At 36.9% G+C, this 72089-nt stretch overlaps 2 protein-coding genes and 1 pseudogene across 3 annotated transcripts; 1 reads left to right on the top strand and 2 right to left on the bottom strand.

Moving 5' to 3' along the window:
- Positions 1-13452: 13452 nt before the first annotated feature.
- Positions 13453-18673, bottom strand: LOC112790651 (vacuolar protein sorting-associated protein 2 homolog 2). Of its 2 annotated transcripts, none has more exons than XM_025833156.3 (11): positions 18429-18673; positions 18099-18143; positions 17105-17139; positions 16982-17032; positions 15916-16020; positions 15748-15819; positions 15187-15258; positions 14279-14359; positions 14134-14169; positions 13967-14025; positions 13453-13789 (listed from the first exon to the last, which is right to left on the bottom strand). In XM_025833156.3, exons 1-11 carry the CDS (start codon positions 18460-18462, stop codon positions 13726-13728), a joined length of 654 nt encoding a protein of 217 aa, XP_025688941.1. In that variant the 5' UTR covers positions 18463-18673; the 3' UTR covers positions 13453-13725. The 2 variants fall into 2 exon arrangements, with proteins under 2 accessions (XP_025688941.1, XP_025688940.1); XM_025833155.3 differs by having other exon boundaries at positions 13453-13792; positions 18429-18654.
- A 1154-nt stretch (positions 18674-19827) lies between these two features.
- LOC140183498 (zinc finger BED domain-containing protein RICESLEEPER 2-like) lies at positions 19828-21794 on the bottom strand. The gene is made up of 4 exons (XM_072231947.1): positions 21418-21794; positions 21148-21329; positions 19977-20608; positions 19828-19872 (listed from the first exon to the last, which is right to left on the bottom strand). Exons 1-4 carry the CDS (start codon positions 21792-21794, stop codon positions 19828-19830), a joined length of 1236 nt encoding a protein of 411 aa, XP_072088048.1.
- Positions 21795-22991: 1197 nt separating this feature from the next.
- LOC112778147 (uncharacterized) lies at positions 22992-49219 on the top strand (annotated as a pseudogene).
- Positions 49220-72089: the final 22870 nt, after the last annotated feature.

Consider the following 72089-nt stretch of genomic DNA (forward strand, 5'->3'; position numbering starts at 1 on the left):
GTTGCCCGCGATCTGCACATGTTCTATAGCATTCCGGATATGTCGCGGTAAATTGAGAGGCTGGTCTGTGAGAATGCACCATAGAAGAACGGCCATGTCCGCGGTGAAGGAGGACTCATGAGTGCTCGGGAAGACGTAATGGGACATAATCTGTGCCCAAACGTGAGCCTCTAAGGTAAGTGCGGAAGTCGAGATTCTCTTAGGACGGGAACGATGGTATCCGAAGATCAATTTGCTGCCAGGGCGAGCAATAACTCTGAGAACAGCGTCCTACTCAAAAGTGTATGCCTGGCGCTTGGTTATGGCTTTCTGAAAGGCGTCCAATCCTTCTGGAGCAGGTTGGAGATCTAAGGCTTGCTGTATGGCCTCTTCTATAATGGGGACTTGCTTCTGGCATAAATAAACGGACTGCAGAGTTGGCAGGTGGAAGTTGGAGTAGAACTCAACAACCCAAGAAAGATTAACCTGTCGTGGCTGTCTCTGTAAAAATCCCCAATGTCTTTGCGCAATTTGTGGCTCAACAAATTCAACGATACGAGGCGGAAGGATAAGAAGGTATTCATTGTTGTAATTTCGAGCTGCCAAAATGGGGAACATCTGCTCACAGTACTGATTTGGGAATCGTGCAGTGTCCTTGGCTGGGAAGGCTCGTTCCTTTTCATCAACCTTGATAATCCTTTTAATTCTCTTTATTGAGGGCTTGACTACAGTTGAAGAAGGTTCTGCCACTAATGCTCTCTTCGTACCTTTCCTTGCTGTGGGTTTAGGGGTAGCTTTCTCTTTGCCTTTCTTGGTGGCCATTCTGAAAAAAGGGAAGAGAAAGTAATTTAGATCCAAAGAATCAAAGCAAGGAAGGAGATGGAGTGAGTAATAAACAATGCACGGTAAAGATGAATGAAATAAACACATGGTCATGACAATATGTGAAAAGATCATTAAAGAAAATAGGATAGGTGCATAGAAAGGTATGTAGATGCAAGATGATTATTGGCATGCCGGCAAGGGCATGAGTAGCAGAGATCAAGCATCACCTCGTAACAAACTAACATGTTTGTATTGGTAATTAAATTGAATTAATAAAATAGTAAAGGAATTTGTGAAAAACATGCATTGAGTAGTAGAATAGGATAATGTAGAAAAGTGCATGATGCCATATGGGCTTTTTCACAAACACATAGCATGCATGGTAAATAAGTCATAGAAAGTATTAAAGTAAACATGCAAGCAATCCTTTTATGAAAATAAGATATAATTGCCAAACAATTTGCAACAATCCACAAGCAAATAATGAGGAATGATGACTCAAATAAATTTTCTAGCACCATGTAAAAACGAAAGAAGAAGAAAGAAAATATGGATAATGAAAAGAAAAAGAAAAGAAAAGAAAATAACATAGAAAATAAGAAGAATGATAGAAAAGGAATGGGGGAATAAGAAAATAAAACCTTGTTAATGGAAGTGAGAGAGAGAGAGAGAGAGAGAGAGAGAGAGAGAGTGAAAGGTGAGATAGAAGGAAAAAGGGAGAAGGAAGAAATAAGGAGGGAAAAGAAAAATTAGGATATGGAGGAGAGAAAGATAAGAGATTTTGGCAGTTGTGGTTGAGTTGTGCGGCGCAAGTGACACGGCCGTGTGGGGCACGCATTCGCGTGATTGCGCTTTAGTTCAGTTGATGCAGTCGCGTCAACCACGCGATCGCGTGACCCATATTGTGCTTCTGGCGCGAAGGCAGCCTCGTGCCTGCACAACTCTCTGTTCAAATTGATATATTTGCCGAAATTGGGGTGACGCGATCGCGTGGGGCATGCGATCGCGTGAGTGGGCTTCAGAAAGGATGATGCGGACGCGTCAGCGACGCGGTCGCGTGATAGGGGTGGTGCGTCCAGCACCAATCCAGCACCACTCTCGCACAATATTTCGTTGTGCACCCCTTTTACATCAGAAATTAGGGCACGCGGCCACGTGGGAGGCCAGGAATCCCATGTGACGCGGACGCGTCAGCAACACGGTCACGTGGGACAATTTGTGCCGTTGGCACGCCTCTAGCCACGCACCAGCAAAACTCTCTGTTCGTTTTTTATTTTCTCACTTCTCCTTGCGACGCAGACGCGTCGCTGATGCGGACGTGTCGCACGGCCCTTTTTTTGTATGCAGATGCAGATGCATGAAAGTACTAAGAAAGAGAAGAGTTATTAGATGGAAAAACTAAGAAGAAAAGAACGATCATACCATGGTGGGTTGTCTCCCACCTAGCACTTTGCTTTAACGTCCGTAAATTGGACGCTCCACTAGCTCAATCTTCTGGCATGTGGGGGTCTTCCAAGAGGAAGATCTCAAGTTCCTTATTTTTCCTTATCTTCTCGCCATGGTACAGCTTCAGACGTTGTCCATTAACTTTGATAAATTCAGAGCTTGAAGGGTGGCTGAGGTGATAAACTCCGTATGGTTCAGCCTTCTCTACTCTATATGGACCTTCCCATCTTGATCTCAACTTGCCTGGCATAAGCCTCAGTCGAGATTTGTAAAGGAGGACTAAATCCTCAGGCTGGAACTCCTTTTTCTTGATGTGCTGATCATGTACAGCCTTCATCTTCTCCTTGTATATTCTTGAGTTCTCATAAGCTTCTAGGCGAAGGCTCTCCAGTTCTTGTAGTTGCAACTTCCTTTCAGCTCCAGCTTGCTCAATTCCCATGTTTCACTCCTTGACTACCCAAAAGGCTCTGTGCTCTACTTCAATTGGGAGATGACAAGCTTTGCCATAAACTAAGCGGAAAGGACTCATCCCAATGGGAGTTTTATATGCTGTCCTGTATGCCCATAATGCATCTTGTAGCCTGGTGCTCCAGTCTTTTCTATGAGGTTTGACTATCTTCTGCAAGATACGCTTTATCTCTCTATTTGACACCTCGGCTTGCCCATTGGTCTGAGGATGGTATGCTGTTGCAACCTTATGAATTATCCCATGCTTCTTTATTAATCCTGTTAGTCTCCTATTACAGAAATGGGTGCCTTGATCGCTCACGATTGCTCGTGGTGATCCAAAGCGGCAAATAATATAGTTTCTCACAAAGGAAACAACAGTGTTAGCATCATCAGTGTGGGTAGAAATTGCTTCAACCCATTTGGAAACGTAATCCACAGCTAACAATATATAAAAATGACCATTAGAATTTGGTAACGGACCCATGAAGTCAATGCCCCAAACATCAAAAATTTCACAAAAAAGCATAATTTGTTGAGGCATCTCATCCCTCCTGGATATATTACCAAATTTTTGGAATGGAAGACAAGATTTACAAAACTCAGCAGCGTCTCTAAAAAGAGTAGGCCACCAAAATCCACAATCTAAGATCTTTCTAGCTGTTCTTTGAGGGCCAAAATGTCCTCCACTCTCAGACGAGTGACAGGCCTTTAAAATGGACTGCAATTTTGATTGAGGCACACAACGTCTAATTACCTGATCAGCGCCACATCTCCACAAATATGGGTCATCCCATATATAATATTTAGACTCGCTTTTCAGCTTGTCTCTTTGATGCCTAGAAAAGTGTGGAGGGAATGTGCGGCTAACTAGATAATTAGCTACAGGTGCGTACCAAGGGGCTAATTTAGATATTGCTTGCAGGTTATCCAGTGGGAAATTATCATCTATAAGAGTAGAATCATCCTTAATGTGCTCAAGGCGACTCAAGTGATCTGCCACTAGATTCTGGTTACCACTCCTATCCTTTATTTCTAAATCAAATTCTTGTAATAGCAGTATCCAACCTATGAGCCTTGGTTTGGACTCCTTTTTAGCTAATAGATACTTTAAAGCTGCATGGTCCAAATACACTACTACTCTAGTACCAAATAAATAAGCTCGGAATTTATCCAGAGCAAAAATAATAGCAAGAAGCTCTTTCTCAGTAGTAGTATAATTGGACTGGGCAGCGTTTAAAGTCTTAGACGCATAAGCAATAACAAAAGGATCCTTACCTTCACGCTGAGCCAGCGCTGCTCCTACTGCATGGTTGGAAGCATCGCACATGATTTCAAACGGCTGGCTCCAGTCTGGTCCTCGCACAATTGGAGCTTGAGTCAGGTCTGTCTTCAGCTTATCAAACGCTTGTTTGCAATCCTCACTGAACTTGAACTCAATATCCTTCTGCAGTAATCTGGATAAGGGAAGTGCTACCTTACTGAAGTCCTTAATAAATCTCTTGTAAAAACCTGCATGGCCAAGGAACGAACAGACTTTCCTCACAGAAGAGGGGTAAGGTAAACTAGAAATAACATTCACCTTTGCTGGATCTACAAAAATGCCAGTATTAGATACAACATGTCCTAGTACAATCCCTTGTTTAACCATAAAATGACATTTTTCAAAATTTAATACAAGGTTTGTATTGACACATCTATCTAATACTCTAGATAATCCATCTAAGCAAAGGCTAAAAGAATCACCATAAACGCTAAAATCATCCATAAAAACCTCCATACAGTCCTCAATAAGATCAGAGAAAAGACTCATCATGCACCTCTGGAAAGTAGCTGGTGCATTGCACAAGCCAAAGGGCATTCTCTTGTAAGCATAAGTCCCAAAAGGACATGTAAAAGTAGTATTTTCCTGATCCTCAGGAGCTATATGAATCTGGAAATAACCTGTGTAACCATCTAGAAAGCAGTAATGTGATTTACCTGACAGGCGATCCAGCATTTGATCAATGAATGGAAGTGGGTAGTGATCCTTGTGAGTAGCTTGGTTGAGACGCCTGTATTCAATGCAGACTCTCCAAGTGTTCTGTACTCTGGTTGCTATGAGCTCTTCATGCTCATTCTTCACTGTAGTGACTCCAGACTTCTTGGGCACCACTTGTACTGGGCTAACCCATTCACTGTCTGAAATGGGATAGATGATACCTGCTTCCAATAGTCTGGTCACTTCCTTTTTGACAACTTCCAAAATAGTGGGATTCAGTCTTCTTTGGGGTTGGCGGACAGGTCTTGCTCCTTCCTCTAAAAATATTCTGTGCTCACATACTTGCGGGTTGATGCCTACTATGTCTGCCAAACTCCACCCAATTGCTTTCTTGTGCTTCCTCAGCACACTAAGTAACTGCTCTTCCTGTTCAAGAGTGAGGTCCTGTGCAATAATAACTGGAAACTTTTGCCCATCTTCAAGATAAGCGTATTTGCGATGTGAAGGGAGAGGTTTCAACTCTATCTTCTGGTCATGGGCAGGCTCTGGATTGTCTGGAGCTTGTGAAAATGCCGAAGTGTCCTTATTGTCAGTTAATAGAGTCCCCACACTTGGATTTTGTTCTGTGTACTTTTCTTCCAGCTCTTCCTGGTGAATTTCAGCTACAGTTTCATCTATGATATCACACTGGAAGATAGAATGATCTTCTAGAGGGTTGTTCGTGACTCCATTCAAATTGAAGATTACTATTCGGCCATCTATTTCAAAAGAATATGTTTCTAAAAAAGTATCTAATTTGAATCTTGATGTCTTCAGGAATGGTCTGCCAAATAGGATTGATGATGGCTTATCTGAGTCATTATTGGGCATCTCCAAGATATAGAAATCAGTGGGAAATGTGAGCCCTTTAATGTTCACCAAAACATCTTCAGCAACTCCAGCTACTGTAATAATGCTTTTATCTGCCAACACAAAACGAGCTACCGACCTTTTTAAGGGAGGGAGCCTTAAAACATCATATACAGATAAGGGCATTATACTAACATATGCTCCTAAATCACACATGCAGTCATAAATTACTACACCACCAATAGTACAACTAACTATACAAGGACCTGGGTCACTACATTTTTCAAGTAAATTTCCCATTAAAGTAGATATACAGCTTCCTAAGGGAATAGTTTCTAATTCATTAATTTTCTCTTTATGTATGCACAAATCTTTTAGAAACTTTGCATATTTAGGTACCTGTTGAATGACATCAAAAAGGAGAACAGTTACCTCAACCTTTTTGAAGATTTCTACCATTTTGGGGTCAGGTTCCAACTGCTTCCTAGGCTTCCTTGCAAGTTGTGGAAATGGCATAGGGGTGGTGTTTTCTGCAGTGTCTGCGCCTTTTGGTACTTCCTCCTGTGGTTGAGCTTCTTCTTTCTCAGTTATGTCATGTATGTCTTCTTCCTCTTCAACATCTTCTACTTCTACTACCTCTTCAGCTGAGGCATGTTTTGGTGGACTTGGCTCCTCCAGACTTCTCTCCTACAGTGTGGTTCCAGACCTTAGGGTGATGGCATTAATACCACCCTTTGGGTTGGGTAATGGTTGAGAGGGGAGTCCACCAAAGCTTGAGGACTGGTTGTTGGAGTTGTTCATTGATCCAATATGTGAGACAAGAGTTTGTAAAGTAGAAGTCAAAACATTCATATTATTCTCCATAGCCTGTGTGTCTCCGATCTATGGCTTGTAGTAATTCATCATTAGGAGATGAAGAGGGGCAAGTGGTCTGAGAAGTCTGCTGAGAGGCTTGTGGTTGTCTTAAATGAGGTGCTCTGTAGGACTGAGTTTGATTCTACTGCCTGAAATTGTTATTGTTATTCCACCTCTGATTTCCATTGTTATCTCTGCCTCCTCTGTTAGAATTGTCCCTCCAACCCTGGTTAGAATTGTCTCTCCAGTCTTGGTTAGAGTTATCCTGCCATCCTTGGTTATAGTTGCCACCTTGATTGTACCCTTGATTGGGGCGGTCATGAAAGTTGTGAGTGGCTGCTATAGTGTTGTCTTCTGGTTGGAGCTGCGGACACTCATCAGTATAGTGACTGTAATCTGCACAGATTCCGCACACTCTTTGTAGAACTAACTACTGGTTGTGCTGTGGTGGAGAAGGCTGAACTTGCTGAAGTTGTTGTTGATTTAGTTGCATCTGCTTCAGCAAGTTAGTCAATTCACATAGACTCTGGGCTATAGCAGTAGTCTCTGTATTAGTGGATACCTCCGCAATAGCTCTTGACTGACTTTGTCTCTGCCTATGATTCCTAGTAGAGTCAGCTAAATCTCTGATCAATTGCCATGCTTCGTCCGTAGTCTTGTACTTTTTCATAGAACCATTGCAAGCACCTTCCAGTGTGGTCCTATCTTGAGATCTCAAACCCTGTGTAAAGTAACCGAGAAAAACTATCTTGTCAATCATATGATGGGGACATGCATCTCGAAGTGTATTGAAGCATTCCAAGTATTCATAGAGGGTCTCAGATTCATCCTGAACGATCATAGACATGTCCTTCCTCAGCTTATCGGCAACTTCAGGTGGAAAGAATTTATCCAGAAATTCTCTCCTAAGTGTATCCCAGTTGGAAACAGTTTCTCGGGGCTGAGTGTAGTACCATTCTCTTGCCTTTCCCTCCAGAGAAAACGGGAAGGCTTTCAATAGAATAGAGATTTCATCAGCGCCATCACGCTTAACAGTAGAACAAGCGGTCTGGAAATCCCTAAGATGCTTGATAGGCTCTTGAGCAGGTAAGCCATGAAATTTGGGCATCAAGTTGAGTAGTGAAGACTTTATTTCAAAATCTACAACTACTACTGGGTGGTGTGCCTGGAATGGTTGGAGCGTAAAATCAGGGGCTCCTTCCTCCTGGATGGTGACTCTTCTGGGCGCTGCCATGTCACCTGCACATAAATGAACAGGATCAGTAGAAAGGGGGTTTGTTTCTTCCTTAAATGACGGTTCAGGTTCATCCTCAAAGAGGAGTCGCCTACGCCTAGCTCACCTTATATGTGAAAGAGTTCTTTCAATTTCCGGGTCAAATGCTGGCAAGCTTGGATCAGGAAGCGAACGCGTCATTTAACGAAAGAAACGTACAGTTCACAGTGATAGACTGAAAAGAGAAAAATTGCAATAAAAATAAATACCAATCAATAAATTAACACACTGTTGCAACTCCCCGGCAACGACGCCAAAAATCGATGCGGCGGAAATTGGTGAATTAAAAATTATTAAAATATATGCATTGCAAATATAGTTCTTAACTCACCAGAATTCCACTTATCAATTTAGAAAGGTGTCACAGAAATTTAAATTTTAAATACTGGGAGTATGAATCCCACGTCGTCTCCCAACGAGTTGCAGAAAAGTGAGCTATTTTATTAATCAGATGTTTTCAAAAAGGTTTGAGTTGAGTAAACATGAAATAAAATTGGAGAATTTGAATAATGTAAATAAAAGCCTTGATTGGGAGTTGATTAGTTGGAAGTCCCGCTGTTGTTGGATTACTCTCTAGATTAATTGATAATAAAAGGTTATCCTGTTTAGTTATCTCTTACTAGGTAAGGAAAAGTTAAACAAGTTGGGATGCTCTGCCCGTTCACAAGTTGTAATCCACTTAATTAAAAGGGATTGGTGTTAGTGACTAGAGGGCAAGCCAACAATAACCTAATTACAATCTTTCTTTCAAGCCTTCCAACTCAATTGGTACCTTTCAATCAACTCCCCATCAAGTTAGGGAACTACTCGCTCATTGTGAATGTAAAATTCATAACATATGAAAAGGAATTAAAGAAAGACATTGTAAATAAAATCAAAATAATCAAATTAAAATAAAATTAATCCTTGTATTAAATAAATCCTAATAATATTCCAATGGTAAAATTAACAAAGCAAAGGACATGGAAGAGTAAAGCCAAGTAAAGAAAATGAACTAGAATGACGAAGTCTTGATGAGGTAATAACTCTTCTCAATATCCCAATGCAAAAAGTGACAGAAAAATAAAATCCTAAAAACTATCAATGTGTAGAGAGAAAAACCTAGAGGAGGAGTAAAAACTAGATCTAAAACTAAAACTGTGTAGAATGAATGTTGTCTCTGGTTTCTGCATGTTCTCTGGCTCTAGTCTGCAGTTCTGGGCCGAGAATTGGGTCAAAATAGGGCCCAAAATCGCTCCCAACGGAATCTGCCGATTCTGCAGATCGCGCATGTCACGCGATCGCGTCGTCCATGTGGACGCGTCGTTCGCGTTTTTCCATGCCACGCATTCGCATCGTCCACGCCTCCGCGACACTTGTGCTTTTCCATTCCGCGCGGTCGCGTGAGCCATGCGGCTGCGTCACTGCGATTTCTACTCTTTCGCGTGAACACGTGAGCCATGCGGCCGCGTCACTTCCCGCTGGTTATCTCCTCAATTTCTTGTGTTCCTTCCATTTTTGCTAGCTTCCTTTCCAATCTCCAACTCATCCATGCCCTATAAAGCCTGAAACACTTAACACACAGATCACGGCATCGAATGGGATAAAGGAGAACTAAAATGCATAATAAAAAATTCTCTAGGAAGCAGTTTTCTACCATGTAATAATTTCAGGAAGGAAATATAAATGCATGCTAAATTAATGAATAAGTGGGTAAGGATCATGATAAAACCACATAATTAAACACAATATAAACCATAAAATAGTGGTTTATCACTGCCCCGAAGTTAGGCGATGCAAATGCGTGGATGACGCGCCCACATCACATCTGCGAACTTCAATCCACGCAAATGCGTGGACGACGCCTCCGCATCACTTTCCCGCATCCTGTACGTATCAGAGAGATTTCTGAGCTGTTTCTAACCCATTTTTCGACCCAAAAAACACATATTAGAGGCTATAAAGTGGAAGAATGCATCCATACATCATACAACATACATTCATTCATAATTCACACTTTTCATAATTTAGATGTAGTTTTTAGAGGGAGAGAGGGGCCCTCTCCTCTCTCTTAGGATTAGGATTAGGACTCCTCTTAAAGAACTTGGGAATATTTTTATCTTCTTCATCACAGGTTCAATGTTCTTTTTATTTATTTTCTCTTTTATTTGTTTGTGAACTTTTCATGTTAGGATTTTCTTAATTAATATAATTTGAGGTATTTCAGACTCATGATTGCTTTTCTTTATTTATATAAATAATTTAGATTTTTCTCTGTTGGCTTTGGTTGATTAATTGGTAACTCTTGAGTTGTCAAGCTCATCGTGATTGATAATCACTATCTTTGCTGATTAACTTAGATTCCTATAACTCTAGTCTTTTCTTGAGGAGTTGACTAGGACTTTAGGTGTTAAATTAATTTGTCCACTTAACTGATCTTCATAGTTAGAGGTTGACTTAGTGGTAGCAAAAATATAATTCTCATCACCATTGATAAGGATAACTAGGATAGGACTTCCAGTTTTCATACCTTGCCAAGAGATTTTCTAATTATTAATTTATTTTTCTTATCAATTAAATTATTTGTTCAAACCTTTTCAAAACCCCAAAATATACCTTTGCATAACCAATAATAAATCATACTTCCCTGCAATTCCTTGAGAAGACGACCCGAGGTTTAAATACTTCGGTTATCAATTCCAAAGGAGTTTGTTACTTGTGACAACCAAAACGTTTGTACTAAAGGATTTTCTATTGGTTTAGAAGATGTACTTACAACGCAATTATATTTTTCTATTTATTTACCGATAGGAAATCCGATCGTCAGTCGCAACCCACCTCGGTGAGTTGCTTTGATGGTGACAGTGCGAAGGATCCTAGATATATTTTGGAGTCTTTTTTCTTATTTGGTGTATGTCTCTCATCTTTTGTATTTACTTTTTCCTAGAGGCTTATTTTGAGAGAAAAACTTGTATAAGCTGTTTTAACTTCAGATTTTTTTATTGTCTGTATATAACTAGCCGGCTTAAACTCCGTGAGCCGTGGCTAGATCTTTATACTATTGTAATCTCATCTTTTATTTTATTATATCTATATCTTGTGTGTTAAGTTTTTAGCTTCGTGAGTATGTTTTGCGCTTTTCACATCTTGTTTTTGAGCTGTATCCTTCATCGGGCTTCTAGAATATATTACTTCTTCTATAAATTATATGTATAAGCTTTAGACTTGTTGTAACCTTTGATTAACCTTTGCTTTATAACGCGAGGTAAGGCTTAGGGTAATTTGGGTTTTATATTTTACCTAGAATTGGTGCTTGTTTGTTTTGTGTGATTTTGTTGCTTTTGCAAGACTTTTTCCTCAAAACTCTATTGTTTCGAGCTTTTCTAGAGGTCGGGGAGGTCTTGCTTCAATTTTATAGTAAATTCTCTGTGCTCCGACCATGTGAGGTTGATGCCTTTCGTTGTTATTAGATTCCCACAAGTTATTTTGGGCCCTCCTTTCAACTCGTTTGGTCGAGCTGCTCTGGGAGGTTAGATAACTTGTTAATGAGGTCGGACCACGATCTTCTTATATAACTTCTTACACCAATTTGAACATCATCGCTTTATCTTGCCGACCATTGAGGCTGGACAATGATTTTCGCGCTTTGTCAAGCTTTAATTGGTGCATGTAGGTGAAGGGATTATATGTGTATTCCCTTCCCTTTCTAGTTTTTACGAGGTTGGTATCCTTATGTATGATACAACTCGTTTTACCCGAGCTATTTTAATTGGAGGATTGTGTTTACGTTTTCAATTTTTTTCAAAGCGTTTACAATCCTTTCTTTCCTTCCCAACTTGTTTCTGTACGAGTCGTTTGGTTGAAGGATTTTTGTTTTTACCCTTTTGATTTTTTACAAATCATTTTATATTGAGTTTTTAAATCGTATTTATGTCTTGAGGGGCATATTTACTTAAGTTACTTTTGCGACTTGTTCTAAAGTCAACTTTTTCAACCCGTTTTTCCCGAGTTGTTTCAAGGTTTTTTTATTTCAATTCGCATATGTAACTTCTTTCCACCAATTGGTTCCTTGTCGCTTCATCCGGGCGACCTCTATATGATCTGCCCGTGATTTTTGTGGTTTGTCAATCTTCAATTTGTGTGTTTTAATTGTAGAGAATTAATTCCCATAAAAAATTGTATTATCTCCTTATGTTAGAGGTGTGTCGTGACTTGGGCAGCTCGTCACCTTTGAGGTCGAGGTAAATGCTTGGCATATCGAAAGCCTTTCAAGCAAAGAGGTCGAAATTTTTTTTTTCTATCCTTAGAGGTTCTCGACCTTATTATAGAATCTGACTTTTAAAAGAGGTCGGAATTTCTTTCTAGTAAGCTTCGAGTTTTTCGACCTCATTGTAGAGTTGATCATGAAAGACGTCGTATTTTTTCATAGACTCCAAAATGAGGTCGGATTTTTTCTTTTTTTTGTCAGCTTGGAGGTTTTTAACCTCTTTATAGAGTCCAACCTTTAACAGAGGCCGGATTTTTTTCCGTGAGCTCTAAAAGCGGTCGGAATTTCTTTTGTAAGCTTGGAGTTTTCGACCTCATTGTGGAGTCAAACCTCTAAAAGAGGTCGGACTTTTCTTCTTGAACTCTAAAAGAGGTCAGATTTTGTACCGTCTTCTCCGACCTGCTAGACTTTTTTGAAGTTGCTGAGATGATTTTGTGAATCAGTAGATCTATCATAGGAATTCATGTTGGGATGTTGGAAATTTCTTGGGACCTTTGCATGCCTGACCTCTTTAGAGAAAAGGTCGTCGCCTCCAATGAAGACTAAGTCTTTGTCATCTCGACTTTTTTTCCTTTGGCTCAGATTCTAGTTTTCTTAGTTTATCTTCAACCTCTCTTCTTTTGTGCAGCTCTTTTTGGAGTTGGCTCTCCAATTCTCTTCATCATTCTAACTCGTTTCCCAAGGGGTCTCCATCTTTTGATCTGAAGTTGGACGCAATTTGTCCTTCTAGATGTTGATCATCCACCATTATCAAGGGTTGAACTCCAGGTCCCCGGTAACGGCGCCAATGTTTCGAGGGTTACCTGAAACTAGATTGCTTTTGGGCTTGTATGTGAGGCTTAAATCCTCAATAGAGCAGATTCCGACTTAGCCTACGTCCAGTAGCTGTCGTCCGAGTTGTTTGTGAGAAGGTGAGGGGGTGCTACCTGCAAAACACTCCGCTGCTTAAGTCAGCAAGGGTCTTAGCAGGTTTAAGTATATTAGGACTTAAGTATACCTGAAGGGTATTAGTATACTTATAGGTGATGAGCTAATAACTACCGTTGGAGTAGTTCTACCATTGGTAGTGGATAACCGTCCCCTTTTTCTAGGATTGTTGAAATCTCTCTTCTAAAAGTAGTGGATAACCGTCCCCTTTTTCTGGGCTTTCTCTGCTTTGATCCTAACTTATGTTTTGGGTCAAAGTAAGAACAGAACTATTGCGATATTTCCATAGCAACAACTTTTTATGATACAAATATTGTAATTTGATATTTTGAATGTATTTTAAATGAAAAGTTGTTCAAATATCAAAATGTATTGCATATATTGTTTAAAATATAAGTACGACATTCACAACATTTGTTTTATTTTTAAAATTAAAATTATTGCATACATTAAAAACTTTGATAATTTGAAGCTTAATTTATAATGTATTGTTATATTAGAGAATTGAAGAATATTAAATTTCTTTTAGATAAAATTGAAGAATATTAGATCTGATATAATTTTTATTATCTTTTTTATGGTTTTAATTTTATAGTAGTAATTTTTCATCCATGCCAGATCCTATGCACAATAACAAAGTTGTGATAATTCATCTAAAAATATTTCACAAAAAAAATGCAAAATAAATTACACATATTTCTCTATGAAATGTCTAAATATTAGATAAATGCTTTTAGCTACTGATACTTCTGCTGAGAGTTCCACACACCAGACACACCAGAGCCCTTATAAATTATAAAATACGCATAAGTAGAGTGATACAATACTTTATATTTTTATAACTTAACGATTTTACAAGCCTCTTCACATGAATGAGCAGATCTCTTTATAGTCCTTCTATAATCTTCTAAGAGAAGCCAATCTCTTTTCAAGATCTTCAACATCTTGGGATTCCTGCGGTCTGCTGCATGCACAGAAATAAATATTGTCGCTTAAAATCCACAACGCGATAAAAGAAACTGTTCTGTTGTAGAAAAGAGTTATGAATAGTCAACAAATAAATGCATCTATATTATAAGACAAAAAACTCCAAGCCAACCAGAACTTGTTGCCGGAAATACGAATAGTGTGTGTGTACCTTGGAGCAACATTTTCGGTATTCCTTGAAGCAATCCGGCCTTTTGGCGCCGAAGATAACTACCAACAGAGAAGACTACCCATCAGAGACAACATTTCGCAAAATAATGAAAATATAAAGAATGACTGCGAAGGACAAACGGATTTATTATTGCGCCCAAAACCAACCTGGGATGCAATATCCACTCCAATCTCATCAAGAACCTGTCAAAAATAATTGAAAATTAATTAGGCATTCCATGGAATGAAATATTTGATGAGCAAAATCATAATAGCAAGCTATATAATCGATTAAGTCATGGATAACATTCACCTGATTAGTGAGCTCTTCTGTTTCTTCCTCGGCTTCATCTTTGTCTAAAGTTTCATCTATAGATTCTGACATCATCTCAATCTGCAAAAAAGCTTAGGATGAAGTTGACCACAAAAAATAAATAGAAAAGCTATCAGGCAGACGGCGTCAACACTGCTTGCCTTATTGATTTTAATTCTCTTGCATATTTCAGAGATCCTCTATTCTTCAGATATTCTCTCTTTACTTTTTCAATAGAAAGTGAAGAATATTTTCATAAAGAAAATGCTAAAACATACTAGAAATGGCTTGCATTATTCCTCATCTTTAGAAAATTTCTTCACTCAAAAGTTCAGGCAACAAAGGAAGTCCCGAGAATACACTTTGTCTAGAGCTCAGCCTTCATTCTCTTTTGTTCCTAATTTTTGTTCTGGTATTTTACCCCAACTCTTTTTTTACTGGTATCACACATTTCTGTTTTTAACTAGAAAATTCTTTGTTTTTTTATTGATCTTTACTCCTAATTCAATTTTATTTCATTGTTGTTGCTTCATGTTCTTCACTTATTGGCACTCAACACGAAATTTGTTTTAACTATTAGGCACAGATTGCCGACTAGAAAACGCTGTTGACTATTCTACCCGCTCTTAATTTTTATGATTGCTTATGGCAGGCTTGTTGCCTAATTCTTGGAAAAAAGAAAGTATAGTATTCTCTCCCTTGTTAAAAAATATGAAAGCATTTCAAATTTCTTCAAAACACACAACCAAGTCAACAATACTTTTATACTGAGAGAAAAAGTAGTTCCTTCTTTAATATTCAGTGTGCAAAGCAAACCGTGATCTTCCTATCTAAATTTCTTAACCCTACCACTAATGCAGGAAAAATGCTCAAGAAAATGTAGGAATGTGCTCAAACGGATAAATTACCGTCATGTCCATTTGTGCCGATTGCTTTTGGAATTCTCTAATCACTTTAGCCTGTTTTGCTGGTGCCATTTGCTGAAAAGAGAAGTAAAAAATTATTACTGTATATTTTGATCACATAGTACAACCTCTAGCAAAGATCTATTATTGTCACAACCTTTTTGTAGCACATTATGAACTTTTAATTAATTGATAGGAGATAAATCATGGTCTGAGGAACACATATTTGCACTTTTAGTATTTAACTATAAACAATGGTTAAAATTTGGAAATAATCTTTTGACCTTTAGATGTTAAGGAAGGTGGCAGGCTTTTGTTGATATCGACACTACATTCATATCTTTGTCATGGCAGAAAAAGGAGTTTAATCGTGTATAATATACTAATAGCACATACTGTTAATAACTAGCCAACTTCCACTTTAGTTTTGGTTACAACATATTGATAAATAGAGTGACAACCCAAATTGTTCCTCAAGAAATTTTAGATCAGACACTTTGGTCCCGAACAATTTTTATTGCAATCATTAATTTAAAGTAATAAAAAGAATCCAAAGTATCAGACCTTGTTCATTGCTGCCATTGCTTTTGTTGCCCCCTTCATTCCCGTTGAGATTGAAGTGCTTGCATATAATGCCTACAAAAGGAAATTTTTAAATAATCAAAATAGAAAACTTCTTATCATAATTCTTTTGATACAAATAAAAAAAATATATTATCTCTTCTTGCATACCTGTGTGTGAGTTGCTACACCCCTGATCTGGGCACGACTTCCCTGCAAATTGGTTATTTGTTGTCGTAATCGAACAAGTTGGCGAGCCAGGATTTTAGTGGCAGCCTGTAACCATGCACTTATTTACTCGAAATTGATAATATTACTAACAGTGACTCCCAACTATTTTTTCATATCTGTGATTAGAGTATTGAGTGTGTGCTTAGGTGTGCTATATTTTAGTTTATATTGTGGAATCATTAGTTGTGTAATTGGTTGTAGACGATTGCATCCTGAAATGATTAGTTATGTACTTATGTAGGCATAAAGAACCTAGCAACTGAAATCTCAGATTCAGTCTTCAGAAGTTCTAAAAATCCCTAGAAAATTAAGTAAATGGCATCATAAAAGAACAGAAGAACTAGTCCAAGACATGGAAGATTGTAAAATTAGTAAATTTAGAAAAGAATCATATAAACAATAAATAACAAAATCAGATATGGACACTTTCAAATTTTTTATAAGCCAAAGAAGTCTTCTTTACAGTAAAACAACTGATGATTTATCAAAAATAAATAAATAAAGGCAATTCATGACTTCCCCCTAACTACAAAAATTGCACATCAAAACTACCCAAGGCTAAAATAACAAGGTAGATATGATTTAGTACTTTCTAGTTCTGAACTATAAATAATTGTTCATTAGACATGCTAATGACAAAGTTTCAACAAAGATATATGTGATTCCTCTGTTTAAATTTCATTGGAAATTCTAGATCAAAGCTTTGTGTACTAAGAAATCGTATTCTGTACAACAGCCACATTCAAGTGACCTAACCGTTAACCATATTTCAGAACTCTACATGCTCCAAATTTGATGATGAAAATAAATCTGTAATTGAAGCATTATCTGGACCAGTTCTGGGCTATTCATGTGGGATTATTGAACAACATCACATCTTTGGAGCAAATGTACTACTCAAGTGCAATACAAAGCACACAGATATGTATCTGATCAAAGATTTGCTATCAAGATCAAACAATGACCATACAAAAATATGTGAGACACAAAAATGAGAAAAACTTGCCTCATTTCCAGTTTTAGCTGTTTGTTTGATCTCAGCTACCAATTTTTTTTCCTGTAATGCACAAGGAAGTTAAACTCAAATGAAAGATGAAACAGAATAAGGTCTCTGCTTGGTATTATGTACCTCCATCTGAAGTGATGCTATCTCTCTTTCAATGCCTACAAGAACAAGGGTGAATAAAGAATATCTTAAAGGAAATACACCTTATTAAAATTAAATAATCATATCAAATGTTCCTCACAAAGCCTTTTTGTCATAAGTTGATTTTGATACCAACAGTTCCAGATGAATAAAGTCAGGGTAAATACTCGAAGACTGAACATATACGGTATGTAGAAAAATTGGAGCAGGGGAAAACCACAGTTAAGAAACAAAAATATCAGAAAATTCAAACAAAAAGATTTTGAACAAGAAAATATAGGTTTAAAATAACTGACTCATCCTTTAAAAAGAACAATCCTTGACTTTCACAACTAGTCAGTTGCATTTCAAAACTAACATATCCTGTAAAAATATTATGCCTGTTTGGAAGCAATAGGAAACCAATAGTAAGCTAGCCACTAATTTAGAAGAACAAAATATACAATTTAAACCCATATTTTGATCATCAATATAAATAGTTTACATTGGAAGTATTACTTGTACATATCTTCCCCATAAAACATTTGATCACATTTCACGCTCTAACTATTTGGTTGTAACTATTATTACCCATCACATTCTGTCCCCAGTTAATTATGAAAACGCACACGATATTCATTATTCTTTTCAGATATGGAAGGAAAGAAGAAAAGACACCGATCGTGACTTTCTTGACAGCTAAATGCATAAATAGTATGTCTACTTTGGGACTCCGTTAATTATTTCCATTTATGAAGTTTCTGCAGTGCACTTTAACAATCTTAAGAAACAATTAGTTCATTCCAGGGAGAAAAGAAATAGAAATGGTAAAGGGAAGATTCCAAATTGAAGTGAAAACACAACTGTTTACCTGTACCACATACCAAAGCAAGTTAACTCTCTAATATCTATTCAAGAAATTTAGTACAGATGCAGCAAAATATACAAGTCGAAATAAACAGAAAAATATTGAATAAGCACCCAACCAAGTAATTACCTCTTGTTGCAACCGCCATTTCCCTCTTACTTGTCCGCAGAGCCTCTATAATTCCCAAAAGAAAAAAGAGAGTGAAAAAAATGCACAAACAGATGGTCAATGCTAAATCTTTGAATTCCTAATTTTGATCAAAAGCTTATAATTTCCAATTTTCCACCTAACCAATTTTTCCCAGCACTCACAATCTACAGAGATGTATTATTTTATTTCCTTTTTTCAAAAAATCAAAGGTACGAATTTGAATGCGAGTTTCGAAATTCAGAGTGCGGAGAAAGTGCAAAAACGAAAGAATGACACGATATGAGAAATGAGGAGGAAGAAAAGGTGGACCTTTGGGTGAGGTTTTCTTCTTGAAGAGGTTCATGGTTGTGTGTCTCTGTGAATGGAAGAGGAGCAGAACCCTAATTGAAACGGACAGTAGCAGCAGCGTAGGAGCTGACTAGCACTTAGCACGGTGGACAGTGTGTGTGTTTTGTATGAGAGAGAAAATGGAAGCTTTGGGGAGCGTTCTGCGTCTCCACGTAATACCCAACGGTACTCATCCAACTATCCAAGTAGCCGTTGCAGCTTTCCTTAGACTAAAATAGGGACAAATAAAAAATAAATAAACTATCAAAATAATACATGAAAATTCAGGTAGTTGACAAAATAACTTTAAAAAATATTAATGAAAAATAAATTTTTGAAAAATTAAAAATATTACAAAAATTTTAAAACTTAAATATATATTTGACGTACGAAAAATTACCGATCAAGAGTTTATAGCGAAAATAATGTTGTAAGTATAGTTCTTAACCAATGAAGATACCGCATATTAATTTAAAAGAGTTGTCACAAAAGTTAGAAATAAAATACTGGATGAATCCCAGGTCGTCTCCCAACGAGCTGACAAAAGAGTGCTATTTTATTGATCAGAAGTTTTCCAATTATTTTTAAGAGTTGAAGAACAGAGAGATAAGTGGTTGAGAATTTATATAATCAAATAAAAAGCCTTGACCGGGGATAGATTAATTGGAAGTTCTATCCTTGTTGAAATTTCTCAAGTGTAGCTTCAAGAGGTTGTTATTTTCCCTTAGTTAACCATTACTAAATAAAGAAAAGTCAAGTGATTGAGCAAACTCTTATTTGTGAGTCCTAATTCTCTCCCTTGGGAATAATTAGTGTTAGTAAATATAGAATTAGCCAATAACTTCCAAATTAACTAATCATTTGGATATTCCAACTCAAGGGTCTCCTTTTTAATCAACCCCCAAGTCAAGTGGGAGGTCTACTCCATTGACATGAATATAACTTTCACAGAATTAAGAGAGAAATAGAAGTGAGACTAGGGATGGCAATGTGTCCCCATGGAGGCGGGGACATGCCCTCCGCCCCCCGCCCCCCGCCCCCAATATCTGTCCCCGTCCTCACCCTGTCCCATGACGGGTAATGGGGACCCCGTATCCGCCGGGGACCTGGGTCTCCACGGATATCCGCAGATTTTTGTAAAAATTAGTAAAAATTGAGAAAAATGAAAAAAATTAGAGAAAATCAAAGATAATCTTCAATTTTCATTACAAACATAATATCCATAATCTTTAAAGACTTAAATAGCAATAACAACAAACATAAACATCCAAACATATCCATAAACAATCTAATATTACATAAACAACCAACCATATTCATAAACAACAAAATAAAGTTCATGACATCATAAAAACATAATTCCACCATCTCAATCTTCCTTTCATCCCACAATGGTAGTGATGGTAGATTCCGACTTACTTGAATCCTACATTGACAAGAAAATAATTTAAAGTTAAAATCATATAATAACTCAATAAGTCAATAATATAAAAACATAGTGTGTTATATGTAATTTAATAGTTTACTTACGTCAACATCTCCTTCAATGTTATGAATTGTGTAGCACTCAAATCGTATGTTAGTTGTAGTGCCAAGTTCATTCCAAAGCCAATCTTGATTACATATTAGAGCCTCTAATGTGTCCGGACGCAACCTACTACGATGTGGCGTAACAAATCGACCACCCGTACTAAATGAAGATTCAGAGGCAATGGTAGAGATAGGAATTGCCAAAAAATCTCTAGCAATAGCTTGCAAAGTAGAAAATTTCGCTCCATTTGACTTCCACCAATTTAAGATATCAAAATCTTGTTCAGTTTGTGGTACCGGTCTCTCTTCAAGATAATAATCCAACTCGCTCTTTGTATCAATAAATGCAGATTCCTCACTTACATGTGCAGCAAAATCAGCTTGCCAATCCTCATGACTGAACTTCCTCCTCTTTGAACTTGAAGGAATTGATGGTGGTGGCGGCATATCTAATTGAGCAGCTTGGTCTCTCTCTCTTTCCTTTGTTGCATATTCTAAAACTAAATCTTGCACTACCCTTTTCACTTGACCAATTATAACACATGCCTCCGTCTCACCATATATTTTACGAAAAAAGAAATTCAATAAATATATCTTGTACCTAGGATCCAAAAGAGTCCCAATAGCCATAACTGTATTAATCACACCTTAATACTTTTCAAACTTAGTTATCATACTAGTAGCCATCATTTCAATTATCTCATTTCCACAATTTTTTCACTCCATCAAAGCTAACTTAATCACACAAACCTTAGGAAAATAAAGATTTGATGTAGGATAAGTTGTTCCAGAAAACAATTCAGTCACATAAAAAATACCCTCAATCTTTGAAAAATTTCATCCGCCATATCCCAATCCTTCTCACTAGGCAAAGATTTATATTGACTCTCACGCAATGACAACCTTTCAAATACATCTCTATACATAATTGTAACTTCAAGCATCAAAAATGTTGAATTCCACCTAGTTTTACAATCAAGACAGAGATTTTTTGTGTACGGTATTTTAAGTTGCGCACATGTTTCCTTAAATTTTTCTTCTCTTTTAGGTGTTGCAGTCCAATAATGAACACTATCCCTCACCCTTTCAATAGCATGTGAAATAAGTTGTAACCCATCCTTGACAATCAAATTTAATTTATGCGCACAACATCGCATGTGAAATAATTTACCACCCAAGATAAAGTTTCTATGTGACATTTTAGTCAAAATATTCTCAATCATAACGTCATTAGTACTGCAATTATCAATAGTCAAAGTGGATACCTTCCTATCAAGATTCCAATCCATCAAACAATCCACAAGAACCTCTGAAAGTACCTCATCCGTGTGGGGAGCCGGCACATATATAAACCTGTAATGATAATTTAGTACAATTATAACCAGCTTTGCAATTATATAAACATTCGGAAGAACCTATAATGATAATATTATTACCTCACAAGACGGCTTTGCAATTTCCAATAATCATCAATGTAATGAGCCGTAACAGCCATATAACCTTTGTTTTGGTTGCTTGCTTCCACATATCAGTCATAATTGCAACTCGACTTTTATTACGCTCAAGGACATTCATTGTCTTCGATCTCTCATCGTTGTAGAGCTTCAAGATGTCACTCTTTAAAGTGTTGCGAGTAATCACCTTGAAGAGAGGTTGCAAAGCATTGCAAAATCGTCGAAATCCAATGTGATCCACAATAGATAGTGGATACTCGTGAAGACAAACCATAACTGATAACTCTTTCCTTGCATTTTCTTGGTCGAAGGTATATGCGCCAACCACAACTATTTTTCCACTAGTTGTTGGAGTTGTCTTCATCATACATTGTCTTATATCTCTAGTGGTGCGGAGCTTGCAGCTTTTGAAGTGATCACGTAAGTGCGAAGTGCCTTATTTTGGGTCACCAAGTAGCTTCGATTTGCAATAATTACATTCAGCCTTTAATTTTCCCATGATTTCTACAATCTTGAAGTGATTCCACACTTCGGAGGTTAACTTCCTCTTTCGAACACCACTTGTAGAGTTTGTCGTTCCTTCATTAGTAGTTGTGGTATCCGTTAGAGGTTCTTGAGGTTGAGATTAAGGAGCCTCTTGCGTAGTTTGAATATTAGTGCCTATAGGTTCTTCCGATGGAGCACTCTTCTCAAGAGTATTACTCAATCCATCCGAAGAAGACATTCTACAAAATAATAAAATATAAATCATGAATCAAAATCACATTAATCTAAAATATAAATTATGAAACAGAATCTCATTAACCTAACTCAAAAATATAAATTATAAATAAAAAATTAAAATTGAGCTCTCCAAACTATTCAAATAACACTACTTAGATATGAATATGATATTAGTTAAAACTGTTTGTTCTAGTGAAACAGAACAAAGAATAAAGGAACTGGAAGCAGAGTAGTAAATTAGAGTCTAAGTCATTAACCAATTCAGTTATATTCTGTTTCTATCCTTCTTCTAAGCTTTATATATATATATATAAAGTCCAATGTCCAATACTCCAATCCCTTTTAAATTGTATTATGTGCCTCGCTCTTATATATTTATTTGGCCTAATTCATTCAGACTTAACTGCCAAGACAGTAATCACCACTCAATATCATATCTAATGTAATCAAATATTTAAATAGGAACAATTCTTCACTAGAATAAAAATGCAAATATTGTTTATCAAATTGTTTTGCAATGACTTTTAAAAAGAATGAAACCATTTGGACTTAGCATAATAAACGTTTATGCAAAAACAAACATGGCACTGATAAACTATGAGGCATAGCTTTGAACCAGAATTATAAATTACACAACCAGAATCCAGAAATTCATAGTCAAAAAATCATTAACCTAATCAGAAATTTAGAAATTCAGTAACCTAATCAAAAATTCAGCACATCAAAACTCAATAATCCAGAAATTCAAAACACAAAAATTCACATTAATAGGAAACTCATTAATTCAGAACACCCAAATTCGTTACCCTAATTCAGAAATCTAAATTCAGAAAAGGGGATGGAAGACAAGGAAAGACTAAGGCTGACTTACCTGAACCTGATGAAGAAAAGGGGAAGGAAGACCAGCGTCCAGCGAAGACCGGCAACGCGAACAGGAGAAGATGACGACCACGACCAGGAAAAGATGACGACGTTGCTGACTCTGCTGCGACCAGCAGAAGAAGATGACGTTGCCGGAGCCCGCGGCGGTGAGCTCGACTGTCTCGACAACTTTAGTGAGCGACCGAGCCACTCAAGGAGTCTGGGGTGGGAGGCGGTACTGAGAGACTAGAGGGTGGAAGGCGGCGGGAGACAGTCGGCGGTTAGCGGTCAGCGGGAAGGAGGCAGGAAGGGCTAAGGATTTGAGGAGGAGTGGAGACGAGAGTCTCAGGTCTCAGTTCTTGCTCTCTGTCTCTCTCTAAAGCAGGATGGCTAGGGTTAGGAAATGTTCAAATGAGAGTGGCTCACATATAATATATATATACCAAGGCATTTTTGTCCTTTCACACAAACGGGGATTTAACGGGTCTCCATGGGGCGGGGACCTTTACCCCCGCCCGCGCCCCGTTTATTATACGGGGCCCCGTCCCCTGTCCCGCGGGTAAAAATTACCCCCCATACCTGCTCCTCGACGGATAAATCCCCGCGGGTACCCGCCCCGCCGGGGATTTTTGCCATGCCTAAGTGAGACATGATAAACAATAACTAAAAATTAATAAAAAAATAAAAATAGTTCTTACAGTAATAAATTTTAAAAATAATCCAATTGTAACTCTGAATAAGGATTAAGGATATGGAAGAGTAAGGGACAAGGAAACAAACTGGAATAAATGAAACTTCAATGAAGGTAGCAACTCTTCTCAATATTCCAATCAATAGCAAAAATCAGTAATGTTCTAAGAACTGTGAATGTGAAGAAAACCTAGAAGAAGACGTCGAAATCTCTCTCTAGATTCAAAACTAAACTAAAAATTTGCAGAATGAGAATGGGTGATAAACCACTATTTTATGATTTATCTTGTACACAATTGAGTGATTTTTATCAACTCTTTACCCACTTATTCATATGATTTGCATGTTTTACATTTTTCTTCCTGATTCTGTGCTATGATTAAAAACATGCTTCTATAGTCTTAATTTTGCTATGTTTAATCCTCTCTTATTATCATTCGATGATTTGATATGTGTGTTAAGTGATTTTAGAGATTACAGGAAAGGAATGACTTAGAGGATGGAAAGGAAGCATGCAAAACTGGAAGGAATACAAGGAACTGAAGGAACTGCTAAAGCTGTCCAGCCTGACTTCTTGGTACTAAATCGACCATAACTTGAGCTACAGAGATCCAAATGATGCATTTCTAGTTGCGTTGGAAAGCTAACATCCGGGGCTTTGCAACGATATATAATTTATCATAGCTGCCCCGAAGTTAGGCAACGCGAACGCATGGATGACGCGCCTGTGTCGCATCTGCAAAATCTCAATCCACGCAAATGCGTAGACGACACTTCCACGTCACTTTCTCGCGACCTGTACGTACCAGATTTCGAAATCAGCGATTTCTGGGCTGTTTTTGACCCAGTTTTTGACCCAGAAAGCACAGATTAGAGGCTATAAAGTGGGAAAATCCATTCATACATGATACAACATACATTCATTTATAAATCACACTTTTCATAATTTAGATGTAGTTTTTACAGAGAGAGGCTCTCTCCTCTCTCTTAGGATTAGGATTAGAACTCCTCTTAAAGGACTTAGGAATATTTTCATCTTCTTCAATTACAGGTTCAATGTTCCTTTTATTTCTCTTTTCAATCTAATTTATGAAACTTGTCCATGTTAGAATTGATATCTTTATTTAATATAATTTGAGGTATTTCAGACTCATGATTGCTTTCCTTTATTTATATAAATAATTTAGATTTTTTTTTCTTTTGGCTTTGGTTGATTAATTGGTAACTCTTGAGTTGTCAAACTCATCGTGATTGATAATTAATATCTTTGCTGATTAATTTAGATTCCTATAAATCTAGTCTTTCCTTGAGGAGTTGACTAGGACTTTAGGTGTTAAATTAATTTGTCCACTTAACTGACCTTCATAGTTAGAGGTTGACTTAGTGGTAGCAAAAATATAATTCTCATTACCATTGATAAGGATAACTAGGATAGGACTTTCAATTTTCATATCTTGCCAAGAGTTTTATTAGTTATAAATTTATTAATTTCCTGCAATATATTTCTCCTGTTCAAAACCCTTTCAAAACCCAAAATAATGTTTTCCATAATCAATAATAAATCACACCTCCCTGCAATTCCTTGAGAAGATGACCCGAGGTTTGAATACTTCGGTTTATAAATTTTATTGGGTTTGTTAATTGTGACAACCAAACGTTTGTAAGAAAGGATTTTCTGTTGGTTTAGAAGCTATACTTACAACGCGATTATATTTTTATAAAATTCTTTACTAGCAAAAATCCGTTCTTCAATGGGCCTTGAGTCTCTACTATTTCCTAGCTCTAGTCTGTGCTTCTGGGCCGAAAACTGGCCCAAAATCGCCCCCAGTGATTTTTTGCAACTGCTATACGTCGCGCATGTCACGTGCATGCGTCAGTTACGCGTACGCGTCGCTTGTCCTCTGCGCTAATCACACGTGCGCGCCAAGTGCGCATGCGCATTGCTATGGAATGCTCCAATTCACGTGCACCCGTCGGCCATGCATGCGCGTCATGTCTCGCTGGTCAGCTCCATCATTTCTTTGTGTCCCTTCCATTTTTGCAAGTTTCCTTTCCATTCTCCAAGCCATTCCTGTCCTGTAAAGCCTAAAAACACTTAACACACAGATCACAGCATCAAATGGTATAGAGATGGATAAAAATCTATAATTTAAAGGCTCTGGAAGCAAGTTTTTAATCATAGTATTAAATCAGGAAGGCAAACGTATAACATGCTAATTACATGAGCAGGTGTAGGAGAAAGGTGATAAAAACCGCTCAATTCAACACAAGATAGACCATAAAATAGTGGTTTATCAACCTCCCCACACTTACACATTAGCATGTCCTCATGCTAAGCTCTAAGAGATCAAAAAGAATAAATAGGGACAGTAGGACTCATACAATGCAATGCAACCTATACATATGAATGCAACTATATGACGAAATGTCTATACCTACTTGGTTAAGAAAATGAACAAGTTCTTCAAGACAAACAGAAATCAAATTCCACTAATTCAAATCACACAATAAGAGAATAGTAAACTTGTAAGGAGATAGCTCATGAAAGCCGGGAACATAGAGTCAAGCTTGAACCCTCACTTGGAGCGTGTATGTACTCTAGTCACTCAGGTGTATAGGGTAATCCACTCTAGTTTCCTCCATTCATGCTTTCTAAAATTTGTTCTTCATCTAACTGATCAACAAATATTTAATGCACACATACAAACATCATGAGGTCTTTCTTAAGGTTGTAATAGGGCTTAGGTAAGGGTGAGGACACATATATGGCTAAGTGAGCTGAAAATTGAATCCTTGATTATCCTAAGTTCTCACCTAACACACACACACACACATGTTCCCTATGCTTCTAAAATCATGCCTAAATACCCATAATCTCACTTTGTATGTTGCACCTACTCATGCATTTAAATGTTCTTTTTATTTCACCTCATATGCATTGATTCTTTTTATTAAACTTATCATTTGGGGTGCTTTCATTCCCCTAAACTTAAACTTGAAACATGCAAAAATATTTTTTTTGAAAGCATCATAGCATCAATGCATTTGGTTTTCATAAATTCACATGAGTAGCATTCAGACCTTAGATATTTATCAATTAACATACATTCTTATTAACCCGAGTTCCCATAGTTTTCCCACATTTATTTTTCACACAATCTCTATCTTAAGCTAACCAAAGATTCAACTTGGTGGTAATTAATTTGTTTTTCTCTTTAAGGCTAGTGATGTGGTAAAATATAGAACAAATGAGGATTAACAGGCTCAAAGTGGCAAACAAGGGATAATTAGAATGGCGGGCCATTTAGGATAGTGAGCTAATAATAAATGATGGCCTCAATCATACATGTGCATGAATACATTAAATAATGGATATATAGAATGGAACAAACCATAGATCGCAATCATAGAGGAGAGAAAACACACAAGAATAAAAATCATGGTCAAATAATGTAACCATACAATTAGGCTCAAATTCTCACTAGGTTGTGTGTTCTAGCTCTAAAACCATGTTCCAAATTACAATCTTCAAACAAGTTTAACATAGAATTTTGGTTTGAAATAGTGAAATTTTTCAAAAATAGGGTCTTTGAAAAGAACTTATTATTTTTCAACCAAGCAGACCATACATGCAACTAATTATTACTATGCAATCTATTCTATCTAAACAAAAAGAAAATTTATCTACTGGTGCTAGGAGAAAGAGAAGTTACCTCCAGAAGTCAGGTACTGACCGACCTCCCCACACTTAAGGCTTGGCATCGTTTTGCCATCAGTCAGGAACAAAGAGGGGCTGGTAACAGCATCTCCACAGTCAGATGCGTCTGGGCTCCCGGTGATGGTAGTTGAAGTAGAGTCTAGAAAGTCTGGTTCTTCTGTGGGTGGGTGGTTGCCAACAATCAGCTCCTTGAGGTATGTAAATTGGTGCTTGTGGTGGCACTCCATGTGATCCAACCTCTGTAGTATCTGAAGGAGCAGCTAATTTGTTGAAGGTGCTTATGATGTGGAAGGAGAAGGGATATCTCTGGCCGGGTCTTCAGTTCGGTTAGTAGTGGCTACTGCGGGTTTGATGTATTTCCCACTCGGAACATATTGATCATCCCGAGGAAGCATGGCCTTGGTGTCTCCAGCTCTATAGGGGACTCCAGCTGTTGAGACCAAATCTGAAACCAAGGCGGAAAAAGGTAAGTTGTCCGCAATCTGTACGTGTCCCATAGCTTGCCCAGATGTGTCGTGGTAAGTTGAGAGGCTGGTCCGTAAGGATACACCAGATGAGAACAGCCATGTCTGCAGTAAAGGAGGACTCGTGAGTGCTCGGGAAGACGTAGTGGGACATAATCTGTGCCCACACGCGAGCCTCCAAGGTAAGTGCAGGAGCCAGTATGCTCTTAGGATGGGATCGATGGTAACCATAGATCCATGAGCTGTTAGGTAGTGCTATAGTTCTGAGAACGTCGTCCCAGTCAAATTGGTATCACTGGCGCTTGAGAGAGGCTTCTTGAAATGCGTCCAATCCTTCTAGAGCAGGGGGAAGATCTAAAGCTTGGTGAATGGCCCTTTTGGAGATGGGGACTTGCTTCTGACAGACACAGACAGACTGCAGGGTTGGCATGTGAAAATTAGAGTAGAATTCGACTACTCATGAAAGATTGACCTGCCGTGGCTGCTTCCGTAAGAAATCCCAGTGTCTTTGTTCAATGCGGGACTCTACCAGGTCAACAATGTTGGTAGGGAGGATAAGAATATGCTCATTGTTGTAGTTTCTTGCCGCCAGAATGGAAAAGCTTTTTCATATTTATTGACCTTGATGATCCTCTTGACTTGCTTTGTTGATGGTTTGACAGCTGTTGAAGAAGGTTTCGCAGCTAGCGCTCTTTTTGTTCCTCTCTTTGCCGGTGGTTTGGGGGCAGCTTTCTCTTTACCTTTCTTGGTGGGCATCCTGAAAGGGAAAAGAGAAGTAGCATGTATACGTAAGTCAAAGGGTTAGAGCAAGGAAGAGGACCTTACAAGTGATGATCTTGCCAAGGTAAAGAAGGATGTCGTTAACACATGGTCGCGACTTCATATAATTAGGACATCAATGGAAACATAGCAAGAAAGATGAAGGCCATTAAATGCAAGATGTTTATTGGCATGCCGACAAAGGCATGAGTAGCATAGATCAAGCATTAATTGCGAAAAATGTATTATCACTTGTAACAAATTAACAATCATGTTTGTATTGACAATTATATCAAATTAATAAAACATGATAAAGAATTTGTGAAAAACAGGCATTATAGTAGAAGGCTAGAATATTTAAGAATGCACAATGCCATATGAGCTTTTTCACAAAAAACTTGGTATGCATGTTTAACATGATAGGGAAAGAATTAAATTGGAATATGCAAGCATGCCAAAAATAATTAATATGAATTGTCAAACAACTCCATAATAACAATCACAAGCAATTATAGAAGAAATCACCCATTAAGATATCTAACACCAAGTAAAATAATGCAAAAGTCAATAATTAAGAGGAGGAAGGGAGAGAAAATAGAAAGAAAGAACCTTGAGAAAAAGGTTATAAAGAGAGAGATGATGGAGAATGTAAGATTGAGAAAATATGGGAGAAAGGGGAAGAAGAAGAAGAAGAGTGGAGAGAAAAGAAAGAAAGAAGAAGAAAGAAATTAGGATTAGAAAAGGAAAATATATGAAAAGTGGCGGTGCAGGGATCAGGTTGCGCTACGCTGATGACGCATACGCGTGGTGTGCGCGTACGCGTGGTTTGCGCAGAAAGGGAGGGGACGCGTAAGCGTAGGTCACGCGGATGCGTGACCGTGTTTCTGCTACTAGCGTGAGGGCAACGTGGCTCTCGCACAACCCTCTATTCAAATTGGGATGTGTGCCAAAATGCCATATGACGCGTGCACGTCAGGCGCGCACAAACGTGGAAGTGCTTATTGTGAAAGTGACGCGCATGTGTCCACGACGCGTACGCGTGATGCAATTTGTGCCTCGGGCACAGTGCCAGCACAAAGCCAGCCCAACCTTCAGCCACTACACCTTTTACGTCAAATTTGCAAAGTCACGCGTGCGCCGCATTGACACGAACGCGTGGAGTGCCAATTTCTCAGATGACGCGTATGCGTGAAGGACGCGTACGCGTGGTGATGCTTGTCTGATTGGAACACTTTCTGCACTGCTCCCATGTAACTTTCTGCCTTTTTTATTTTTTATGCAGATCCAAATGCAGGCTATATGCAGAAATAATGAGAAGAGTCACTAAAAATAGAAGCTAAGAAGAGAGGAATGATCATACCATGGTGGGTTTTCTCCCACCCAGCACTTTGCTTTAACGTCCTTAAGTTGGACGGTCCACCAGCTTAATCTGCTTCTGTTGGCGGGTCCTCCAAGAGGAAAACCTCTAGCTCTTTATTGTCCTTCATCTTCTCACCATGATACAGCTTTAAGCGATGTCCATTGTCTTTGATGAGATTGGAACTTGAAGGATGGCTCAAGTGGAAGACTCCATATGGCTCTGCTTTCTCTACTATGTAGGGACCTTCCCACCTTGATCTCAGCTTGCCTGACATGAGCCTCAGCCTTGAGTGAGGAGAACTAATTCCCCAAGTTTGAACTCTCTCCTTTTAATGTGCTTATCATCCATATCCTTCATTTTTTCTTTGTATAGCCTGGAGTTATCGTATGCTTTTAGGCGAAGGTTCTCTAATTCTTGTAGTTGCATTTTCCTTTCAGCCCCGGCCTTCTCAAATCCGATGTTGATTTCTCTCACTGCCCAGAATGCCTTGTGTTCCACCTCCACAGGGAGGTGGCAAGTCCTTCTGTATACTAGGCGGAAGGGGCTCATCCCGATTGGTGTCTTGTATGCTGTCCGATATGCCCAAAGTGCATCTTGTAGCCTGGTGCTCCAGTCCTTCCTATGAGGCTTAACTATCTTCTCTAGGATACGCTTTATCTCTCTGTTAGACACCTCTGCTTGTCCGTTAGTCTGCGGGTGGTAGGCAGTTGCTACCTTGTGGACAATCCCATGCTTCTTCAATAGTCCTGCTAATCTCCTGTTACAAAAGTGAGTGCCTTGATCACTCACGATTGCTCGTGGTGATCTAAAGCGACAGATAATATGATTTCTAACAAAGGAGACAACAATGTTAGCATCATCAGTACGGGTAGGAATGGTTTCCACCCATTTAGAAACATAATCTACAACTAATAGTATATAAAGATAACCACTAGAGTTTGGAAATGGACCCATAAAGTCAACGCCCCAAACATAAAAAATTTCACAAAATAGCATAATTTGTTGGGGCATCTCATCCCTTCTGGATATATTCCCAAATCTTTGGCATGGGGAACAAGATTTACAGAAGGCAGTAGCATCTTTATAAAGAGTAGGCCACCAGAATCCACAGTTTAAAATTTTTCTAGCTATTCTTTGAGGGCCAAAATGTCCACCACTCTCAGAGGAGTGGCAGGCCTCTAAAATGGACTGGAATTCTGATTGAGGCACACACCTTCTAATTATCTGATTAGCACCATACCTTCACAAATATGGGTCATCCCATATATAATATTTGGACTCACTTTTCAGCTTGTTCTTCTTATGCTTAGTAAAATTGGGAGGGAAGGTATGACTAACTAAATAATTAGCTACAGGTGCTTACCAAGGAACTACTTCAGATATTGCATGTAAGATATCAAATGGAAAAGCATCATTGATAGGAGTGGAGTCATCCTTATTGTGCTCAAGGTGACTCAAGTGGTCCGCCACTAAATTCTGAGAACCACTCCTATCCTTAATTTCTAAAGCAAATTCTTACAGCAGCAGTATCCAATGGATTAGCCTTGGTTTGGACTCTTTTTTAGCTAATAAATATTTTAGAGCTGCATGGTCTGAGTACACTACCACCTTAGTACCAAGTAAGTAGGCTCGGAATTTATCCAGAGCAAAAACAATGGCTAGAAGCTCTTTTTCAATGGTAGTGTAATTGGACTGAGCAGTGTCTAATGTCTTTGAAGCATATGAAATTACAAAATGATCCTTACCCGCGCGTTGGGCCAGCGCCGCTCCTACAGCGTGGATGGAGGCATCACACATAATCTCAAAAGGCTGGCTCCAGTCTGGTCCTCTCACAATTAGAGCTTGAGTCAAGGCGATCTTCAGCTTGTCAAATGCTTCCATGCAGTCCTCACTCAACTCGAACTCAACATCCTTCTGCAGCAGTCTAGATAAAGGTAAAGCTACCTTACTAAACTCCTTCATGAATCTCCGGTAAAAACCTGCATGGCCAAGTAACGAACAGACTTCCCTCACAGAGGAGGGGTAAGGTAAACTAAAAATGACATCTACCTTTGCTGGATCTATAGAAAAACCATTATTAGAAATAACGTGTCCTAGAACAATACCTTGTTCGACCATAAAATGACACTTTTCAAAATTCAAAACAAGGTTTGAACTAACACACCTATCTAATACTCTAGCTAAACTATCCAAGCAAAGGCTAAAAGAATCACCATACACACTAAAGTCATCCATGAAAACTTCCATACAGTCTTCAAGGAAATCTGAAGAAATACTCATCATGCATCTTTGGAACGTTGTCGGTGCATTACATAAGCCAAAAGGCATCCTCCTATACGCATACATTCCAAAGGGACATAGAAAAGTAGTTTTCTCCTGATCTTCAGGAGCTATATGAATATGAAAATAGCCAGTGTAACCATCTAGAAAATAGTAGTGTGATTTACCTGATAGGCAATCAAGCATCTGATCGATAAATGGTAAGGGGTAGTGATCCTTATGAGTGGCCTGGTTGAGACGCCTGTAATCAATGCATACCTTCCAGGCGTTCTGCACCCTAGTTGTAATGAGCTTTCCATGCTCATTCTTTACTGTTGTGACTCCAGATTTCTTTGGAACCACTTGTATTGGGCTGACCCATTCACTGCCTGAGATTGGGTAGATGATGTCTGCCTCCAGTAGTTTGGTTACTTCCTTCTTGACAACCTCTAAGATGGTGGGATTCAGTCTTCTTTGGGCTTGACGGACAGGCCTTGCTCCCTCTTCTAAAAATATTATGTGCTCACAAACTTGAGGGCTGATGCCTACTATATCCGCCAAACTCCATCCAATTGCTTTATTGTGTCTTCTTAGCACACTAAGCAGTTGCTCCTCTTGTTGGGAAGTGAGTTCCCTTGCAATGATAACTGGGAGCTTCTGGTTATCCTCAAGGTAAGCATACTTGAGGTGGGATGGAAGGGGTTTTAACTCCAATCTCTGCTCATGGCTAGGTACTTGATCATCTTGAGCTAGTGACGGTTGTAATGTGTTTCTGTCTTGTCCAGGGGGTGTCCCCACACTTGCACCTTGCTCCATGTGCCTCTCCTCTACTTCCTTCTGATGAACTGCAGCTACAGTCTCATCAATGACGTTGCACTGGAAGATGGAATGGTCTTTCGGAGGATGCTTCATAGCCTCATTCAGATTGAAGCTCACTGCTGGGCCGTCTATCTCAAAAGAATAAGTTCCTGAGAATGCATCCAACCTGAACTTTGAGGTCTTCAGGAATGGTCTTCTGAGTAAGATGGATGACGGTCTTCCTGAATCATTTTGGGGCATTTCCAAGATGTAGAAGTCAATGGGAAATGTGAGCCCCTTGATGCTCCCCAGTACGTCCTCAGCAATTCCAACCACTGTAATAATGCTTTTATCTACTAACACAAAATAAGCTGCCAACCTTTTCAAGGGAGGGAGCCTCAAAGCATCATATATAGACAAAGGCATAATACTCACGCACACTCCTAAATCACACATGCAGTCAGAAAATATTACACCTCCAATGGTACAGTTAACCATGCATGGACCTGTGTCACTACATTTTTCAGGTATATCCCCCATTAAAGCAGATATAGAACTACCTAAAGGAATAGTTTCTAATTCATTAATTTTATCCTTATGCATGCATAAATCTTTCAGAAACTTCGCATATTTAGGTACTTGCTGAAACATAAAAATGGGGAACAGTTACCTCAACCTTTTTGAAGATTTCTATCATTTTTGGGTCAAGTTCCATCTTCTTTCTAGGGATGGCATCTCTGGGAGCTTGAGCCTCTTTTGGTGTACCATTCTCTGGTTGAGTTGCTTCTCTTTAACCATGTTTTGTACTTCATCTTCCTCTTCAACATCCACCACTTCAACCATGTTCTCAACTGAGGCGTGTTCTTGTGGTTTTGGCTCCTCATGATTCCTCTCTTACAGTGTGGTTTCGGACCTCAAGGTGATGGCATTGATGCCTCCCTTGGGATTGGGTAAAGGTTGAAAAGGAATTCCACTGGGACTTGAAGACTGGTTGTTGGAGTTGTTCAGTGATCCAATCTGTGAGACGAGAGCTTGTAAAGTAGAATTCAGACCGTTTAAGGTATAAGTAAGGTTGTTCTCCATGGTCTTCTATCTTTGATCAATAGAGTGTAGTAACTCGTCATTAGAAGAGGAAGGGGGGTAAGTAATCTAAGGGGTCTGCTGTTGGTTATTCTGAGGCGCTTAGGATTGCCTTTGGTGAGGTACTCTGTAAGGCTGGTTTTGGTTCTGCTGTCTGTTGTTGTTGTTATTCCACCTCTGATTTCCATTGTTGTCTCTGCCTCCTCTGTTGTAGTTGTCCCTCCATCCCTGGTTGGGATTATCTCTCCATCCCTGGTTGGAGTTGTCTTGCCAACTTTGATTATAGTTCCCCCTTGGTTGTAGTTGCCGCCTTGTTGATAGTATCCTTGATTCGGGCGATCATAAAAATTGTGAGTAGCTGCCAAGGTGCTGTCCTCATGTTGGAGCTGTGGACACTCATCAATGTAATTACTATAATCAGCACATATTTCGCATACTCTCTGAGGAACCAGTTGATGACTTTGTTGTGATGGGGGAGGCTGAGGTTGTTGTTGATTCAGGTGTATCTGCTTCAATAATTTGGTCATCTAACATAGACTCTGTGTGAGAGCGGTAGTCTCACTGCTAGAGGAAACCCCTGCCACAGCCTTGGGATGGTTGTTTCTATGCTTGTGATTCTGAGCAGACTCAGCCAAGTCAGCGATCAGTTGCCATGCTTCTTCTGTGGTCTTGTACTTTTTTCAGAAAACCATAACTCACACCATCTAATGTAGTCTTGTCCTGGGGTTTCATGCCTTGTGTGAAGTAGTTGATCAACAACAACTTGTCAATCATGTGGTGGGGGCATATGTCTAGGAGATTATTGAAGTACTCCCAATATTCGTAAAGAGTCTCAGATTCGCCTTGAATAATCATTGAAATTTCTTTCCTCAGTCTATCAGTAACTTCAGCTGGAAAGTATTTTTCTAAGAATTCTCTTCTAAGCGTATCCCAATTAGTAAGAACTGTTTCAGGTTGAGTGTAGTAACACTCCTTCGCCTTTCCCTCAAGAGAAAATGGGAAGGCGGCTAGCAGAATAGAAGTCTCAGTTGCACCATTACGCCTAACAGTAAAACAGGTTGTTTGAAAATCTCTGAGATGCTTGAGTGGTTCTTGAGCATGTAAGCCATGAAACTTCGGTAGTAGATTGATTAGTGCAGTCTTCAGTTCAATATCTGCACCCAGATTTGGATGACGCGCTTGGAAAGGTCGCAGTGTAAAGTCTGGAGCTCTTGCTTCCTGGAGAGTAATCCTCATGGGAGCTGCCATGTTCTCTGCGCTCAAATCAACCAAATCAGTAGGAAAGGAGCTTGTTTCTTCCTTAAACAAGTGTAATTACCCGTGCTATGCACGTGATAAGATTGAAATTATAATTTTAAATTATTTTTTTAAAATTAATTTGAATTATAATAATTTGATTAATAAAAAAAGTAATATGCTATGTATTGTTTATTTTTTTTAATCTAGTGTTAATTAGATTAACTCTAAAATAGTTATTAATCGATTTTAATAATCTACTTTTTTCAATAAATCAGACATGCATAATGAATATGATCATAAATAATATAGTAATAGTTAAATCCACTAACAAATATATTGGCTATTATCACACTATAAAAGAAATTAAATATAAAGGCTATTAGCACGCACTTATAAATCTATAAAATCACACTATCTTTGATTCGTGTAAGGGTTTACTTACCAAATAAACTTAAAATATGAACAAAATGGACCTAGCATCACTTGAAAAAATCATGGAAAATAATCAACTTACCTTATCATCTATGAAAACCATTTGTTTGTAAGTCGTCTTGTTCTTGTCAAATTTGGATGGGACTTTCCATAACCTTATAATTCTTGCCTTTATTTTTCAAACTTTTTTATTACATAATCTACCATAGGTAATAATGTTGAAAGAATCGTAGTTAGTATCCTTTAGGTATGAAAAATAATAAATAAAAGAAGTTCCATGTCTGAGGTACGAATTTTCTAGATGATAAATAATTGTAACAATTCACTATTAATCCTTATATATATACACACTAATTATACACGGTAATAATTAGTAAATATTTTCAATGGAGATACTTGCTACAATTAGGTGAAATTTGTGCCATTATATTTTATTAACCTTTATGATTGATTCAATAGAAATACTTACTCAATATATATGTTATCGATAATAATTATATGCCAATATTTTTAAGAAAGAGCTAAAATAAAGAGGAGATATATAAATATATATAATATTATTGCTATATAGGAAGTATACATAAATTGTTACATTTTTTATTATATTATACAACTTAAAATTATACTATCATGTTATTATTAATTCTAGATACTTGCTATAATTATATCAAATTTAATTATAACTCTAAATAAATAAAATAGATAACATTCAATATTATTTTTTTCTTTTTTACATTCAATACTGTAAATATAAAAAGTAAAATAATTAATGAAAAAATATGAGCAGAAAATAAAATATATTAAGTAAAATTCAATTTGTTATCTAATTAATCTTGTGTTCATACGATATAACTTTACGAAAATGTTATGAATCACAACCTTTTTTATTCTCCAAAAAAAAAAACACTATACGTAGCCTTTAGTAGTGCAAAAAATAATTATAAAAATTAATTATTGATATTGATATTAATCACAATTGATTATTGATACTCTAATTTTTTTAAAATATATTTTACTTTTTTAAAATATAATGCATGTACCGTGTAGACCTTATTATTATTATTATTATTATTATTATTATTATTATTATTATTATTATTATTATTATTATTATCTACTAATTGATATCAAATTAAACGGGTCACTATTAATGTGTGCATTAACTATCTCCTAATAAAATTATTACATTTGAATGAAAATTAAAATTATATCAATTGATATAATTAGAATAATTAAAAATATTGATAATTGATAAGTAGTTTAATAACGTATTGAATATTGATTTGATATAATTATAATGAAAATATTTTCTTAAATTAATATAATTATGCATTATTCATGAACTAATTGTAATATAATTAGAATAACTTTATTTGAGAGAAAAAAAGAATTCATGTGTAATTTTTAAAAATTATAATATTTTACTTATATATATATATATATATATATATATATATATATATATATATATATACGTATATATTAAATTTGTTAAATAATATATATATATATATATATATATATATATATATATATATATATATATATGTTACGGTAGTTTTTTTATTATATATACATATACATAAATAAAAAAATATATGAATTATATTTTGTTAAACTTCATGTTACTGTTTATTAAAAATATTTAAATCACATATATTAATTATTTTTTTGTTATAATTATTTTATTTTATATATATGATTATTTTTTATTCTACAATCCTGCAATAATTTTTTATTTTTTATATCTATATATATTCCTCAATTCCGACCCCATTCATATACATATTAACAGGTTTTTCTCTAATAGTGATGTTTTAATTTTTTGTTTTCCTTTTTTAACGTATCTTTTCTTTTTTAAATAGTGATATTTTAATATTTTTTTAAATATATATATTTTAATAATTACATTAATAATTTGAAATATAAAATGAGAAAAAAAGATGATACATATATCCAAGAAAGAAAATAAACTTAAAAATCAGAAAAAAATGTATATTAAAAAATATAAAAATAATATATTCAAAAAGAATAGTCGTAATATATAAATGAGTCAACAATTTAAATTTCTCTAAAACTAATTTAATCAAATACCAATATTAGAAATAAATTACTTAAATAATATTTTACCTATTCTAGTCCTTAGACATGTATAGATTAGAGTCATTCTCATAACGACAACCAACTAAAATAATATTGTAAGTTCGAACATTTAAAATTTGTACAAATTCAAACTATTCCCTTATTCTTTGAAAACCTTCCGTATTCCTGATAGAGTTGAATCGCGATTCTTTTTTTGGAAAAAGAGTTACAGATATGGCTTTGACGTGTTGGAGACCAAAATTCGAAAGTCACTAAGTGTGACACCCATTAAACCCTAAAGGTCAAATAAAATAGTATCCCTCATTTTATTCTCATTTAATTCTAAATCAAAAGTAATAATGACTTATTTAATTTAGCATTTATGATAATAAATCAGATGACCATTATATAAGTCATTTAGTGTAAAATAGCTTAATTTGCGATTATAATTAATATATGTATTATCCATAAATAGATTAGGAAATAATAATTTCGTAACAAAATCATTCAATTTGAATTACAATAAATTGATTGATAGAAATTATAATAAATTGTATGATATTTAAATAATTAATCAAATCAATTAGTTGATATAATTAATTTATTTTAATAAATTGAATTTAATGAGTTAAAAGAAATAAATCGAAAAACACCATCTAAAACATGCCACAACAGTTTTATCATTAAGTGAAGAAATTTAATTTTTATATAATAGAATTCATATTTACAGATTATTATATTAAACACATACTAAAAAAAACACACTAAACAAAATAAACGCATCAATGGTAAAATATAACCTAAAAAATCAATTAAATTCAAAAAGAACATGTGATGAATTACAATAAATCTATATATGAGAAGTAAAAGTAAAATAAATAATTAAAAATAATGTAAAAATAGCAATTAAAAAAAGTAAAAAAAGATAGAAAAGATAATGTTTGAAGTAGATAAAAAATGTATTGTAATAAAAGATTAATATAATTAATTAATACAAAGGATGAAAGAGAAAAATTAAAATACGATCTTATTAAAAAAATTAAAAAATATTTTAAAGAAGAACCTATTAATCAATTTTTATAAAAATATTACAAAAAATTTAAATTATCTTTAATAAAATAATAATACCCTTAAGAATTATTAATCAAAAGAAATAAAAAAAAGAATTAATATAAAACAAAATCATAGAAAAATATTAACAAAATTAAGATAAAAAAACAAAAATAAAAAATTACAAATATTTTACTTGAAGTACAAAATAAAGAGAGAAAAGAGATATATAAAATAATAAGATAATAAATTGAATTAATTGAGTTTATTTATTTCATTGTTTTATATATTATTTATTAAATAATTTAATATTTATCTCGATCAATTAAAAAATAAATTAGTTATAATTAATTTTGTTTAATGAATCAAACAAAATTTAAAATAATTTGATATTTACTCTAATTAAATTAAATATTTAAAGTTATGATTAATGTAATTTAATGAATCAAATAAAATATTAAATGATAAAATATTTATTCTAATCAAATCAAATTACATAATTGATTAGTTATAATTAATACAATTAAATGAATCAAACACATTAAATTGAAAAATAACTTAGTTAATTTATATCTTAAGGACATATTTTTAAAATATTTTTCAACAAATTTTATAAAATATTTTTTATAATATTTTTATCCTATAATCTAAATACACAATTATAATAATCTATTAAAAAGTACTTAATTAGTTAATACAAATAATTAGTATAATTGATTTAGTTCAATAAATTAAAAGAAGTAAATGTGAAAGGGAGAGATAAAGAGAAAGTGAAATTATAAAAAAAACGTGTAGCCATTAAAAAGCAATAAAAAAGTTCCTTTTATTTTTTATTTATTAATTATTAATTTATTATAATTAATTTCACAACATTTATTATACGTTATTCATTTTACAAATTAACACAATCAATTAATTGATATTAATTATCGATAATTAATTTTAATTGATATAACTCATTCGCTATACTTTTTAAATAAATAATTAAAAATACACATCTCAATTTTTTGTTAAAGTAGAATAAAATAAAATACATAAATTGAGTAGTTATAAATCTGGAAATTATAAAATTTTATTAACAACTCAAATAAATTAGTACCATAAAACTAAATTTAATGTTTATTTTAAAAATAATTACTGACTTTTTATTCTTTTAATTATTAATAATTCAAATAAAGTAATACCCTATAACTTATTTTGTTATCTATTTTAAATAGTTACTAATATTCTATTTTCTAATTATTTGTTTGTCTTATTTATCATTTATACTTTCAATCAATTATATTAATAAATAAATAAACTAAATTAACTCAGTTATACTTGGACTATTCAATAATTTAACATAATCTTTTTAATTTGAGATTAACTACTAACGATAGAAAATAAAAAATTTAGAGTAATTCAATATAATAAACATTAATTATTATTGTGAAATAACCTAAAATCATAATGCAATTTATTTTTAAAAAATAATCAAGTATTATTGTTAATTATGAAATAACCTAAAATTATAATGCATTTTATTTTTAAAGAAATAACCATCCATTAATATCTGTAAATAAAAACTATCATCAAAATGCTTTGACTAAAAATATGAAGGGTTAATTACTATTCATTATTAATAATATATCGATTATATCAAAAAATAAAAATATAATTTTTCACATTTACACCATTAGAAAAATTACCATCATGAGTAAAATTTTGTTATTAAAAAAGAATAAAATTACATACATAGTGAATTTAAAAAATAAATATCGTTAAGTAATTATGCTTTTTTTTAATAAATAGTAAAAAATTAAATATCATAAACTATATTCTTTTAATACAATTTATAAATATTAATAATAAAAATAGTCTCACTAATGTAAATTATCAATACAATAATTATATAAAAAAATAACTAATTACATAATTGCATAATTTTCAAGATCCTATATAGTTGAATCTAATGGACAAATAAAAAAATATCTATATGATAATATCCTAATATTTTAGCATACTATAAATCATATCATAAATTTATATATCATATTATAATTTTAAGTCAACTCCTTAAACACATTATGACATAAATCATCTAAAAAGATACACCACATTAACGAATATCACATGGGTCACAATATACATTCTAAATTGTCACGATATTTCAAATAAAAAGAGTATCAATACAGAGAAATCAATTAATATAACTAAAATGAAGAGCAACAAAGAGACACAAAAAAATAAAAATAATAAAGAGAATCAATAAAAGCATTAACATATAAACTACATACATGAACAATGTATATATTAATTGTGAATCACCAAAAAAAGGCAATATATATATATATATATATATATATATATATATATATATATATATATATATATATATATATATATATATATATTGAAGCACACATGACAAAATAGAATATTACAAAATAAAATTATAGTAAGATTATTTAAAAACAACATAAAGATGACATATTTTTTTTGTTAATCAGATGCTAAAAGAAAAAAATATGCGCCTAATAATAATCAATTAAAATAAACAAAAATTTTAAAAAAATAAAAAAATAAAATGTATAAATAAAGATAAAAGAAACAAAAATTAAAAAATTGTACCTTAAACACAACAGAGAGAGGGGAAGGGAGGGAGAGAGAGAAAAGAGAGTGAATGAGTAAACAATATTTGATCTTGTATAAATAGATGGTATTAAAAAAAATAAACTAATTAAATTAATTATTAAATAATTTGATATTTACTCCAATCAAATCAAATAATTAATATAATTAACCAAATTAATTAATTGATATAATTAATCAATTCATATAAACTATAATAAATCGTGAGATTTGAATGTCTAATCAAATTAATTAATTGATATAATTAATTAATTATAATTGATTTGCTTTAACGAATTAAATAAAATAAATCAAGAAACACCTCAAGAGCATATCGCATCAGTTCCATCGTTAAGTGTAAAAATCTGATTTTTATATAATAGAATAAATAGAATAGATATATATTAAAGATATTTTTTAAATTAATATAATTATGCATTATTTATTAAATATTAATTGTAATATTGTAATATAATTATAATAAATATATTTTTTAAAATAAATTTATTTAGAGAAATATAAATTGGTTATTAATAATCAGTGCCATTATCATATAATTATCATATTATTATTATTATTATTATTATTATTATTATTATTATTATTATTATTAAAAATATTTTTGATTGATAATTGATAAGTAGTTTAATAATACATTAAATATTGATTTTATATAACTATAATAAAGATATTTCCTAAATTAGTATAATTATGTATTATTCATTAAATATTAATTATAATAAAAATATTTTTTAAAAAATAATTTAGAATAGAGAATAAAAAAGTTCATTTTGGAGGGAAAACAAAGTCACGAGAGATCGACACGTCACCTTCATTAGTTGGGGGAAAACCCAGTTTTAGTATATTAAGTAGATGACGTTTCAAATTTGTCCTCAGAAATGACTAACCGACGCCGAGCCCGCCTTATACGCGAGATAGTTCTTTCAATTTCAGGATCAAATATGGGTAGGCTCGGATCAGGTAGTGAACGCGACATTCAATGAAAGAAAATACAGCTCATGGTAATAAAATAAAAAAAATGCAAATAAATAAATTCCAACCAATAAATTAGCACACTGTTGTAACTCTCCGGCAACGGCGCCAAAAATTGACGTATGGAAAATCACCGATCAAGAGTTTATAGCGAAAATAGTGTTGCAAGTATAGCTCTTAACCAATGAAGATACCGCGTATCAATTTAAAAGAGTTGTCACAAAAATTAGAAATAAAATACTGGAGTATGAATCCCAGGTCGTCTCACAACGAGCTGACAAAAGAGTGCTATTTTATTGAACAGAGGTTTTCCAAGGATTTTTAAGAGTTGAAAAGCAGAGAGATAAGTGGTTGAGAATTTATATAATCAAATAAAAAATCTTGACTGGGGGTAGATTAATTAGAAGTTCTATCCTTGTTGGAATTTTCAAGTGTAGCTTCAAGAGGTTGTTATTTTCACTTAGTTAATCCTTACTAAATAAAGGAAAGTTAAGTGATTGAGCTAACTCTTATTTGCGAGTCCTAATCCTCTCTATTGGGAAGAATTAGCGTTAGTAAATATAGAATTGGCCAATAACTTCTAAATTAATTAATCGCTTGGACATTCCAACTCAAGGGTCTCCTTTTTAATCAACACCCAAGTCAAGTGGGAGGTCTACTCCATTAACTTGAATATAACTTTCACAGAATTAAGAGAGGAATAAAAGTGAGACATGATAAACAATAACTAAAAATTAATAAAAAATAAAAATAGTTCTTATATTAATAAATTCTAAAAACAATCCAATTGTAACTCTGAATAAGGATTAAGGATATGGAAGAATAAGGGACAAGGAAACAAACTGGAATAAATGAAACTTCAATGGAGGTAGCAACTCTTCTTAATATCCCAATCAATAGCAAAAGGCAATAATGTTCTAAGAACTGTGAATGTGAAGAAAACCTAGAGGAAGAAGTCGAAATTCTCTCTCTAGATTCAAAACTAAACTAAAACTTTGTAGAATGAGAATGTGCCTTGAGTCTCTACTGTTCACTGGCTCTAGTATGTGCTTCTGGGCCAAAAACTGGGTCTAAAACTGGCCCGAAATTGCCTCCAATGATTTTTTGCAACTGCTGTACGTCGCGGATGTCACGCGTACACGTCAGTCACCCGTGCACGTCGTTTGCAAAAACTCCTTGTCACGCGTACGCGTCAGTTACGCATACGCATCGCTCGTCCTCTGCGCTAATCACGCGTGTGCGCCAAGTGCGCATGCGCGTCACTATGGAATGCTCCAATTCACGCGCACGCGTCGGCCATGCGTGCGCGTCATGTCTCGCTGGTCAGCTCCATCGTTTCTTTGTGTTCGTTCCATTTTTGCAGAGCTTCATTTCCATTCTCCAAATAAACTATTCCTGCTCTGTAAAGCCTAAAAACACTTAACACACAGATCCCGACATCGAATGGTATAGAGATGGATAAAAATCTACAATTTAAAGGCTTTGGAAGCAATTTTTTAATCATAGTATTAAATCTGGAAGGCAAACATATAACATGCTAATTACATGAGCAGGCGTAGGAGAAAGGTTATAAAAATCACTCAATTCAACACAAAATAGACCATAACATAGTGGTTTATCAGTATTCTAAAAATAGATTTTAAAATTCATATATTTTGATACAATTGTTTACAAGTATTATTAAAAAAAATTTTATGCCAAGTATTTTTTTTCTTTTTATTGTGAATAACTAAATTTTTAAAAAATAAAAAAATTTATAGATCAAAATTTGTTCCAAATTTTTTTATGTATTTTCTAAATATTTATTCAAATGTTGCCACAAAAAATTAGATTAAATGGATAAGTCGCTTACTAAATATAATTTTTTGTCACTTATAAAAATATATTATTTATTTGGTTATTTTTATCTCATTTTCAAAGTATTTAGGAATTGTTAATGCTATATGCACATTAAAATCCGTTATTAAATTAGTCATAAAATATTTACATATAAATATATGTATCGTTTAACTCATTTTAAATGTATATTTTATATTTTAATATATATTTTATACAAAAAATTAATTTAGTAGTTAATAATTTATACAAAAAATTAAATTATTCTATTAATTTCTATAATTTTTTTAATTTATAATTAGACTTTTATATTTTTAAATTTTTAATTAAATTTTTATACTATGTTTAAATTTTAAATTAGATCCCAATTAATAATAAATATTAAAAATAATTTTAAAAAATAATTTTACCATTACACTGGTAACTTACATCATAAAATTCATATGAGGTCTTGAAGTCATTTTACTATTTTTAATTATGTGTTACGTATTATAATATAATTTATCTATGCGTCACTTATATGTTATTTTTTTAAATGATTCTAATTAGTTCATAAATTTTCATTCATGATTTAATTATTTTAATTCGTAAAATTATAAAATACAAATTGAATTATTTTATGAATGAATTTCTCTCGTTATTTATCTCATTCTCTAGTTTTCCATTTATTTTTTCACATATAAATTAAATAAAATTCTTGTTATATAATAAAAAATTATTTCAAGAAACATAAAATATGAAACTAGAAACTCATGATGAAAGACGATTTAATATTTCTGTGTTTCGTTTGTTTGTTTCCTTACTGTTAGACCATGAATCGTTTTTCAATTCCGAAGATATATGTAATTTATGAATGAAGGCATATGAGTTTTGATTTTGACGATGAATTTGAAGGAGAGGAAAAATGGAGAAAAACAAAAGGTTATTAATGTTTATATAAAGATAATTTTTAGTTAATTTACGCTAATAAAATGAATAAAGTTAAAATTATATAGATGTCTTATATATAAAATGGTATTTGATCTTTGTTATTGATAAAATGATTTTTGAAAAATTTTAAAATTTGATAAAATGACCAACTACCAATTGAGTTAACAATTATCATATACAAAATTTACCCACTTTTAATTTTTATAATTTAAAAAAACTCCAATTTCAATTTTTTTAAAAACTCTAATCCGCTTTTTTTCCCTAAAACTCTCATCTCTTTTTCTAAATCATCATCGTTTTCTAAAATCTTAATCTCTTTTTTTCTTTTTCTTTTTCCTCTCAACGATGTCATTTTTGGGAATCACGTAGTGGTTAACGAGGCTTTAGTTGTAGTTGTGGTTGTGGTGGTGGTCGTGGTAGCAGTAGAGGGAGCAGGATCTGCTGCAGAAGCATCGCATGGAAGATCCTGTGTTCTTGAGACAATGGTTCAGTGTGCGATTGAGAAGGTGTGTGAAGATGAAAAATGGGCGGCGGAGATTCGCGATCCAAGGAAAGGTGTTCGCGTTTAGCTTGGAACCTTCAACACCATCAAAAAAACTGTCAGGGCCTATGACAAAGAAGCTCGTAAGATTCACGGAAAGAAAGCTAAAGTGAACTTCCCCAACGAGGATGACGAACACTCCATTCAACAATCTCGCAACATTATTCCAAACCTTCCTCCTCCTCCCATTCGAAGATCGAGTAATCCTCCTCCTCCCATTTGAAGATCGAGTAATCGTCCTTTTCCGTATCGATATGGTTGTAACACGCGAGTTTTTAGCACCTCATGATCGTACTAAAAACTCAGGCGTTACTTACCTCTAAACCTTTTTTTCTATACTATTTTTATTTAATATTGAGTCTTCGCGAATACAAATCGAAACTTTCACCAAGAAATCGAAGAGTCGGTACTTTAAATCATTTAATCACAAAATTATATATATCCACGTAACGTTATATACATAGACTTACTCAAAGATTCTCAAATACAATTCCTACCCCTCTAAAAACCAAAACAATAAATGACGAGGGAAAAATAAAATCTAACAACTCAACTTGTAAATAGAATCTTCTATGTTCTTGTAGTTCTGCACTAAGCCTTCACACCTGTAGCTGAAAAGGGTTGAAATAAGGGGTAAGAACTGGGGAGTTCTTAATAGGGTCAGGGTAATTAGTTAAGTTCATTCATACTTAGTCAGCAATAATAGTCAACAAGATACCATCTAATTCAACAATTAAAGAACACAGAATTCAAACACAAGCACACACAATTATAGAAAACACAACCACAAACAAGTATGCGCAAACAAGTATGATGCATGTCTCTCCTTAGTAAAGGTAATGAGCTCATATGTCGGTTTCGATCCGCTCCCAACGCAACTCAGAAACCTTTGTCTGAATTTAGTTTCTAGTGTCATAACCTCTGTAAGCAACCTCTGTCTTACAGGTGCGACTCTCTTGAGCCGATGTATGCAAACATAACCTCTGTAAGCAACCTTTGTCTTATAGTTGAGGCTCTCTCTAGCCAATGTATGTAGCGATAACCTCTGTAAGCAACCTCTGTCTTACAAGTGCGACCATCCCCTAGATTGGCCGATGTATCTCTAGAAGCAAATCTCGGTGGACTCACCACCATATCTTTTCTCGTTTTCAGCAGGTACATAATCATCTTAGCTCGTTTTTTTTCTTTTTCTTTATTCCTACTGTCTGTTCTCCTATGGCAGAGGTTCTTTAGATTCTCTTAATTTTTTCTCTCTGCTCTTCTATGGCAGAGATTCCTTAATATTTTTATTTCCTTTTCTTTTCTTTCTTTCTTATCGTTTATAATATAAATCATCCTCACATTGTTCCTTCGCCTTTCCCAAAGTGTCTTATGAAAAAAAAAATTATAAAGTTCTTTAATTAAGTCTGCGTTCTCTAAAGCTTTTAGGATTACTTTGCTTGCTTGCTTACTCATTAATATTACACATTATAATATTCTTACAAAATAATATCTTTGATATATACTAATTATAATAATAATTTTTTAATATAAATAAATAATTTTAAAGAAGTATTTAAAATAATATTCACAATCTTCTTTTAAAATTTTGTTTATAAAATCTTATTTTTAAACTTTTATTAATTACTTTCTAAATCACGAACTTTTTAATATTCTATTTTTAACTTCGATATTTTATAAAATTATATTTGAACCCTTACTTATTTTCATATTTATAAAAACAACCCTAGTTTTTTACAAAATATCCATTTTTACCGCATGAAAAATACAATTTAATTATTAATCTTTCTCTTATATCAAAACTGAAACCCTTAGCCATTTCCTTTCAAAATATTACTTTTATTTTAATCCGTTCTCGAATTTTTTGGTTCGATTCTTCGTAACTTTTAATTTAATCTCTCGACCATCAAATTTCACCACATTTATACTTTATTTTCAACGATATTGTAATCCAAAACTCACCAAAACAACCCAACTGGACATTCATATATAACCGAACCAACAAATCACAATCAATAATAATAATTCAACCAAATTAACTTATTCAAACTCAAACAATAATCAACTAAATCAATATTCACTTATCAAACTCACATTTAATTATTATAAAGTTACCAAATCCTACTTTCATATGAAATCAAAATAACAGAAATTCCGGAAAAACTTTTTGACCGAGTTGTTGAAGGAGAAAATGTCAAAAATCGCTTGTACCTTCTAGAATTTCAATTGATTAAACATTAAAGGAAAGTAAAGCTACGTCACTATCAACTTCCATCGAACAAAAATGACGCTAACACAAAAAAAAAAATACAAATACTTTTATCGAATTAAATATTTTATTGGAGTTACAAATCTGAAGAAATCGAAACGAAAACTTATAGAAGGTCACGATTCTCTCTTTTCTTTCACGGTCTTTTTCTTTATTTTTGTTCCTCAAATTCTTTCGTGATGAATGAACGAGAAAGGAAGTGATTAAAGGCTAAATGGTGATGATTTAATTTGCGGTGGCAAAGCATGCAATAATAGGTGTCATGGTGGACTCATGGATATATATATATATATATATATATATATATATATATATATGCTTACTAGCCACGTCTTCCTTTCTTATATATATATAAGAATATAAGTTTGATTAAATTTAAATAGTTATAAAATTAATTTAATTACTTATAATAAAATAATTTTTAAAATAAAAAATTTTAATTTATAAAATAAATTATAATTTATTTATATTTATATTTTTAAAAATGTGGGTCGTTATAATGGTAATGACAACAACAATAACAACAACACCACTAACAACAATAATAACAATAACATGAACAACTAGATAAGGACTCTAAATTTCAACTTGAAGTTTGGTTATAATTTGAATCATGGAGGAACTACTGGTGTTGGTGGTGCCATCAACATAGACCCATTTGTGAGTTGTGTTGATGATAATTTTGAGTATGGGTCTAGTTCTGATTTGGCATCGGAGGTGGCAGGTGGGTCAAGTGGTGATCAACAACATCAAGAGTAGAAGAACTACGAGGTGGAGAAGCTTTTGGAGGAGCTAATGGCATATGAGAAAAAAAATCAGAAATAGAAAAGAGGTTGAGTCTTGAGAAGAAAGGGTTGAGTATTAGAGAAGCATCTTTGGTTAGAAGAGTAAGAAGAAGGAAGAAGGTAGAGGCAGCAACGAATGAAAATGAAGATGAATTAATTGAAAAAGAAGAAGAAAATTGGTGGATGATGATGAGGAAGGGGAAGAGATGAGAGTTTCAGAAGAAAGAGGATTGATAAACCCCATATTTAGGGTTTATCTTGTATTAATTTTATGGGATTTTATGACCTTTTACCCACATTTATTCAATGAATTAGCATGATTTTGTGATTGTCTCCTTATTTATGCTTAGATGTGAAAACATGCTTTTTAGGCCTTTAACTTGATGATTTTAATCTCCCTTTGATTCTACTAGATGCCTTGATGTGTTTGTTAGTGATTTTTGATTGAAAAGGCTAGGAATGGATCAAAGGAGTGAGAAGGAAAGCATACAAAGTGGAGAAGATCATGAAAAGCCAAAGAGTTGAACTCGCCCATGGACGCGCGTGTGCACCTGGCGCTTACGCGCATGACGTTGGAATTTTTGCTAGTAAAGAATTTTATAAAATTGCGTTGTAAGTATAGATTCTAAACCAACAAGAATCCCTTCGTACAAACGTTTTGGTTGTCACAATGATCGGGGAAAATTTGTCTCTCAACAAATTCCCATTCGGCAAGTGTACCAAATTTGTCGTCAAGTAAAAACTCACAATAGAGTGAGGTCGAATCCCACAGGGATTGATTGATCAAACAACTTTAATTAGAGGAATGATCTAGTTGAGTGAATCCATGAATAGAGTTGATAATTGCAGAAATTAAAATAGCGGGAAAGTAAATGACTGAAAGTAAATAGCAGAATTGTAAATGGGAATGGGGGAATTGCTCATAAAAGTAAATTGCAGAAATTAAGAGAATGGGTAAGATCAGAAATGGGGAGTTCATTGGGCTTAGGAGATGTTGCATTCTCCGGATCAATTTCATTTTCATCTCTTCCTCAATCAATGCACTCATTGATCTCCTTGGCAATCTTAAGTGATTGAATCACAATTTCTTGCAATTCAATCTCTCAAATCTTAATCAATAGCCAATTCCTTGGTCAATTGCTCATGAGAAGAGATGAATTGTGGTCACTGATTATACCACATGCACTTTCCAAATCAAGTGCTTAGAGGGTTATAGCCACATACCCATCCACACTCAATTTGGTCCAGCATGAGAAAGCATTTCTAGCTAATCTCTTCATTCCTCTTTTAAGGGTCCGAAGAGATCCATGTTTGAATAGCTTCTTTTCCAAGATCACTATCCAATTGGATGAAGATCGAAAGCTTTCAAGTAAAATCAAAAGGAAAGATAGAAGAAGAACAAGAAAATTAGTATTGATCCATCAAATTACAACAGAGCTCCCTAACCCAATGAAAAGGGTTTAGTTGTTCATAACTCTAGAAATCAAAATCAAAGATGGAGAATACATCATAAAACTAGAAGTGCAGAGAAAGTAAAGATACAGAGAGTAGTTCTCTCCTCCCCCAAAAGCTGCTCTCTATTTCAAAACTACTCCTATATATACTACTCTTCTCAGCTTCTAGTTAGTTCTTCAAGTCTTGGGCCTTTGGATCTTTGAGTTTGAAGCAGTTCCTTTCTTCATTTGGGCTTGGCTCACTTGCAGAGAGAAAGTGTGAAGTGGGCAGAGACTTTAGCTCAAGACGTTAGGGGTGTTTAATATTTAGTGAAAATACAAGTTCGAGCACGTTAGTGACACTTAACATTGTCACTAACGTTGCCATGCACCCTTTGCCTCTCGTTAAAGCCCAAGTTAACTGGGTTAACGTGGCTTTTAACGTTGCCTTGTTAGCCTTCGAGAACGTTAGTGACACTCAACATTGTCACTAACGTTCAAGTGTGCCCCTTCTTGCTTCGTTAAAGCTCACGTTAACTAGGTTAACGTGGCTTCTAACGTGGCCTTTGCCAACTTTCGAGAAAGTTAGTGACACTCAACATTGTCACTAACATTCAAGTGTGCCCCTAGGTCTCACGTTAGAGTCCACGTTAACTGGGTTAACGTGGCTTCTAACGTGGCCATTCTTAGCCATCCCAACGTTAGTGACAATGTTGAGTGTCACTAACGTTGGCTCATTCTTCATTCCTCATCATTAGCTTCCACGTTAACCAAGTTAACGTGGAGGTTAACGTGGTTCCTGGGGTTTGAGTGGTTGCTCCAACGTTAGTGACAATGTTGAGTGTCACTAATGTTGTCGACAACTCTCCATCTCTTACGTTAGCTCCCACGTTAACCAAGTTAACGTGAGAGTTAACGTGGCTCTTTGCACCTTAGGCCAACGTTAGTGACAATGTTGAGTGTCACTAACGTTGGCTTCTCTTCCCCCTTTAACGTTAGAGGCCACGTTAACTAGGTTAACGTGGCTTCTAACGTGGCCATTTGTGAGCAATTGCCAACGTTAGTGACAATGTTGAGTGTCACTAACGTTGGCTCAACTTCTCTTCTCCACGTTAGAGTTCACGTTAACTTAGTTAACGTGACTCTTTAACGTGGCATTGATGGCTTTTGAGAGTGTTTTTGGCAATCACTTTTCTCCTTAACTTTGCAAGTTACCTCCTATTCCTTGCTTCCTTTGGTCCTGAAATCAAGCAATAGAGTGCATCAAAGTTCTAGTCCAAGTCATGGGTAATGCAATATACAGTTTTGTCATTAAAATCATGCAAAATCCTCATAAAATAATGTAAAATGCACAATGTATGCTTGAATCAAGGTATGAGTGAATATCTGCCCAAAACTAACTTATTTCCTAAGAAAATGCATGAAATTACCTAAAAACAGTAAAGAAAATGTCAGTGAAACTGGCCAAAATGCCCTGGCATCATAACACCAAACTTAAAGCTTGCTTGTCCCTAAGCAAGTACTGGAACAAGAGAATGATGAATGGAATCTTTAGAGAAATGAGTCATCCTTGTGGAAGTCATATTACTGATTTTATGGTGGTTTCATGTATAGCAACTTAGGTTCATTCCACTACTGGCTTTCAGACCTTTATCATCTCCTAAATTACTCACTTTGTTATGTCCCATGAGACTTGTATTTATTGATCCTTTTATCGTTATTTCAAGGGTTGTTTGTGTTATTTAGGCTGAGTGTTTTGTAAGGGGCAATTCTTTAGGATAAGCCTTCAGCCAACACTCCCGAACCAATTGGTTCAAGGTGCTGGGTGTTGAAGCACCCCTAAGGACTTACTTACACAAGTCTCTCCCCCATACATACACTAATGTAACACCATACCATACAGAGTCTTATGCTTAAGTCATAATTCAAAGATGGCAAGGTATTACGACCTCTAAAATAAAAATTTAGTACGTATAGTAGTATGAATGATTGATTATAACTAGGAGCCTTTGTAGAAAAAGGGGTAAACAAAAACCGCAACTCAAAAGCGCAACACTCCGCTCGATAACGTAACGAACAAGGATAACCAACGCGAGATTATAGATATACAAAGGAGTGTCAAAAACAGGAATATCAAGGCTCAAGATCCGGCTGCGAAGATAACCGGTCCGAGTATAACAATATATACATATGATAAAATAAGGAAAACCCCAAAGGAAACCCAAAGGGACACAAATACATAAAACCTATTCTCCAAACCCTCCCATAAGAGGAGTCATCACAGTTTGTATTATTTAATGGAGATAAAAGTATCTAAGCAAAACATATAAACCAAAACATAGCCCCGAGAACAAAGGATCTTCGCAAGTATAGAAGTCTCCAGCATGCCTCAGCGGGAAACCTCACGTCCTGCATCTGAAAACCACAAAATCCGCATGGGTGAGAACCAAAGGTCCCCAGCATGGTAACAGCTTCCACATATATAATACATAATAATGGAGGAAAGCCGAAGGCAATCCTAGAACTTCCTCCAGGTAATATCCAAGCTTATAAACAAGCTAAACCATACAAGGCAACTGACTAAAGATTCTTCAATCTAACTAATAGTTCCCTTGCCAATTCCTTCAGACCTCCCAACCACCAGCAGGAGTATAAAATAGCAAACACAGTTATATCAAGCAAGGAATATACAAATAGGAGCAGTTAAGGCATTTAGACAATTAGCAAGTAATATGCAGTCAAATAGTCAATCTCAAACAATTCACATAGTATGCATATGATGAATGCCTGTCCCTAGTGGCTGATGATATCATCTGTCGGTTATAGAGCCAACCCGACAAGTCCTGGCAGTTAACCATTGGACTGTCCCTCTGTCACGCATCCCCAACTCGAGTTATACTCATCATAAACTTGATCATAATCATGATCTATATCCATCACCTTCACTGGTGAATATTTACGGGGGCGAGCTCATCCGGGTCTTTCACAGTGCCCGGCCACACTTATGACATAGGGTCAAAAGAGTATCAAGTCTCAACCTGGAGCACGTGGTGGCTAGCCACTGCTACTACCCAGGGAAACTCGTATCTCCGATAGTGGAAGTGCAAATCACAATTATCAATAATTCAGCATAAACATGCATGAATTCTCATCCATGGATCAACATCCATATCAGCCATTCTGGCTCATGGTTAAATCCATAACCAGCCAATATTCATAGCATACACAGCTATTCCGGCTCATGGTTCAATCCAGAACCAGCCAATATATAAACAATTACGGCCCTTCGGCCAATGGCATAACCAGCACTTCTACTACCATCCTCCGCATCTCACATAATCATGCTTGATCCTCAATGATCATTCATTTTTCCCTTGCTTCACTCGCAAGTTACCTCATTCACTAGCCCCTTTTTAATAGCTAGGCATGTCATAATGATTTAAGATATAAGTGGTGAGATCGGAGGCTTAGAAGTATGAAATTTGGCTTTTAAAACTCAAAAATCAACTTTGGGATGAAAACAGGTCCACGCGTACGCGCACTCCACGCGCACGCGCGGATGGCCTCAAAACTTCATCGACGCGCAAGCGTCAAGCACGCTAACGCGTGGATTAAAAATTTGCCAATCGACGCGTATGCGTCAACCACGCGTACGCGTGGGTGTTCTCGTGCCCCAGGCACAACACTGGCACAGTTCTGGCATGACTCTCTGAAAAATGGCTGGGCATTGGGTGCAGCACCATCGGCGCGCCCGCGCACATCACGCTCACGCGTGGATGGCATTTTCGGGAAGAATGGCACGCACGCGCCAAGTGCGCCCACGCGCAAGGGGTCATTCTGCTAAAAATTTTCTAAGTTAAAAGCTGCAGAATTCACCAATTTAAACCCCAGCCTTCCAACAGACATAACTTTCTCATTTTAAATCGTTTTTCACCCGTTCTTCGAACGGCACGGACACCCCGGATCCAATTTCATTTCTAAAAAGATTTGGCACAAAACAGAGATCCGTAGTCCAAGTTATGTCCCACCAAAGTATGCCCAAAAACCATGTTTTTCATAAAAACCACAAAGTGCCATTTTCAAAACAAGCCATTTCCAGTTCTTTTCTAAATCAATCAAAACATGCCATTTTCATCCCTTTTTCTTGAAATCAATCAAAATACATCAATTTCAACATCAAGCCTCCTCAACTCACACATTGACACTTTACCACAAATTACAAAATCACTATCTCATCATTTTAACCCACTTCACCCAAGTGGCTCAAACTCAAACATATTGACATATCATATACTCTTCCTCATGCCAAATCCAACAACACCAATCCCAATAATTCATTATTATACACAATCAACATCATGCTCACCATAAACATGGTTCAACCCACAATTCAACCATAACCAATCATCAAGCATATATCACAACATGCATATTTCTCATACATCATACCACCAAGGCATCATTAATCATCATCACATATATGACCACATCATATATATCAACAATTCAACAACACCAACCATTCAATGCCTATCTTAGGGCCTTTAGCCTAAGTATTTCCTACCACATTACATATTAGATACGGGAAACCGAAACCATACCTTAGCCGATTTTCCCAAGCTCACCCGGAGCACTTCCAAACCACTTATCCACAAGCTCTCAAGGCCTCAATACCTCCAAGAACAGATTTTTCACCACCAAGCCCTTTCCAAGCTTTTCAAAATCACCAATCAAGCTCCAATATCCACACATACACAACCTAAGTCACAACCATCATACCCATACACAACATCTCAAAACCCAAACATCATAAAACAACAAAATTACACTAGGGTTAAGAACCTTACCACACCCAAGGTCCAAGGGGACAAGATTAACCTTCTCCTTCAAGAGAGTTGGGTCCTATAACATCAAAGAACCCAAAATCTCAACATTTCACCCATGAAACTCGAAAATAAGGGATGAGATTTCGAACAGCAACACGTGGCTTACCTCAAGATTGGTTGTATGGGTTTTGTAGAGCTCTCCGCGGTGAACGCGTGGCCGCAAACGGAGCGGCAATCGGAGCTCTAGATCAAAAGTTATGGTGGTTTGAAGATCAAGTGAGAGAAAGAAGTTGAGAGAGAGTTCTTCCCTTCCTCTCCACCATTTCAGCGTGTTTGAGTGTGTTGTGAGGAGAGAGAGTGCTGAAAACTAGGGTTTTGGTTAAGTTATGTTGGGCCAAGGGCCCACTTTGGGTCCAATTGGCCCGGTTTGGCCCGTTTGGTCCAATCTTGGTCCGAATTCTATAAAATTGGTACCGAAATTCTCGTCTCAATCTCCTCTACCACATTTAGCCATAAAAATCACATTTTAGGCTTTCTAGAATAAATTCTCATTTATGGGTTAATTAGCCGTTAATTAACCGGGTTTTACATTCTACCCACCTAATTGGGAATTTTGCCCACAAAATTCAAATGCAAATACCTGAGAATAAATGCGGATAATCCGTTCGCATCTCCGACTCAAGTTCCCAAGTGTGTTCCTCAACACCACCTCGACTCCAAGCTACTTTGAGTAATGAAACCTCTTTTCCACGCAACCGTTTGATACTAGTATCATCAATTCTGACCGGAGCCACTGGAAGCGTCAAATCTTCCCTTAACTGAACCGACTCAGGTTCTAACACATGGCTAGCGTCAGGGATGTACTTCCGAAGCTGCGACACGTGAAAGACGTCGTGCAGATTTGAAAGATGAGGTGGTAGAGCCATCCGATACGCCACCGGTCCAATCCTCTCTAGGATCTGAAATGGACCAATGTATCGAGGATTCAACTTCTTTGCCTTAATCGCCCTACCTACTCCCGTAGTCGGAGTAACCTTAAGAAAAACATGATCCCCTTCCTCAAATTCTAAGGGCTTTCGCCTCTGGTCGGCATAACTCTTTTGACGACTCTGCGCCGTAAGCATCCTATCACGGATTTTCTTGACTTGTTCAGTAGTCTCAGCTATCATTTCCGGCCCTAACAAGCTTTTCTCTCCAGTTTCATACCAACATAGCGGAGATTGACATTTCCTCCCATACAAGGCCTCATACGGAGCCATTCCGATGCTCGCATGATAACTATTATTGTATGCAAACTCCACCAATGGCATATACCGATCCCAACTCATCGGTTGGTCCAAAACACAAGCTCTCAACATATCTTCTAGTGTTTGGATCGTCCTCTCAGATTGACCATCTGTTTGAGGATGGTAAGCCGTGCTCAAGCTTAATCGGGTTCCAAAAGCTTTTTGAAATGCACCCCAAAACCTTGAAGTGAAACGAGGATCTCTATCAGAGATTATAGTAGCAGGTACACCATGAAGTCTCACAATCTCCTTTATGTATAACCGTGCTAGCTCCTCAAGGGTGTAAGTCATACGAATGGGTAAAAAGTGAGCTGACTTCGTCAGTCGGTCCACAATCACCCAAATAGCATCAAAACCAGCCCTAGTCCTTGGCAATCCCGACACAAAGTCCATTGCAATACTTTCCCACTTCCATTGTGGAATCTCTAAAGGTTGCAACATCCCGGAAGGTCTTTGATGTTCAATCTTTACCTTTTGACAAGTTAAGCACTTTGATACATATTCCGCCACATCATTCTTCATACTCGGCCACCAAAACATCGCCTTTAAATCATGGTACATCTTAGTACTTCCCGGGTGAATGGAGAATCCGCTTTTGTGTGCCTCCTTTAAAATATCTTGCCTCAAAGTGCCAACATCCGGCACAATGATCCTACCCTTGAATCTCCATAACCCATCTTTTTCTTTCGACACTCTCCACCATTTTCCTTGCTCAATAGCCGGTAACACCTTCCATAACGCTTCATCATTTTGATGAGCCTTTAGGAGTTCGGACTTAAAGTCACTTGAGATTTCTAATCGGCTCAAACACAAAGTTCTGGATACTTCTCGCGTACCGATTTTTAGACTCTCGAATCCCTTGAGCAACTTCTCCTCTTGAAGCATCATCCAAGCCGTATATAACGACTTCCGACTTAACGCATCCGCCACTACGTTCGCTTTTCCCGGATGGTAATTCAACTCAAAGTCGTAGTCCTTCAACAATTCCATCCACCTCCTCTGCCTCATATTGAGCTCTTTCTGATCAAAGAGATACTTCAAGCTCTTATGATCAGAGAAAACTTGGAACTTAACCCCATAGAGATAATGCCTCCACACCTTCAAGGCAAACACAGCCGCAGCGAGTTCCAAATCGTGCGTAGGGTAACTAACTTCATGAGGTCTCAACTGTCGTGAGGCATACGCCACCACATTACGATGCTGCATCAACACGCACCCTAGACCCTTCAATGAGGCATCACAATACACCTCAAATGGCTCATTCGGCTCGGGTAACACTAACACAGGTGCAGTGGTCAACTTTTTCTTCAATGTCTGAAAGCTCTCCTCGCACTCAGGAGTCCAAACAAATGGAGTGTCTTTGCGGGTTAACTTTGTCATTGGCAAAGCTATCTGTGAAAAGCCTATGATAAACCTTCAGTAATAGCCAGCTAAACCCAGAAAACTCCTTATCTCCGTCACGGTGGTTGGTTGCTTTCAATCTATCACAGCCTCCACCTTAGTTGGATCTACGGCTATTCCCTTCTTACTCACCACGTGACTCAAAAACTTCACCTCACTCTTCCAAAACTCACACTTAGACAATTTTGCATAGAGTTTCTTCTCCTTTAGAATCTGCAACACGGTCCTCAAGTGTTCCGCATGCTCTTCTTCAGTCTTGGAATAAATCAGTATGTCATCAATGAAGACAACAATGAATTTATCCAAAAACGGACGGAAAACTCTATTCATGTAATCCATGAATACCGCAGGAGCATTCGTCAACCCAAAAGACATTACAGTGTACTCGTAATGACCATAACGAGTCCTGAAAGCGGTCTTAGGGATATCCTCACCCCTCACCCTTATCTGGTGATAACCGGATCGCAAATCGATCTTGGAGAAAACTCCAGCTCCTTGCAATTGATCCATGAGATCATCAATTCTCGGCAATGGGTATTTATTCTTTATTGTAACCTTGTTCAGCTGCCTGTAATCCACATAGAGCCGCATACTCCCATCCTTCTTCTTCACCAGTAACACTGGAGCACCCCACGGAGATACACTTGGGCGTATAAAATTCTTTCCCAACAAATCCTCTAACTGAGACTTTAACTCGTTCATCTCTAACGGTGACATCCTATAAGGAGCACTTGAGATTGGTCCCGCCCCTCGCACCAATTCAATGGCAAACTCAACCTCTCGGTTAGGTGGAAACTCATCAATATCATCGGGAAACACTTCCGGAAACTCACACACAACCGGAATCTGTTCCAACCTTTGATCATCACCCGAAACGCCCGCGGTTAACAACATGATACCCTGACACTCGATTCCAGAACAGTTCACCATCATCGAGTTCAAATAATAATTATTCACCACGACTGGCCCTTCAGTATCTTCCGGCATAAAGTACACCGACTTTGTAGAACAATCTAGCAGAACATGGTTCTTAGATAACCAGTCCAATCCCAAGATAAGATCAAGACCGATCATCAGCAAGCAGACTAAATTATGAACAAAATCACGCTGCTTGAACCTAAAGGAAACTTCCGGGCATCCTAACCTAGTTACCATGGCTTCGTGGGTAGCATTGTACACTCTTAGATCATAACCTAAAGTTACAATCTTCAGTCCTAACTCATGGGCTTTCTCAAATGCAATGAATGAATGTGATGCTCCCGAATCAAATAAAGCATTTAAGGTTTGACCAGCTATCTCACAGTTACCTCGAATGAGTGTCTCAGATCCCTCAGCTCCTACAGTTGAAGTGGTGAACACCCGACCAGTCTGTTGTGCTTTTCCAGCACCTTGTTTCTGCTTCTCAGGACAATTTACGGCTTTATGCCCCGCCTTTCCACAAGTGTAGCACAAACCCCATCCGGTCATGCGCGGGACTCCCGGATGGTGACTTCCACACCTAGCGCAAGCTTGCTCATTCTGTGGCTGCTTCCCAAGCCTTTTTCCTTGGGAGTTGTTGTTGTTGGGCCTCCTAAAAGAGCCTCCCCGCTTGAAAGGCGGACCTCTAGGTGTAAAGCTCTTCTCTCGGTTCCGTGGGACTGATCCCTTGTGACTCCCTTTCTCAGCAGCTGCCTTCTTCACATACTCTTCAGCAACCCCACACTTGTTCACCAACACAACGGAAGTCCTGATCTCTATTGGTCCCTGAGCTCCATTTCCGTCGTTGCCATGGTTGCTCATCTGTTGTCCAAGAGCCTCTGCAGTGGCCCACATAGCCGCAGCCATGTTCCCCAATGCCGCCATAAGGTCTACCGGGTTATTTGAGTTATTCTCCAACGCACGAGCATTCGTACGACCTCTCACACTACCTCTACCGCGTCCACGAGGCGCCATCTAGTTCCTATACACACCAAACAATCGATATTAAGTTGATCAGTCTCAATATCGGAAGTCTAGTGCTTCAAAGTCCCAAATGCATGCTCATGAACGTTTATGCCAATTATATCAAGCAGATATACTAATAGCACATAACACACATACAGAGAATGCACAGAAGCATAGTCAGTCCATTCCTCAGGCTCTACAGGAACGAACTGCTTTGATACCATAATGTAACACCCTACCATACAGAGTCTTATGCTTAAGTCATAATTCAAAGATGGCAAGGTATTACGACCTCTAAAATAAAAATTTAGTACGTATAGTAGTATGAATGATTGATTATAACTAGGAGCCTTTGTAGAAAAAGGGGTAAACAAAAACCGCAACTCAAAAGCGCAACACTCCGCTCGATAACGTAACGAACAAGGATAACCAACGCGAGATTATAGATATACAAAGGAGTGTCAAAAACAGGAATATCAAGGCTCAAGATCCGGCTGCGAAGATAACCGGTCCGAGTATAACAATATATACATATGATAAAATAAGGAAAACCCCAAAGGAAACCCAAAGGAACACAAATACATAAAACCTATTCTCCAAACCCTCCCATAAGAGGAGTCATCACAGTTTGTATTATTTAATGGAGATAAAAGTATCTAAGCAAAACATATAAACCAAAACATAGCCCCGAGAACAAAGGATCTTCGCAAGTATAGAAGTCTCCAGCATGCCTCAGCGGGAAACCTCACGTCCTGCATCTGAAAACCACAAAATCTGCATGGGTGAGAACCAAAGGTCCCCAGCATGGTAACAGCTTCCACATATATAATACATAATAATGGAGGAAAGCCGAAGGCAATCCTAGAACTTCCTCCAGGTAATATCCAAGCTTATAAACAAGCTAAACCATACAAGGCAACTGACTAAAGATTCTTCAATCTAACTAATAGTTCCCTTGCCAATTCCTTCAGACCTTCCAACCACCAGTAGGAGTAAAAAATAGCAAACACAGTTATATCAAGCAAGGAATATACAAATAGGAGCAGTTAAGGCATTTAGACAATTAGCAAGTAATATGCAGTCAAATAGTCAATCTCAAACAATTCACATAGTATGCATATGATGAATGCCTGTCCCTAGTGGCTGATGATATCATCTGTCGGTTATAGAGCCAACCCGACAAGTCCTGGCAGTTAACCATTGGACTGTCCCTCTGTCACGCATCCCCAACTCGAGTTATACTCATCATAAACTTGATCATAATCATGATCTATATCCATCACCTTCACTGGTGAATATTTACGGGGGCGAGCTCATCCGGGTCTTTCACAGTGCCCGGCCACACGTATGACATAGGGTCAAAAGAGTATCAAGTCTCAACCTGGAGCACGTGGTGGCTAGCCACTGCTACTACCCAGGGAAACTCGTATATCCGATAGTGGAAGTGCAAATCACAATTATCAATAATTCAGCATAAACATGCATGAATTCTCATCCATGGATCAACATCCATATCAGCCATTCCGGCTCACGGTTAAATCCATAACCAGCCAATATTCATAGCATACACAGCTATTCCGGCTCATGGTTCAATCCAGAACCAGCCAATATATAAACAATTACGGCCCTTCGGCCAATGGCATAACCAGCACTTCTACCACCATCCTCCGCATCTCACATAATCATGCTTGATCCTCAATGATCATTCATTTTTCCCTTGCTTCACTCGCAAGTTACCTCATTCACTAGCCCCTTTTTAATAGCTAGGCATGTCATAATGATTTAAGATATAAGTGGTGAGATCGGAGGCTTAGAAGTATGAAATTTGGCTTTTAAAACTCAAAAATCAACTTTGGGATGAAAACAGGTCCACGCGTATGCGCACTCCACGCGCACGCGCGGATGGCCTCAAAACTTCATCGATGCGCAAGCGTCAAGCACGCTAACGCGTGGATTAAAAATTTGCCAATCGACGCGTATGCGTCAACCACGCGTACGCGTGGGTGTTCTCGTGCCCCAGGCACAACACTGGCACAGTTTTGGCATGACTCTCTGGAAAATGGCTGGGCATTGGGTGCAGCACCATCGGCGCGCCCGCGCACATCACGCTCACGCGTGGATGACATTTTCGGGAAGAACGGCGCGCACGCGCCAAGTGCGCCCACGCGCAAGGGGTCATTCTGCTAAAAATTTTCTAAGTTAAAAGCTGCAGAATTCACCAATTTAAACCCCAGCCTTCCAACAGACATAACTTTCTCATTTTAAATCGTTTTTCACCCGTTCTTCGAAAGGCACGGACACCCTGGATCCAATTTCATTTCTAAAAAGATTTGGCACAAAACAAAGATCCGTAGTCCAAGTTATGTCCCACCAAAGTATGCCCAAAAACCATGTTTTTCATAAAAACCACAAAGTGCCATTTTCAAAACAAGCAATTTCCAACTCTTTTCTATATCAATCAAAACATGCCATTTTCATCCCTTTTTCTTGAAATCAATCAAAATACATCAATTTCAACATCAAGCCTCCTCAACTCACACATTGACACTTTACCACAAATTACAAAATCACTATCTCATCATTTTAACCCACTTCACCCAAGTGGCTCAAACTCAAACATATTGACATATCATATACTCTTCCTCATGCCAAATCCAACAACACCAATCCCAATAATTCATTATTATACACAATCAACATCATGCTCACCATAAACATGGTTCAACCCACAATTCAACCATAACCAATCATCAAGCATATATCACAACATGCATATTTCTCATACATCATACCACCAAGGCATCATTAATCATCATCACATATATGACCACATCATATATATCAACAATTCAACAACACCAACCATTCAATGCCTATCTTAGGGCCTCTAGCCTAAGTATTTCCTACCACATTACATATTAGATACGGGAAACCGAAACCATACTTTAGCCGATTTTCCCAAGCTCACCCGGAGCACTTCCAAACCACTTATCCACAAGCTCTCAAGGCCTCAATACCTCCAAGAATAGATTTTTCACCACCAAGCCCTTTCCAAGCTTTTCAAAATCACCAATCAAGCTCCAATATCCACACATACACAACCTAAGTCACAACCATCATACCCATACACAACATCTCAAAACCCAAACATCATAAAACAACAAAATTACACTAGGGTTAAGAACCTTACCACACCCAAGGTCCAAGGGGACAAGATTAACCTTCTCCTTCAAGAGAGTTGGGTCCTATAACATCAAAGAACCCAAAATCTCAACATTTCACCCATGAAACTCGAAAATAAGGGATGAGATTTCGAACAGCAACACGTGGCTTACCTCAAGATTGGTTGTATGGGTTTTGTAGAGCTCTCCGCGGTGAACGCGTGGCCGCAAACGGAGCGGCAATCGGAGCTCTAGATCAAAAGTTATGGTGGTTTGAAGATCAAGTGAGAGAAAGAAGTTGAGAGAGAGTTCTTCCCTTCCTCTCCACCATTTCAGCGTGTTTGAGTGTGTTGTGAGGAGAGAGAGTGCTGAAAACTAGGGTTTTGGTTAAGTTATGTTGGGCCAAGGGCCCACTTTGGGTCCAATTGGCCCGGTTTGGCCCGTTTAGTCCAATCTTGGTCCGAATTCTATAAAATTGGTATCGAAATTCTTGTCTCAATCTCCTCTACCACATTTAGCCATAAAAATCACATTTTAGGCTTTCTAGAATAAATTCTCATTTATGGGTTAATTAGCCGTTAATTAACCGGGTTTTACACACCACAGACATATAGTTTATTTATTTTCTTTCCTTCAGACCTTGGTGTCCAGCACCTCTTTGGGTTACTAAATGCTCTGTGGTGAGGGTTACTCTTGATAGTGGATTTTCAGCTGATAATCCCGGGTTAGTTAACCCAAGTTACCAAGTGATGAAGCACCCCAAAGAGCTTATTCATCCAAGTAGATCCCTCACACAGGAGCACCACAGACACATGTCTTAGGGTAAACCATTGGTGCCTAGCCTTATTGCTTACTCTTTTTCTTTTGTTTTTCACTTCCATTGTTCTTTCCCTTTTCTCTTATTAGGATCTTGTTGTTATCTTAGTCTCATGGGTATATCAAAAGTAAGCATTCAGGATAGATAGTTGTCATCCTAACCTTGTGGTTGAACCAACTTAGCTAACTTATGACTACCCCAAAGATTCATGAATGCATTTCCACAATATGAACTCATTTCTGGTCTTTTGTAAACATAGACATTCTCTTTTCATTTGATTTAAACGACAAGCATACAATAAGTAAAGATACGAATGCAGTAACATAAAGGCTAGCAGGCACTGACTTCTTAATTTGAAAACTTAGAATGCATAATTGAAAGTTGTTTAGCTACTATGGAGGCATGTTCTATTTCATACAAGATCCTCCTTATTTATGATATAAACAAAGAACCAAGAAAGAAGCTCCACCACCTTTTACTCATGTGGTTGCTCATGCTCCCCTCCATGCTTGTCCTCTTGGTGCCTTTCTTGAGTGCTTGTGCTCCCACTTCCTTTGCCTTTTCCAAGTAGTTTCTTCCAAAACCCAGCATCTTCCATCTTTTTCTTCAAAGTTTCCTTCTGCTGTTTCACCTTCCCTTCTTCTCGTTCAACAAACTCTTTTTGGACTTCCTCATAGGTGGGAATGGCATAATGTAGGTGGTGCATATTATCAGACATGTAACTCAATCTGGCTTGAGTGTTTACACTGAACTCCTCTCTATGCAGCTGCCTTCCTTCATTCAGCACGCTAAACTCATTAAATGATTTCATCTGAGCTAATTGCCGCTGGTTGAGCTCTTGAAGGCGTTTGTCTTGACGCTCTTGCCTTTCTGTTACTTGGTGTAGGGCTTAAGTGAGTTGTGAATATTGCTCCTGTTGCTGCTCCATGTGTTGTTTCTGCTACTCTTCTTGTTGCTTCATCCATTTGGACTGCATGGCAAGTATTTGCTCTTGTCCCTCCATATGTTTCATCTCCAAATCCTCAATGGCATGTAAGATATGACTCATATTGAGGTTGGCTGGGTTGTGTTGCTCTTCTTGTTGGTACTCTTCCTGATGATATTCCTCTTGATGAACTTCTTCCTGGGCTCTGTGCCTTCCTATATGTGGCCTTCTTAGTTGTTGAGCAAGTGAGGTATCGACCATGCGCTCAAGTGTGACCGGCTTCCCTGGGTTCATCCAGTCTGGACTGCTGTCCTCAAATATTACCTTAGCCTTATTGCACAAGCGGAGAATTGTGCTGGGGTACCAAAGCCTGGCACCTGAATCAACTTTCTCAGCCGACTCTTGAATCCCTTCGGCAATAAGCTCATTGATGAGCGGATAATTTATACGCTTTTTGGCATTGTTTTTAGTATGTTTTTAGTATGTTTTAGTTAGTTTTTAGTATATTTTTATTAGTTTTTAGTTAAAATTCACTTTTCTGGACTTTATTATGAGTTTGTGTGTTTTTCTGGGATTTCAGGTATTTTCTGGCTGAAATTGAGGGACCTGAGCAAAAATCTGATTCAGAGGCTGAAAAGGACTGCAGATGCTATTGGATTCTGACCTCCCTGCACTCGAAGTGGATTTTCTGGAGCTACAGAAGTCCAATTGGCGCGCTCTCAATGGCGTTGGAAAGTAGACATCCTGGGCTTTCCAGCAATATATAATAGTCTATACTTTTCCCAAGATTTGATGACCCAAACCGGCGTTCCAAATCAGCTCAAGAATGCCCGGCGTTAAACGCCGGAACTGGCATAAGAATGGGAGTTAAACGCCCAAACTGGCACAAAAGCTGGCGTTTAACTCCAAGAGAAGTCTCTACACGAAAATGCTTCAATGCTTAGCCCAAGCACACACCAAGTGGGCTCGGAAGTGGATTTTTATGTCATTTACTCATCTTTGTAAACCCTAGGCTACTAGTTCTTTATAAATAGGACCTTTTGCTATTGTATTTTCAACTTGGTAGCTATCCTTGTTCTTATGCTATCTTAGATCATTGGGAGGCTGGCCTCACGGCCATTCCTAGACCTTGTTCTTATGTATTTTCAATGGTGGAGTTTCTAGACACCATAGATTAAGGTGTGGAGCTCTGCTGTACCTCGAGTATTAATGCAATTACTATTGTCCTTCTATTCAATTCAGCTTGTTCTTGTTCTAAGATATCACTTGTTCTTCAACTTGATGAATGTGATGATCTGTGACACTCATCATCATTCTCACCTATGAACGTGTGCCTGACAACCACCTCCGTTCTACCTTAGATTGAGTGGATATCTCTTGGATCCCTTAATCGGAATCTTCGTGGTATAAGCTAGAACTGATGGCGGCATTCAAGAGAATCCGGAAGGTCTAAACCTTGTCTGTGGTATTCTGAGTAGGATTCAATGATTGAATGACTGTGACGAACTTCAAACTCCTGAAGGCTGGGCGTTAGTGACAGACGCAAAAGAATCACTGGATTCTATTCCAACCTGATTGAGAACCGACAGATGATTAGCCGTGCCGTGACAGGATACGTTGAACATTTTCACTGAGAGGATGGGAGGTAGCCACTGACAATGGTGAAACCCTACATACAGCTTGCCATGGAAAGGAGTAAGAAGGATTGGATGAAGACAGTAGGAAAGCAGAGAGACAGAAGGGACAAAGCATCTCCATTCGCTTATCTGAAATTCTTACCAATGAATTACATAAGTATCTCTATCTTTATCTTTATGTTTTATTTATACATCATCCATAACCATTTGATTTTGCCTGACTAAGATTTACATGGTGACCATAGCTTGCTTCATACCAACAATCTCTGTGGGATCGACCCTTACTCGCGTAAGGTTTATTACTTGGACGACCCAGTACACTTGCTGGTTAGTTGTGCGAAGTTGCGATAAAGAGTTGAGATTACAATTGTGCATACTATGTTGATGGCGCCATTGATGATCACAATTTCGCCCACCACTCATGCACATTGATTTCCCCACCTAGTACTAAGCATTGCACTATAGTGGCTTGGTTGAGGTTAACTTCTGAATTATTAGCAGCCGGTAGGATGGACCTTCTTACAAGCTCGAACCACCCCTTGGCCTCAGGGTGAAGGTCTTCCCTTTTTATAAATTTTGGTCTCCCATTAGAGTACCTCTCCCAGTCAGCTGCTATGACACAGATATCTGATGCTATTTCTGAGATTTCATCCTTGTCGGGGCTTCTACTTATCCTTGACTGATAACTCTCCTCGTCAAAATGAGGGAATTTCAGTTGAAGAGCTCTAACTATGGCATTTGGGCTGAAGTCTACTTCTCTTCCTCTCACATAGCTTTTGTAGGTGGGAGCTTTGGTCTTCTCCTCTCTAACTACATTTGCTTAAAACTCTTTGATGAGGTTGCCATTGATCTTACCTTCTGGACTGGTGAGCAATTTCCATCCTCTCTGTTCGATTTTTCTCAAAATATGTGGTGATTCATTGGCGTTGATTTGAAAGATTAACTCTGGCAATATCTTTCTGGCCCTTATCCTCTCGAATTCTCGTTCATGGAAGGCCGTCTTGAATCTCTTCTCGTCAAAAGGGACACTCTCCATGGGTTCCTTTCTCTTTTGCCTCTTCGAGCTTGATGATGCCATGACTTGAATTGTTGTTTTGAAGTGGGTTGAGGCTTCGGATAGAATAAGAGTGGGTTGGTTAAAACAGAGTGTGATGAAAGGTTTAGTGTACCAACGGAAGTGTGAAGAGTGGGGATTTGAATGTAAGGGGTGAGCATGCACTAAGGTTCACTTATATAGGAAAAATTATGAGTGCATGAAGGGTGTGGATTGCACGAATGTTTCCTTGATGGACGGATGGGGTTGCATACGAAGGGAAGACAAGGATCATCACTTGATGGGGAATGTTGGTTCGGTCTTCAAGACTCTCCTTCTTTCAATGTTGCATGGCAACATTTCCCATGCCTTCCTTGTTGGGACAAGTGTATGGTTCTCTTTGTGAAGTGGCCGAGCCTCCCCCATTAAATTGTCTCATCAATCCTCATCAATGCTCACTTTCCTTCCCTATAAAGATAAAATAAGATAAGTAAGAACGGATATTAAAATGAAACAAAATTGCTTAACCCTTTATGGCTAGAATAATAAAAGAATTTGTTTATTCCTGAATTCCACTAACTGACTAACTGTGTATCTTCATATGCAAATTGGTGGCACCATAGGGTGACACCAAACTTAGTTTGAAGCACTGTGATGAAAAGTTGTGTTCAAAGCTTTAAGAAGAATGCTTTGAACACCAAACTTGTTCTTTACTATATTCTGCATATAAAAATTTCATACGTGTTTGTCAATTTTTGGTTGGAATTCATGAATATTGATTTATTCACTACTTCTGAAAGCATGTAAAACATGGGTTGCCTCCCATGAAGCGCTTCTTTAGCGTCACTAGCTTGACATTACCCCCTTATTATGGTGGTTGGTAATGCTTGAAGTCTTATCCTCTGGCAGTGGACTTGTATCCATTGGTTGTATCAATGATCTCTATATGCTCCAAAGAGAGAACTCTGTTGATGGTGAAGACCTTAGGTAGCTGAGATGGTACAGTGGGGAGATTAGAGGGGATATCTGTGAAATAGGCTGAGACTACTTTATCTCCTGGAGAGAAATCTTCCGTAGGAATCTTCTTGTTCCGCCACCCCCTTGGTACCTTCTTCTTTGCTCCTGGTGCTGTTTTCTTACTCCTGGTGGCCTCCTTCTTTGATGAGCTTTTGTTAATGTCCTCACAAGCTTCTGGTGGCTTAGGTTCCTTCAAATTTCCTTGACCTGTGGCACTTGCTGCTCGCCTTGTCCATTAACCCAGTGAATTTCAGAATGGGCTGGCTGTGCTCCAATGCTTGCTCTTTCCTTTAGTATCTCATGATGATCTTTGCTCGGTTCTTTGTCTTCTTCATATTTTTCTAGTGAGAGTTCGAAAACATTGAAGCTCAGTTGTTCATCGTGGATCCTTAATATTAGCTCCCCTTTCTCCACATCTATGAGTGCTCTAGCAGTAGCTAGAAATGGTCTTCCCAATATGATTGGGTGCAGATGACTCTCTTCCATGTCCAGGATGACAAAGTCTGTTGGGAGAAAGTATTTTCCAACTTTGAGCAACACGTTTTCCACCACTCCTACTGCTTGCTGTTGAGTCTTGTCAGCCAGCCTTATGACTACATCTGTAGGTAGTATCTCATTGATCTGCAGCCTTTTTACCAAGGATAGGGGTATTAAGTTGATGCTTGCTCCCAAATCGCAAAGTGCTCTATCAAAATTTGTTTCCCCTATAGCACAAGGGACATGAAAACTCTCTGGGTCTTTTCTTTTCGCAGGCAATTGTGTTTGAATGAGGGTGCTGCAATCCTTGTTCATCACTATAATCTGGCCCCCTTTGAGTGAGCTCTTCATGGGAAGTAGTTCCTTCATATACTTGATGAATGCTGGCATTTGCTGAATGACCTTGATGAATGGTATGTTCACATTCAAAGATGCAAACGAGTCTAAGAACCTTGAGTACATTCTCTTTCCCACAGCACCCTTTAGCAGTTGAGGAAATGGTGCATATAGTCTCAGCAGCTCCTGTTGTGAGATTTCTGGTTCTTGTTGGTCTTTCTTCTCCTTCTCTACTAAGGTATTTTTAGGTTGTTCTGACAACTTGCTTGGCTTGTCTTCAGTCTCCTTGTCATTTGTAGTGACCATATTGCAATCCTCCTATCTTACTTTCTTCGTTTCACCTCTCGGGTTCTTCTCCGTGTCACTTGGGAAGCTATCAGTGGGTCTGGGAATCTTCTCAGACAAATATCCCACTTGGAATTCCAGTTTCTTGATTGCTTCCCCCCGATTCTTCATACTGGCTCTCACCTCCTCTTTGAACACCTTATTGTCTTGAATGTCTTTGCATATGCTTTCAAGTAAGGTTTCAATCTTAGAGATTCTGTCATCAAATGATGGTATGTTGGGGGTAGAGGTAGCAGGGTGAGATGTATTGATGTGGTTTTGTGAGTATGTCCTCTGTGTGAATTGTTGGGGGGCTGTGTTGTTGTTGGAGTTGTGATGTCTCTGATCTTGGCCCTGGTCTTGTTGATTACCCCACCCAAAGTTTGGGTGATTCCTCCATCCAGGGTTGTAGGTCTTAGAGTATGGATCATGGTTGTATCTAGGTGAATTCCCAATGTAGTTGGCTTGCTCCTGAGTGCCTTCTTCCTCTTCACTTGCTTCCTCTTGAGTTGAAGTGGTGATTGCTGCCACTTGACTTCTCTCCATCTTCTTGGTGAGGTCAGCTAGCTGCTTGGTGATGAACTTGTTTTGAGCCAGCAGAGCATCTACATTGTTCAGCTCCATTACCCCTCTAGTGTTCCCTCTTTTGGAAGCATAGAAGTAGTCATTCTCAGCTACTGTTTCAATGACATCTATGGCTTCCTCAATGGTCTTCTTCTTGGTCAAAGAACCTTCGGATGAATGGTCTACGGTCTTCTTAGATTCATATGACAGTCCTTCATAGAAGATGTGCAGCTGCACCCATTCATTGAACATATCAGATGGACATCTCCTTGTTAGGTCTTTAAACCTCTCCCATGCTTCATATAGAGTCTCACCATCTTGTTGCCTGAAAGTTTGGACCTCAGCTCTCAGCCGATTGACTCTTTGAGGGGGGTAAAATCTTGCTAAGAACTTGTTCATAACATCATCCCAAGTTGTCAAGCTCTCCTTTGGAAAAGACTCCAACCACTTGGTTGCCTTGTCTCTGAGAGAGAATGGGAACAACAACAGTCTATAGACGTCTGGTTGAACGCCATTGGACTTCACTGTGTCACATATTCTCAGGAATGTGCTTAAGTGTTGGTTGGGGTCTTCTTGGACACCTCCTCCGAACGAACAATTGTTCTGAACTAGGGTGATGAGCTGTGGTTTTAGCTCAAAGTTGTTGGCATGGATTGTTGGTTTTTGGATGCTACTTCTGCAATTCCCTGGGTTTGGGTTGATGTAAGAGCCCAAGACTCTTCTATCTTCCCCACCAGGATTTGCTCTACCTTCTCCACCATGGTTGTGAACCTCTTCCTCACGATGGTCTTCCATGGTTGTTTCAAAGTATTCTTCAAAGTGTTCCTCTTCTTCTTCAGCACCCACTACACGTTTTTCTTTTGCCTCCCTTCTTAATCTTAAGAAGGTTCTCTCAGGTTCAGAATCAAAGGAAGTTGAAGCTTCGCTTCTTCTCCCTGTCATACAACCAACAGAGTACAAGCAAGAAAAGCAACGCAGAAAGTATCTTGTTAGAATAACTTGTTAGTGTCAGTGATGCAATATATCAAACAGTTAGTGGGTTAGTGAACTGAATTGTAAATAGCAAAGAAAAACTCAGAAACAGGGGAGGGGAAGAATTAAACTAAGACGGAAATCAAATTAACCAAACAGAAAATTAAATCAAACAAAATACAAATGCTCAATCTAGTGATCCTCTAATTTAATCATTGTCGATGCACAATCAATCCCCGGCAACGGTGCCATAAACTTGATCGGGGAAAATTTGTCTCTCAACAAATTCCCATTCGGCAAGTGTACCGAATTTGTCGTCAAGTAAAAACTCACAATAGAGTGAGGTCGAATCCCACAGGGATTGATTGATCAAACAACTTTAATTAGAGGAATGATCTAGTTGAGTGAATCCATGAATAGAGTTGATAATTGCAGAAATTAAAATAGCAGGAAAGTAAATGACTGAAAGTAAATAGCAGAATTGTAAATGGGAATGGGGGAATTGCTCATAAAAGTAAATTGCAGAAATTAAGAGAATGGGTAAGATCAGAAATGGGGAGTTCATTGGGCTTAGGAGATGTTGCATTCTCCGGATCAATTTCATTTTCATCTCTTCCTCAATCAATGCACTCATTGATCTCCTTGGCAATCTTAAGTGATTGAATCACAATTTCTTGCAATTCAATCTCTCAAATCTTAATCAATAGCCAATTCCTTGGTCAATTGCTCATGAGAAGAGATGAAGTGTGGTCACTGATTATACCACATGCACTTCCCAAATCAAGTGCTTAGAGGGTTATAGCCACATACCCATCCACACTCAATTTGGTCCAGCATGAGAAAACATTTCTAGCTAATCTCTTCATTCCTCTTTCAAGGGTCCGAAGAGATCCATGTTTGAATAGCTTCTTTTCCAAGATCACTATCCAATTGGATGAAGATCGAAAGCTTTCAAGTAAAACCAAAAGGAAAGATAGAAGAAGAACAAGAAAATTAGTATTGATCCATCAAATTACAACAGAGCTCCCTAACCCAATGAAAGGGGTTT

This window comes from Arachis hypogaea, chromosome 3, assembly GCF_003086295.3.
Source record: "Arachis hypogaea cultivar Tifrunner chromosome 3, arahy.Tifrunner.gnm2.J5K5, whole genome shotgun sequence".
Taxonomy (NCBI): Eukaryota; Viridiplantae; Streptophyta; class Magnoliopsida; order Fabales; family Fabaceae; genus Arachis; species Arachis hypogaea.

Excerpts from the sequence above, each read along its gene's own strand:
- LOC140183498 (XM_072231947.1), bottom strand. The coding sequence starts at position 21,794 with ATGAAGACAACTCCAACAACTAGTGGAAAAATAGTTGTGGTTGGCGCA. Across the intron at positions 20,609-21,147 it reads TAGAAACTTTATCTTGGGTG|TTATGGCTATTGGGACTCTT; the intron begins GTAAATTATTTC and ends TGATTAATACAG. Across the intron at positions 19,873-19,976 it reads ACATTGAAGGAGATGTTGAC|GATTCAAGTAAGTCGGAATC; the intron begins GTAAGTAAACTA and ends TTGTCAATGTAG.
- LOC112790651 (XM_025833155.3), bottom strand. The coding sequence starts at position 18,462 with ATGAACCTCTTCAAGAAGAAAACCTCACCCAAAG. Across the intron at positions 17,033-17,104 it reads TAGCATCACTTCAGATGGAG|GAAAAAAAATTGGTAGCTGA; the intron begins GTACATAATACC and ends TGTGCATTACAG. Across the intron at positions 14,026-14,133 it reads GAGTGGATATTGCATCCCAG|TTATCTTCGGCGCCAAAAGG; the intron begins GTTGGTTTTGGG and ends CTCTGTTGGTAG.